General features: G+C 43.1%; 1 protein-coding gene across 2 annotated transcripts; it reads left to right on the plus strand.

Moving 5' to 3' along the window:
* Positions 1 to 11,795: 11,795 nt before the first annotated feature.
* LOC132383909 (gastrula zinc finger protein XlCGF8.2DB-like) lies at positions 11,796 to 41,878 on the plus strand. Of its 2 annotated transcripts, none has more exons than XM_059955100.1 (2): positions 11,796 to 11,848; positions 40,530 to 41,878. In XM_059955100.1, exon 2 carries the CDS (start codon positions 40,825 to 40,827, stop codon positions 41,671 to 41,673), a length of 849 nt encoding a protein of 282 aa, XP_059811083.1. In that variant the 5' UTR covers positions 11,796 to 11,848; positions 40,530 to 40,824; the 3' UTR covers positions 41,674 to 41,878. The 2 variants fall into 2 exon arrangements, with proteins under 2 accessions (XP_059811083.1, XP_059811084.1); XM_059955101.1 differs by lacking the exon at positions 11,796 to 11,848 and adding an exon at positions 39,572 to 39,921.
* Positions 41,879 to 72,089: the final 30,211 nt, after the last annotated feature.

A 72,089-nucleotide genomic window follows, 5' to 3' on the forward strand; every position in this document is an offset into this window, starting at 1 on the left:
AATTTTGTGTTGGAGAATCTTTGGTACACTGTGAGAGTGTCGGTTTTATTTTGTATTTGACAGTGTTTGGCACAGTGTGAGATTAATTCTGCATTTCAGAGTCTCTGGTGTAATGTGTCAGTGTGGGGTTAATTCTGTATTTGACAGTCTCTGCTACAGTGTTAGAGTGTGGGGTTAACTCTGTCTTTGAAAGTTCCTGCGGAGTGTGAGAGTGTTGGGTTAATTTTGCATTTGAGGGACTTGGGTAAAGTGTGATAGTGTGGGGTTAATTCTGTATTTAGACAATAGACAATAGACAATAGGTGCAGAAGTACACCATTCGGCCCCTCGAGTCTGCACCGCCATTCTGAGATCATGGCTGATCATTCACTATCAATACCCAGTCCCTGCCTTGTCCCCATATCCTTTGATTCCCCTATCCATCAGATATCTATCCAGCTCATTCTTGAAAGCATCCAGAGAATTGGCCTCCACCGTCTTCCGAGGCAGTGCATTCCACACCTCCACAACTCTCTGGGAGAAGAAGCTCTTCCTCAACTCTGTTTTAAATAACTGACCTCTTATTCTCAATCCATGCCCTCTGGTACTAGACTCTCCCAACATCTGGAACATATTACCTGCCTCAATCCTATCAAATCCTTTAATTATCTTAAACGTTTCAATCAGATCCCCTCTCAATCTCCTCAATTCCAGCGTGTACAAGCCCAATCTCTCCAATCTCTCTGCGTAAGACAGCCCTGCCATCCCAGGAATCAACCTAGTGAATCTACGCTGCACTTCCTCAATTGCCAGAATGTCCTTCCTTAAACCTGGAGACCAAAACTGTACACAATATTCCAGGTGTGGTCTCACCAGGACCCTGTACAAATGCAAAAGAACATCCTTGCTCTTGTATTCAATTCCCCTTGTAACAAAGGCCAACATTCCATTTGGCCTCTTCACTGCCTGTTGCACTTGCTCATTCACCTTCATTGACTGGTGAACTAGGACTCCTAGCTCTCTTTGCATTTCTCCCTTACCTAACTCGACACCGTTCAGACAATACTCTGCCCTCAAGTTCCAGCTTCCAAAGTGGATAACTTCACATTTATTCACATTGAATGACATCTGCCAAGTATCTGCCCACTCACTCAGCCTATCCAAGTCTCCCTGTATTCTCCTAACGTCCTCTTCGCATGTCACACTGCCACCCAGTTTAGTATCGTCAGCAAACTTGCTGATATAGTTTTCAATGCCCTCATCTAAATCATTGACATAAATCGTAAAGAGCTGTGGTCCCAATACAGAGCCCTGTGGTACCCCACTAGTCACCTCCAGCCAGTCTGAGAAACACCCATTCACTGCTACCCTTTGCTTTCTATCTGCCAACCAGTATTCTATCCATGTTGAAACACTGCCCCCAATGCCATGAGCTCTGATTTTACTCACCAATCTCCTATGTGGCTCCTTATCGAATGCCTTCTGAAAATCTAGGTACACAACATCCACTGGCTTACCCTCGTCTAACATCCTTGTTACACCCTCAAAAACTCCAACAGATTAGTCAAGCATGATTTGCCCTTCGTAAATCCATGCTGGCTTGGCCTAATCCTATTTCTGCCATCTAGCTGTGCCACTATTTCGTCCTTAATAATGGACTCAAGCATCTTCCCCACGACTGACTTTAGGCTAACAGGACGATAGTTCTCTGCTTTCTCCTTCCCTCCCTTCATGAAAAGTGGGACAACATTAGCCACTCTCCAATCTTCAGGAACTGATCCTGAATCTAAGGAACATTGGAAAATGATTACCAATGCATCCGCAATTTCCTGAGCCACCTCTTTTAGAACCCTCGGATGCAGACCATCTGGACCCAGGGATTTATTAGCCTTCAGTCCTACCAGTCTACTCATCACAGTTTATTTCCTAATGTCAATCTGTCTCAATTCCTCTGATATCTTATGACCCTGGCCCATCCATACATCTGGGAGATTGCTTGTCTCCTCCCTGGTGAAGACAGATCTAAAGTATACATTAAATTCTGTTGCCATTTCCCTGTTCCCATAACAATTTCTCCCAATTCATTCTTCAAGGGGCCAACATTGTTCTTAACTATCTTCTTTCTCTTCACATAGCTAAAAAAGCTTTTGCTATCCCCTTTTATATTCCTGGCTAGACTGAGCTTATACCTGATTTTTTCTCTCCGTCTTATTTGAAAGTCTCTGGCACAGTGTGGGGGAGTGGTGTTAATACTGCATTTGTAAGTCTATAGTACGGTATGAGAGTGTGATGTTATTTCTGTCTTTGAGAGTCTGGTACAGTGTGAGAGTGTGGGGTTTATACTGCATTTGTGAATATTTGCTGCAGTATGAAAGTGTGGTGTTGATTCTGTATTTGAGTCTCTGGTACAGTGTGAGGGTGGGGGGTTGTGGTGCACTACATATACCTGCCTGGTCACGCCCCCCCCCCCCGCTGACTGCTCTTGTGACTCCTCCCACAGACCCCTGTATAAAGACGATTTGAGGCACTGCTCCTCCCTCAGTCTCCAGGATATTGTGTGATCGTCTCTTCCTGCTGATAGTGCTCTCTCTTCAAGCTAATAAAAGCCTATCTCTCACCTCACGTCTCCGAGAGTTCTTGATGGTGCATGGGGTAAATTCTTTATTTGAGAGTTTCAGCACAATCAGAGAGCGCAGGGTCAATTATGTTTTTGAGAATCTGTGGTACTGTGTGAGAGTGTGGTTTTAATTCTGTATTTGAGAGTCTCTGGTAAAATGTGAGACTGTGTGGTAAATGCTGTATCTGAGAGCAGCACAGTGTGAGAGTGTGGGGCTAATTCTATATTTGAAAGTCTCTGGTACAGTGTGGGAGAGTGGTGTTAATAATGCATTTGAGAGTCTTTAGTACGGTGTGAGAGTGTGAGGTTAATTCTGTATTTCAGACTCAGTGCTGCAGTGTTAGAGCGTGGGGTTCATACTGTATTTTTAGAGTGCACAGTGAAGGAGTGTAGGGTTAATTTTGCATTTGAGAGTCTCTGGTACAGGTTGAGAGAGTGGGGTTAATTCTTTCTTTGAGAGTTTCAGCATAGTCAGAGAGTGTAGGTTAATTCTGGCGCAGGGTGAGACTGCGGGATTAATTCTCTATTGTAGAGTCTTTGGCACAGTGTGAGAGTGTGGGGTTTATTCTGTATTTTAGAGACTTCGGCATGTTGTGAGTTTCTGGTGTTAATTCTGGGTTTGATCGTTTCTGTACAGTGTGAGAGTGTGGGGTTAATTCTATTATGACATTCTTTGGTACAGTGTGAGAGTGTGGGGTTAACTCTGTCTTTGAGATTTTCTGCAGAGTGTGAGGTTGTTGGGTTAATTTTGCATTTGAAGGACGGGTAAAGTGTGATAGTGTAGGATTAATTCTGCATTTGAAAGTCTCTGGCACAGTGTGGGAGAGTGGTGCTAATACTGCATTCGTAAGTCTATAGTACGGTGTGCGATTGTGAGGTTAATTCTGTCTTTGAGTGTCTGGTACAGTGTGACAGTGTGGGTTAATTCTTTATTTGACAGTTTCTGCACAATCAGAGAGTGTGGGGTTAATTATGTTTTTGAGAATCTGTGGTACTGTGAGAGTCTGGAGTTAATTCTGTATTTGAGAGTCTTCTGCAGATTGTGCAAGTGTGGGTTTAATTCTGTATTTTAGAGTCTCTGGTACAATATGAGAGTGTGTACTTAATGCTGCATTTGAGAGCTTCAGCACAGTGTGAGAGTGTGGGTTTAATTCTGTAGTTGAGAGCCTCTTTTGCAGTGTGAGACTGTGGGGTTAATACTTTATTTAATACTGTCTTTGGTACAGTTTGAGAGTGGGGGGTTTATTCTGTATTTTAAATTCTTTGGCATATTATGAGTTTGTGGTGTTAATTCTGGATTTGATAGTTTCTGCACAGTTTGAGAGTGTGGGGTTAACTCTGTTATGACATTCTTTGGGACTATAAGAGTGTGGGGTTAATTCTGTATTTGAGAGTCTCAGACAGAGTGTGAGAGTGTAGGGTTATTTCTGTAATTGTCTTTGGCACAGTATGTGAGTGTTGGGTTAATTCTTTATTTGAGGGTCTCTGGTGCAGTGTGACAGTGTAGATTTAATTCTGCATTTTAGAGTCTTTGCTGCAGTGTGATTATGCAGGTTTAATTCTGTATTTGAGAGTATCTGGCACAGTGTGAGAAGATAGGGTTAATTCTGCATTTGAGAGTCTCTGGCACAGTGTGAGATTCTGGACTTAATTCTGTACTTGAGAGCCGCTGCATAGTCAGAGTGTGTGGAGATTAATCTCTGTTATAGAGTCTCTGGTACAGTGTGGAAGTGTGGGATTCATTTTTTGAGAGTCTTGTGTAAAGTGTGAGTGTGGGGTTAATTCTGTATATGAAAGTCTCTCTTATGATGTGAGAGTTTGGGATTAATTCTGACTTTGTGATTCTCTGGTGCAGTGTGACTTTGTGGAGCTAATTCTGAATTTGTGAGTCTTTGCACAGTGTGAGAATATTCGTGGGGAGGGTCACACAACCCTGTTTCGTTTCTCTATCTGGCATTCGGTCTCACATATAGTCATCCCCATTTTTGTTCTCATAATTTTTGCACAGGTGCATTAAGCTACATCTAGCTGATACTTAAATTCATGGTACATTATTATAGTCAGAATATAACTGAATGGCCTTTGAAAACACATTGTGTCCACACACAGAATTGATGTCAACTTAACCCTTTGGATTGGATTTGTTTATTGTTGTCAGTTGTACTTTGACACATACAGATCGATTTCCTATCTCATGCCTCGTGGTAGTACAAGTTGAACCAATAACAAGATGCAAAATAATGTATGACAACTGAAGAGGAAGGCAGATGATCAGCTGGTCTATGATAATGTCATAGATTGTGAGGTGAGGAGTCCATTGTATAGTTCTATAACAGTGGGATCGAGGTTTATTGAGCATGGTGTTACTCGCTTTTAGGGGGTTTCCTCAGTCCTTTCTGTGTGTCTCCTACTTTTCTACTCAAGGGAGATGGGAGCACAGGTGTGAATATTTTTCAGATAGGGGTTGTTCGGTATTTGCCAAACAAAGGGGCAAATGTTTACCGCAGTTATATTGTGATAATTGAGTTGTGTTTGAATCAATTCATGTCTAATATTGAGTGGAGAAGTGTGCTTGCACAACAGAGTGGCAATTTCTCCTCCTCATGTTATTGTTGGTGTGTCTGTCTATCCCCGTGTTGTATTGACCAGCATTCCAGACAGTTCATCAAGTGTGGCCAAATTCGGGTTTCTGTAGCTGCAGCGAAGATCTCTGTTCTGGCATTCAGTACCTTCCCCCAGCAAAGGCACGTCTGCACCCGACTTTCAACGGACCGACCGAAACAAGCTGCTGTCTTGCAACGTCTTTTCAGGGTTCTTCTGACCCTCCATTTCTCTTCACTTCCAACCATTTGTTAAGTATCCTCTTGCTTTGGTTCGTCTCTCAGCCTGCCTATCCTCACTTCCCCATAACCATACCTCAAATGCTTACTCTTCATGAAGACATTCATGCAACGAGAAACCCCGAGGAATCAAAGTTAGTGGAACCCTCAGGTTTGGCCGGCGACGTTAGTCGAGGGAAGACAATCTCTGGCCCCGCCAAACATGTGAAATTTGAGGGGCAAAATCTCTTGTTTGTGGGGATGATGCATGATGTGTTACTCTGTGACAATCAGTATCACGAAATAACAGACAGTACACCATATGCAATTTGTTACGTATTCAGGCAACAATAAATATATGAGTTCGGCAAGGGTTTCTTATAACAAACAACACGTTTATTAAACACAGAAAACAAACCCCCCAAAAGTAAACAAACACTATCTTAACCAGAAACAGCTGCTGAGCGGCTGTTCAAACAGTTCGTAAAGTAATATTCCAAAAACAGTTCTTTAAAGTGGTATTGCCAAAAGTTCGATATGCTCACAGTCCATTTAAAAGGAGAGGCTTTATAAGACGATTTAAATTCTCTTTCACATCGCTTGCTTCGATCCCTGACATCGAACTTCCCACGAAGAATTCACGAAACAGAACGGCTTAAAGGCACTGACCTTTCCTTCTCCACTACCTTCAATCCTTTCTAGGTAAACCTAGGGATTAACACGAAGATAGTCAACGAAATCCTTCCAAATAAGAATCAAACAAAGGTCGCCCCCGTTTCACCGTAGAAAGCGATTCTCCTCGATCTTTAACTTCCAACTTCGAATCTTCACTCTCCTCTAATTTCCTCGAACTAACAGAATCATAAAGAACCTGCTGGCAATAACCTTTTAAACTTGAGACATTAAATAAAAACTTCATCCTTCAACTAAACTGCGTCATCTCTTAAAACACGCAGTGGCATGAACTCAACCTGGCAAATCCAGCCACGAACTGCCCCTCCTCACAGGGTGGGGTCTACCTTTTATAACCTGTAAAAAAAACCCGTCACATGATCTCTACTGGCGGGAAAATGACGTCATTCCACCATCACAAGACCATCACCTCAAGTCCAGTACAGCTTCAACCCCAGTCACATGACAAGGGCTCCACTGTCATGTGTCACGAGTACGTAACAAATTAAACACTCACATCCTCGTTACAAGTGTCTTTAGACAATCCGGATTCACAGTTAAGCGAGGAACCTGTTTCTACCAACTTCTCCTTATATCTCACAGTTATGTGAGGAGCGCCGCTTTCCCGCCAATACAAGTCATGTGCGCATGCCTCACTCCCACCAGAAGTCTCGCATTGGTTTTGGTAAGGTGTAGATGTGTGATCTTACGCTTTTAAACTTTTGTTGGTTTTAACTATGGTGCAGTGATTTTGTGCTTGAAATATTTAATTATGCCTCCTAAGCGACCGATGTCATGGCCTGGGCCATCAGCTGTGCGGCAGAGAACCGCTTTAACACTTGAAAAAAAGTTGGAAATTAAAAGCGCGGCATCAGGTGAAGGTAACACAGCTCTGGGACGCTACTGCCAGGAACAGAATCTTGCCTTTAAAGGTCTTTTGCTGCTTGTCAATGCGCCAGCCCATCCTAAAGATTTGGACAGCATTCATCCTAACATAACAGTGCGTTTCCTGCCGCCTAACACAACATCGCTGATTCAACCACTCGACCAAGGTGTGATCCACATTTAAGGCGTATTGTTTTACGTCGAACTATCTCAGATGCCGCAAGCAACAGACAATTTTGAAAATCCCGAGAGTTTACCAACGGTGAGGGAATGGTGGAAGTCGGAACATTTGGCAGAAATGGCGATGGACATGGACGGATCGACCCGATGCAATAGCGCAAGATAACACGAATTCAATAAAACCATAAAACAGGCGATACTTCATCTCCCAAAGAGACCGGCCGGACACTGCCCCCCCTCCCCCCCGAGCACATTTCGACACAATATATAACATTGATCATTACGGGTAATATTATAATTACGTGAGTTAATACAGATTTAGAGTAGTTTCAATCACATGCTAAGACACAATTAGATGTAAAATCATTATTGGTTAGTTATAATTATTTCTGCCAAGACTAGCCGAGATACAACTTAACTTCCTCATATTAGCACATCCCCCTGACACTTCCCCCTTCTCTCAAACGTTATGTCCCATATTTAGTTATGCCTTGAGATGCCTCTTCCATCATACCATACCCATATTTAGTTATGCTTAGCACTTTTAGAGAACAATGCCTGATGCTTCACCTGTTGCCGGGTAGAGTTTCTTTCTGACTGCCCAGTAACATAAGATACCTATAAGGCAATTGATCATAAGCTAATCATACCCCTTAATCCATTCCCCCATTTATCTATTCCTTTACCTAAGTTTACCTTTCCCTCCATCACATGGACCCAAGTTTAGAACAGAGTCAGCATTTCATTTGTTCCCTGCCGTCAGCCCTTCTTCCCTCCAAGCAAATTTATCCTGAAAAACAAAATGCTGCCAAGCAAACAACGCTCACCACCTTCCTCAAACCGGTGTCATCTCCTGCTGCCGGCAGTTCTGAGAGTCTTCCTTCACCCCTTGCTGTGTTTGATATGATCCTGACGACCACAACCATCCTCCTTATCCATGTAAAGCTGCCTGACACCACAACAACCAGTCATCTCCCGGAGCGAACACACCTGCCACTGTTGGTGAGTTCTGTACACCCTAGTATGTTAAATTTCTATGATTTATCACATTGAACATTACCTTAAATTGATGAAATATTATACAAATCTTGCCTTGTACTACTTTTGTGTTGTATTGGTATGAAAATGTGAATAAATTACAGATAGAACACATTTAGGAAGCCCTTTGGAACACATCCCTGTTTTCTCCATTTAAATAATTATTCACATTATGCAATTTCACATTATGCGTCGACTGCAAGGAACGAGGATAGGGTGCAATTGAGATTTATAATTTTTAATTTGAGTAGAGGGTTAGTAAAGGAAAACAAAAAGAAAAGGTCCCATTTTAATGGAACAGTCTAATGTGCACATTAGAGCTCACAGTTTCCTGTCTGGTGGTCCTCCATCAATTTCGCCTGGGTTTCATCGACTCCCAGCCCCACTCCAAGTCCACTCCTTTCAAGTATCTTCCGCCGAATAGAAGACCGAGAATAACTCGCTCTCAGGCACTCCCTTCATTGGACAGCACACATTCCAAAGCCCCAGTTACTTCTAGTCATAACCCAAACACTGCTGCTGCAGATAAACCATTATATTAGCAACAAACCCTTTCCCAGGGCATTACATGAGTAACATCAGAACCCTGATGCCCTTCCCCTCGCCCCCACACAAACAACTTTGACTCTTCCACCGTCCCCACTTGCACCTGCAAAAGAACTGTCCCACACCCTGCCACCCACCCTGGAAGCAACAGCAAAAGTCCCCAAAGAGGCGTGGATCACCAGTACATCAAAATCTGTGGTCCGTAACCCAATAGTTCAGTACCTCAGACTAATGAGGAAGAGGGAGTGGGAGATTGTTGTTGCAACAATGAGGGCAGGAGTGCAGCAGCTGGTTGTTCCGATGTTACAATCCTCCCCGTCACTTCTCGACCCATGACTGACAAACTCTCACTCACCTTCAAAAGAGAGATGGGAGATTGCTCGAGTGCAAGGGCTTTCTTCTGACAGTACCACACACGTCCTGCAGCCCCAACGTTTCAGTCTCCCTTGATGCTTCATTTGGTGAACTGGGTCATCTCTGGGGTGAACATCTTCCTTTTTCGTTTCCAAACATCAGGTTTATGTGGAAAAGTTTCTTTTTACCCATCTAGCTGGGCTTTACATGACTTTTTAAATCACAAAAAAACAGACTTACCTTTCTCTGCCCCCCAAAAAAAGCAGAGGCACAGCCAAACCATTCTTAATTCAAAAGTGAAATGTTGCAAGTAGAATGTCATAGCGCTTCCACATTGGAAGAATGGGCAAAGAGTGGCAGATGGAATACAGTGCTGGGAAATGTACGATAATACATTCTGGTAAAAGGATCAATAGCGCAGACTATGATCTAAATGGGGAAATGGTCAAAAGATCAGAGGTCAGAGCAAAACTCCCAGAAGGTTAATTTACAGGTTGAATCTGTGGTAAAGAAGGCAAATGCAATGTTGGCATCTATTTAAAGGGGAATAGAATATGTAAGCAAGGAAATAAAGCTGAGCCTTTGTAAAACACCACTTCGACCACACTTGGAATATTGTCAACAGATTTTGGCCCCATATTGCAGAAAGCACTGGAGAGAATCCAGAGGTTAACATGTGAGGAGCATTTGGCAGCTTTGGGCCTGCACTCAATAGAATTGAGAAAAATGTTGGGGGATATTATTAATCCTACCAAAAGTTGAGAGGACTAGATAAGAGTAGATGTGGAGAGGATGTTTCCTATGGTGTGGGTATCCAGAACCAGACAGCACAGCCTCAAAATTGAAGGGCAACCCTTTAGAACAGAGCCAAGGAGTAATTATTTTAGTCAGAAGCTGGTGAATCTGTGGAATGCTCTGACACAGTCTGTGCTGGAGGCCAGGTCCTTGTGTATATTTAAGGCAGAAGTTGATAGCTTCCTGATCAGTCAGGAAACTGATGGGGCAAGAAGGCAGGTGTATGGGGTTGAGTGGGATCTGGGATCATCCATGATGAAATGGTGGAGTTGAATGGCCTAATTCTGCTCCTGTGTCTTATGGACTTATACTCTAACACACCCCTCCAGCATTTGTGTGTCGATTCATGAAAGGAAGAATGTGTTTAACCATTAGAGAGGGTTCACATGAGGCTCAACAAAATTCAACAGCATGCATTACGAGGGTAGTTTGAGCGAGCTTTGGTTTTACTCTTTGGGGTGACAGGATGAGAGCTGACGTGTTAGAGGTGAACGAGATGATTATAGGCACAGATTGGGTGGACAGCCGGTGATATTTCCCAAGAAATGGTAATATGTGGGGCAACAAATGTGATTGGAGGCAAGTATATTGGGGAGGGGGTGTCAGAGTTAAATAGAGCGTTGAAAACCCTGCAAAGTGGAATCTGAGGCAGATTTTTGAAGGACATTTAAAAGACTCCTAGAAAGGAACATGGAAGATGGAGGGGCATGGAGGAGAGAATATTCAGATTGTTCTTGGAGGATATTCTGAGGTCGATACAATATTCTGGGCCAGTTTTCAGTGTGAATTTCAGTTCAGTGTGTTGATTTACCATTTCAAACTCCAGAATTTCTTTCAGCTTTTTGTCCAACTTTGCCAACTCATTCTATCACCAGTGATTCCCACACCGCTCTCTGGGAACAAGAGTATTTCCCCATCACCAGACTGAGACAGAGTGGGGTCCCTTCTCTGTGAGTTCTATTATTTCCTGTAAACACTGGGCTTTTTGAGTGACAGACTGAGCAGAAGAGAATGAGAAGACAATATCTGCTCAAGATGGGACGTCCCAGTGACTTTGAGAACAGGAACAGTCACTGGGCAGCCTCTTCACCCATTCTGTAAATCTCTGTGTTCACTCCTCAGCAACAAACAACAGACTGGAAATTACAAATCAGAATATAATTTGATTCATGCAGCACTGCAGCACAGAAATACATTTCAGCCCATCTCGTTTGTGCTGACCTCTTTTTCTGCCTCGTTCCATAGACCGGCACTATATTCCTCCGTATATTTCTCATCCATATATTTATTCAAATTTCTCTTGAATGTTGCAAACAAACCTGCACCCACCACTTGTGTTGAGTGAAACAAAAGAGGGACCAGCACAAATCAGGGATTTTGGGCTCCAAACCAGAAGGGTGATTACAGAGAGTGGGAAGAGGGAATCAGACCAGTTGTTTGAGGCTAAAAATGAAAGATAAGTAACATTTGGAAACATTGAAAAAAAATGTTTATGTTTGCAAAATGTTGGAGGAGCTCACTGAGTCAGATAGCTTCTACCGAGTAGACTTTTCAGAACAAGACCGTTCACCGTGTCTAAATTGTTTATTATTTATTGTGCTGTTGCTGCCTGACCTGCTAAATTCCTGCAGCACTCTGTGTGTTGTTCTGTTTAATTTCAGAATCTGCAGATTCTACTGTATTAGACACCTAAATTTGTAAGTGAGACTGCGACACTGATTGCCAGCTGACTTTGAATATATTTGTGGGAATTTTCTGCGTTAAAATAGCTGCTGAGTTTTCTACAGAAACTACTACTGCGAAGTGGCGAAGAACCTCAGCTTGATTGCAATGGCACCTTACTTACCCAGAAATCTGCGCAGAAGGGTATCAGTACCAAATGCGCATGCGCACAACGAATAGGCAGCTCTCAGAAACCGCGCAGGCGCTAGGCAAACAACGCGCTTTGGAGGATCGACTGCAGGTAGGAGTGGGGCTCTGTGCGGAGGCGTCCACTCCGCTACTGGGGAATAGTTGTTGCGAACTTCGGATGCATCGCGGCTCCGCACCCCGGGGCATTGCGGTCCTTTCCGTCTTTCACAGAGTCACGATCCCAGGGACGAAGGAAGGCCCGGGGGGGGGGGGGGGGGGGGGCGGCGCCATGTCGGTGGCGCATGCGCACCGATGCGGGCGAACGGGTCTGTTTCCGAAGGTTCAAAGTTCAGTTTATTCTCAAAGTGTTCAGAGAAGAACTGAAATTGCCCTTCTGCCGATAGCCACCAACTACAAGACAAAATGGAAATAAAAACATCAAATTTGAAACCCTAGCTACTCGCCGTAACCCTAGAACTAACAGAGAATACGTACACAAGAACTCAGCAGGTCAGGCAGCATCCGTGAGAAAAGAGTAGCCAACGTTTCGGGCTGAGTGATCCACAGCATCTGCAGTTATATTTTTGTGTTTTGACCCTAGGACTAACATCGTTTCACACGGAAAACAGTGAGATTATCAAATCCCTAACATTCTTTCTCACACCAAAGCTAACAGACAGCTTCACACGGAAGAACAACAGCTACAACATTCACCCAAATCTCCAACATTCTCCTTCATACCAAAACAAACAGATCACATCACATGTAGAAACAGCAGGTACAAAATTCACCCCAAATCCCCAACCCTCACCCTCAGACCAATACTAACTGATCGCATCACAGGGAAAAACAGCAGCTACAACATCGAACCCAAAGTCCCCAACATTCTCCCTCACATCAATTCTAACTGATAGCTTAACACGGAGAAACAGCAGCGACAACATCAAACCCCAGATCCCCAACACTCTTTCTCATACCAATTCTAACAGATCACATTACTGGGAAAAAGAGCAGCTACAGAATCAAACTCCAAATCCCCATCAATTTTCCTGGCATCCAAACTCACAGATTGCTTCATGTGGAGAAACATTAGCTGCAAAATTTACCCCAAATCCCCAACATTCTGTATCACAACAACACTAACAGATCGCCTCACTGGGAAATCACCAGCTACAACATTCACCCCCAATGAACAACACTCTCCCTCACACCAATACTAACAGATCACATGGTGAAACAGCAGCAACAACATTCACCCGAAATAAACAACACTCTCCCTCACACAAGTACTCACAAATCGTTTCACATGGAAAAACAGTGAGAATGTCAAATGTCCGACACTCTTCCTCATACTAAAACTAATATATCGCTTCACACAGGAAAAACAGCAGCTACAACATCAAACCACAAATCCCCAACAATCTCCCTCACACCAATTATAACTGATCACCTCACCTGGAGTAACAGCAGCTACAACATTTACCTCAAATCCCCAATATTCTCTCTGACATCAATTCTGACTGATTGCTTCACGGAAAAACAGCAGTGACAACATTTACCCCAAATCCCTAACCCTCTCCCTGACCCCAATACAGACAGATCTCTTCGCAGGGAAAAACTGTAGCTACAACATCAAACTCCATAATCCCCAAAACTCTCTCACACCAATTCTAATAGATTGTATCACAGGGAAAAAGAACGGTTACAATGTTAAACTCCAAATCTGTAACAATGTATCTCACATCAAAACTCACAGACTGCTTCACGTGGAGAAACAGCTGCAAATTTAACCCAAATCACCAACATTCTCCATCACACCAATACTAACAGATCACTTCACAGGGAAAAACAGCAGCAACAATATTAACCCCAAATCCTCACCACTCTCCGTAACACCAATTCTAACAGATTGCTTCACATGGAGAAACAGCGACAACATTCACCCCAAATCCCCAACACTCCTCCTCAGACCAATATGAACAGATCACTTTACAGCGAAAAACAGCAGTAGGAACATTTACTGGGAATCCCCAACACTCTCCCTCACACCAATACAAATAGATTGTTTTTCCGGGAAAAAGAGCAGTGATAACATTCACCCCAAATTCCCAATGCTCTCCCGAGCACAAATTCTGCCTGATCGCTTCACGTGGAGAAGCAACAACAAACTTCACCACACATCCTCAACACTCTCCCTCACACCAATACTAAGAGATCACTTCACATGGCAAAATAGCAGCGACAAAATACACTGCAAATCCCCAACACTCTCCCTCAAACCAATTCTAATATTGCTTCAATGGGAAAAACAGCGAGAATATCAAATGTCCAACACTCTTCCTCATACCAGAACTAACTGATCGTTTCACATGGAAAAACAGCAGCTACAACATCAAACCACAAATCCCCAATATTCTCCCTCACATCAAAACTCACAGACTACTTCACCAGGAGAAAAATTAGCTACACCATTTACACCAAATCCCCAACACTCTCCATCACACCAATACTAACAGATCACTTCACAGGGAAAAACAGCAGCTACAGCATTTACCCTAAGTCCCCAACACTCTCTCACACCAAAACTAATGCATCGCTTCACACGGAGAAATGGCAGCGACAACATTCACCCCAGGTTCACAACCCTCTCCCTCACACCAATTCTAACATATCGCTTCACAAGGAAAAAGAGCAACTACAGCATCAAACCCCAAATCCCCAACAGTCTCCCTCACAACAGTACTAACAATAGACAATAGGTGCAGGAGTAGGCCGTTTGGCCCTTCGAGCCAGCAGCACAATTCACTGTGATCGTGGCTGATCATTCACAATCAGTACCCCGTTCCTGCTTTCTCCCCATATCCCTTGACTCCGCTATCTTTAAGAGCTCTATCTAACTCTTTCTTGAAAGCATCCAGAGATTTGGCCTCCACTGCCTTCTGAGGCAGAGCATTCCACAAATCCACAACTCTCTGGGTGAAAAAGTTTTTCCTCAACTCCGTTCTAAATAGCCTACCCCTTTTTCTTAAACTGTGGCCTCTGGTTCTGGACTTCCCCAACATCGGGAACGTGTTTCCTGCCTCTTACATGTCCAGTCCCTTAATAATCGTATATGTTTCAATCAGATCCCCTCTCATCCTTCTAAATTCCAGTGTATACAAGCCCAGTCACTCCAATCTTTCAACATATGACGGTTCCCCCCAAAACCCCAGAATTAACCTCGTGAACCTACGCTGCATGCCCTCAATAGCAAGAATGTCTTCCTCAAATTTGGAGACCAAAACTGCACACAATACTCCAGGTGTGGTCTCACCAGGGCCCTATACAACTGCAGAAGGACCTCTTTGCCCCTATACTTAACTCCCCTTGTTATGAAGGCCAACATGCCATTAGCTTTTTTCACTGCCTGCTGTCCCTGCATGCTTACTTTCAGTCACTGATAAACAAGGACACCTAGGTCTCGTTGTACTTTCCTTTTTCCTAATTTGACACCATTCAGGAAGGCCTCCCTGTTCTTGCCACCGAAGTGGATAATCTCACATTTATCCTCGTTAAACTGCATCTGCCCACTCACCCAACCTGTCCAAGTCACCTGCATTCTCATAACATCCTCCTCACATTTCACACTGCCACCCAGCTTTGTGTCATTTGCAAATTTGCTAATGTTACTTTTAATCCCTTCGTCTAAATCATTAATGTATATTGTAAATAGCTGCAGTCCCAGCACCGAGCCTTGCGGTACCCCACTAGTCACTGCCTGCCATTCTCAAACGGACCCATTAATCCCTACTGTTTCCTGTCTGCCAACCAATTTTCTATCCATGTCAGTACCCTACCCCCAATACCATGTGCTTTAATTTTGCCCTCTAATCTCTGATGTGGGGCCTTATCAAAGGCTTTCTGAAAGTCCAGGTACACTATATCCACTGGCTCTCCCTTGTCCATTTTCATAGTTACATCCTCAAAAACTTTCAGAAGATCAGGCAAGCATGATTTCCCGTTTGTAAATCCATGGTGACTCGGACCAATCCTGTTACTGCTATCCAAATGTGCCGCTATTTCGTCTTTTATAATTGACTCCAGCATCTTCCCCACCACTGCTGTCAGGCTAACTGGTCTTTAATTCCCTGTTTTCTCTCTCCCTCCTTTCTTAAAAGGAGGGATAACATTAGCTACCCTCCAATCCTCAGGGACTGATCCTGAATCTATAGAACATTGGAAAATGATTACCAATGCGTCCACAATTTCTAGAGCCACCTCCTTAAATACCCTGGGACGCAGCCTTCAGTCCCATCAGTCTACCCAACACCATTTTCTGCCTAATGTGAATTTCCTTCAGTTCCTCCGTTACCTTAGGTCCTCTGGCCACGATTACATCTGGGAGATTGTTTGTGTCTTCCCTAGTGAAGACAGATCCAAAGTACCTGTTCAACTCGTCTGCCATTTCCTTGTTCCCCATAATAAATTCACCCGTTTTTGTCTTCAAGGGCCCAACTTTGGTCTGAACTAATTTTTTCCTCTTCACATACCTCAAGAAACTTTTACTATCCTCCTTTATATTCTTCGCTAACTTACCTTCAAACCTTATCTTTTCTCCCAGTATTGCCTTTTTAGTTATCTTCTGTTGCTCTTTAAAGTTTCCCAATCCTCTGGCTTCCCGCTCATCTTTGCTATGTTATACTTATTCTCTTTTATTTTTATAATGCCCTTGACTTCCCTTATCAACCACAGTTCCCCCTACTCCCCTTAGAATCTTTCTTCCTCTTTGGAATGAATTAATCCTGCACTTTCTGTATTATTCCCAGAAATACCTGCCATTGTTGTTCCACTGTCATCCCTGCTAGGGTATCTTTACAGTCAACTTTGGCCAGCTCTTCCCTCATGGCTTCATACTCCCCTTTGTTCAACTGAATTACTGACACTTCTGATTTTCCCTTTTCCCTCTCAAATTGTAGATTAAAGCTTATCATGTTATGGTCACTACCTCCTAAGGGCTCCCTTACTTCGAGTTCCCTTGTCAAATCGGGTTCATTAGACAACACTAAATTCAGAATTGCCTTCTCCCTGGTCGGTTCCATTACAAGCTGCTCTAAGAGTCCATCTCGGAGGCACTCCATAAATTCCCTTTCTTGGGGTCCGGTACCAACCTGATTTTCCCAGTCTACCTGGATGTTAAAATCCCCCATAAAAACTGTAAAATTACCGTTGCAACATGCCAATTTTAACTCTTGATTCAACTTGCACCCTATATCCAGGCTACTATTTGGGGGCCTGTAGATAACTCCCATGGGGTTCTTCTAGCCTTTGCAATTTCTTAGTTCTATCCATACTGACTCTACATCTCCTGATTCTATGTCACCCCTCGCAATGGACTCAATCTCATTCCTCACCAACAGAGCCACTCCACCCCTTCTGCCCACCTGTCTGTCCTTTCGATAGGACGTTTTCCCTTGAATATTCATTTCCCAGCCCTGGTCCTCTTGCAGCCATGTCTCTGTTATTCCTACAACATCATACTTGCCAATTTCCAAATGAGCCTCAGGCTCATACTTTTAATACATTACTCCCCTCACCTCTCACACCAATTCCTATTGCACTTGGCCATACACTCTGATCTCTTCCTGAGCTTTCTGCCCCGTTAATTCTGTTGCCTTTCTTAACTTTTCTTATTTTTTCTTTCCCTTTAACTCCATCCTTATATTTCCATTTCATCTCCTACTAACAACAGCTTCACATGGAGAAACATGCAGCAACAACATTCATCTGTACTAAACAAAACTCCCTCACACCAATACTCACAGATCATTTCACACGGAAAAACAGCTAGAATATCAAATCTCCAAAAGTCTCCGTCTTACCAAAACTAACAGATTGCTTCATACAGAAAAACAGCAGTTACATCAAACCGCAAATCATCAGCACTCTCCCTCACTGCAAAACCAACAGACCGCCTTACCTAGAAAAACAGCAGCAACAGCATTCATCCCAACTCCCCAACACTCTACCTCACACGATGAAACAGCAGCTACAACATTAACCCCAAATCCCCTGCATTCTCCCGAATAGCAGTTCTAACAGATTGCTTCACAGGGAAAAAAAGCATCTGCAAAACCAAACCCCAAATCCCCAACACTCCCTTACACCAATTCTAATAGATCGCTTCAATGGGAAAAAGCAGCTACAACATCAAATCCCAAATCTCAACACTCTCCCACACCACAGTACTAACAGCTTGCTTCACATGGAGAAACAGCAGGAACAACATTCACCTGAAATAAACAACACTCTCCCTCACACCAATACTAACAGATTGCTTCACACAGAAAAACAGAAGCTACAACGTTGAACCGCAAATCTCCAAAACTCTCCCTCACAGAAAAACTAACAGATCGCTTCACAGGGAGAAACAGGAGCTGCAACATTCACCCCAAATCCCCAATGCTCTCCATCACACGAATTCTAACAGATCGCTTCACACGGAGAATGAGCAGATGCAAAATTCACCCCAAATCCCCTGCACTCTCCCTCAGACCAATACTAACAGATCGCACCACAGGGAATAACAGCAGCTACAACATCAAACTACAAGTGCCCAACAATCCTTAGACCAACACGAACAGATCAGTTCACAACGAAACACAGCAGCTGCAACATTTACCGCAAATCCCCAATACTCTCCCTAACACCAATTCTAACAGATCACCTCACCGGGACAAACACCAGCTGCAACATACACCCCAAATGCACTCTCACTCAGACCAAATCTAACAGATCGCATCACAGGGAGAAACAGCAGCTACAACATTCATCCGTAATAAACAACACTCTCCCTCAAGCCAATACTCACAGATCGTTTCACATGGAAAAACTGTGAGAATATCAAATCTCCAACATTCTCCCTCTCACCAAAACTAACAGATTGCTTCACATGGAAAAACAACAGCTACAACATCAAACCCCAAATCCCCAACACTCTTCTTCACACCAGTTGTGACAGATAGCTTCAAACAGAGAAACACCATAGAACTTTACAGCACAGAAACAGGCCTTTTGGCCCTTCTTGGCTGTGCCGAACCATTTTTCTGCCTAGGCCCAATGACCTGCACCTGGCCCATATCCCTCCATACACCTGTCATCCTTGTACCTGTCCAATTTTTTCTTAAATGTTAAAAGTGAACCTTCATTTACCCTTCATCTGGCAGTTCATTCCACACTCCCACCACTCTCTGTGTGAAGAAGCCCCCCCCCCCCCCTCAATGTTCCCTTTAAAGTTTTTCCCCTTCACCCTTAACCCATGTCCTCTGGTTTTATTCTCCCCTAGCTTCAGTGGAAAAAGCCTGCTTGCATTCACTCTATCTATACCCATCATAATTTTATACACCTCTATCAAATCTCCCCTCATTCTTCTATGCTCAAGGGAATAATGTCCTAACCGATTCAACCATTTTCTGTAACTCAGTTTCTCAAGTTTTGGCAACTTCCTTATCAAACTTCTCTGCACTCATTCAACGTTATTAATATCTTTCCTGTAATTTGGTGACCAAAACTGCACACAATACTCCCAAGTTCGGCCTCAGCAACGCGTTATACAACCTCACCATAACATTCTAACTGCTATACTCAATGCTTTCATTGATAAAGGGCAAAAGCTCTCTTTTCTACCCTATCTATCTGTGAAGCCACTTACAGGGAATTTTGTATCTGTATTCCCAGATCTCTCTTTACTACTGCATTCCTCAGTGCCCTATCATTTACCTTGTATGTTCTACCTTGGTTTTTCCTTCCAAAGTGCAACACCTCACACTTGTCTAGTAAACTCCATCTGCCATTTTTCAGCCCATTTTTCCAGCTGGTCCAAATCCCTCTGCAAGCTTTGAAAACCTTTCTCACTGCCCACTACACCTCCAATCTTTGTATCATCAGCAAATTTGCCAATCCAATTTACCATGTTATCATCCAGATCATTGATATAGATGACAAATAACAATGGACCAAGCACTGATCCCTGTGGCACACCAACAGTCACAGGCCTCCACTCTGAGAAGGAATCCTCCACTACCACTCTCTGACTTCTCCCAATGAGCCAACATTGAACCAACAAGCGACAACATTCACCCAAAATCCACAACACTCTACCTAACACCAATTCTAACAGATCACTTCACAGAGAAAAAGAGCAGAAAAGTGCTGTTCCAACTAACTGGTAGTTAGGGTAGTTCAGAAAGCTTATGGGGTGTTAGCTTTCATAAGTCAAGGGATAGAGTTTAAGAGATGTGATGTAATAATGAAGCTGTATAAAACTCTGGTTAGGCCACACTTGGAGTACTGTGTCCAGTTCTGGTCGCCTCACTATAGGAAGGATGTGGAGGCATTGGAAAGGGTACAGAGGTGATTTACCAGGAAGCTGCCTGGTTTAGAGAGTGTGCATTATGATCAGAGATTAAGGGAGATGGGGCTTTGCTCTTTGGAGAGAAGGAGGATGAGGGGAGACATGATAAAGGTATACAAGATATTAAGAGGAGTAGATAGAGTGGACAGCCAGTGCCTCTTCCCCTGCTCAATACAAGAGGAAATGGCTTTAAGGTAAGGGGAGGGAAATTCAAGGGGGATATCAGAGAAAGCTTTTTTACTCAGAGAGTGGTTGGTGTATGGAATGCCCTGCCTGAGTCTGTGGTGGAGGCAGATACACTAGTGAAATTTAGGAGACTGCTAGACAGGTATAAGGAGGAATTTAAGGCGGTGGGGGTGGCAATATGGGAGGCAGGATTTAAGGGTCAGCACAATATTGTGGGTCGAAGGTCTTGTACTGTGTGTGTATGTTCTATATTAAGAGCATCTACAACATCAAACCCCAAATCCCAAACACTGTCCCTCAGACCAATACTAACAGATCACTTAACAGGGAAAAACAGCAGCTACAACTTTTACCCTGAATCCCCAACACTCTCCCTCAGACCAATAATAACATGTGGCTTCACAGGGAAAAACAGCAGCAACAACATTCACTCAAATCCCCATTACTCTCCGTCAGACCAGTAACAGATCGTATTAAGGGGAAAACAGCAGCGACAGCATCAAACCCCAAATCCCCAATATTCTCCCGTACAACAGTACTAACAGATTGCTTCACATGAAGAAACAGCAGCTACAACATTCACCCGAAATAAACAACACTCTTCCACACAGCAACACTAGCAATCACTTCACACAGCAAAACAGCAGCTACAACATTGACCACAAGTCCCCAACACTCTCCCTCAAACCAATTCTAACAGGTTGCTTCAATGGGATAAAGCTGCTAAAACTTCAAACCCCAAATGCCCAACACTCTCCCTCACAGCAAAGCCAACAGATCGCTTCACAGGGAAGAACAGCATCTACAACATCAAACCCCAAGTCCCCAGCACTGTCCCTCACACCAATTTTAAGCGATTGTTTCAATAGGTTAGAAACCTATCCCCAAATCCCCAACACTCTCCCTCACACCAAAACTATTAGATCGCTTCACAAGGAGAAACAGCAGCAACTACATTTACCCCAAATCCCCAACACTCCTCCTGAGACCAAGACAAACAAATGACTTCACAAGGACAAACAGCAGCTGCAACATATACCACGAATCCTCAACACTCTGCCTCACACCAATTCTAACAGATCACTTCACAGGGAAAAAAAGCAGCTACAAAATCAAACCGCAGATTCCCAACACTCTCCCTCACACCAGATCTAAGAGAAGGAAGAGCAGTAGATGTAGTGTATATGGATCACAGCAAGGCATTTGATAAGATACCCCATGCAAGGCTTATTGAGAAAGTAAGGAGGCATGGGATCCAAGGGGACATTGTTTTGTGGATCCAGAACTGGCTTGCCCACAGAAGGCAAAGAGTGATTGTAGATGGGTCATATTCTGCATGGAGGTCGGTGTCCAGTGGTGTGCCTCATGGATCTGTTCTGGGACCCCTACTCTTCGGATTCAACAAACCACGGATCGGGGAAACCCGGAAGTTCTCTCTCCAGCACTCGTTGCTTGAGCATGTACAGATTATTTTTTCTTGTCATTATTCCCTAAACAATGCAGTATAACAACTATTTACACTGCATTTACATTGTGTTAGGTATTATAAGTAATCTAGAAATAACTTAAAAGTACAGGCAGTCCCCGGGTTATGAATGAGTTCCATTCCTGAGTCCGTCTTTAAGTCGGATTTGAGGTCGGAACAGGTACATCTGGTATTATTTAACGTCAGTTAGTTAAACGTTTTTCTTAGGATATAGTACATATTTTACCTTTATACATATAAAACACTTAAGAAACATACGTTTTTCAATAATTTAACCACTGCGTTGCTTAGTAATAATTGTAGCTTTTGTCGGGGCAGGGCCTTTCACATGCTCCATTAAAATTGTTCCAATCATTGACCGACTGTAGCCTAATGCTTTTCCAATGACCGATGGTGTTTCGCCTCTTCCCGATCGCTCTATTACTTCCACCTTATTTTCAATCGTGATCGTGATTATTTTCGAGAACAGAAACACTGCGGATTCAGAGCTGCACCGCCAGGTCCTGATGTCCACCGCACGGAGACATGTTAAATAAAGTCCGGGGTTCCGCTGGGTCCTGAAGACCACCGCACTGATACGTGTTTAAATAAGGGACTTGAACATCCCCGAATTTTGGTATCTGCAGGGGGTCCCGGAACCAATCCCCCACAGATGAGGAGGGCCGACTGTATTGCATTCCAGTGTCATAGGCTACAGGTCATGTGGTTGACCTTTAACTCGGGCCAACATCCATTTATTGTCCCCTTCCCAGCAAGTGACAATCGGTAATTTTGGCTCTTTGTTTTCTATCAGCATTGAGCTTGAATCACACAGACCAACATTCACAGTGTTGTATGCAACCAAAGAACACCTCACAAGCAACTTCTCATTTGGAAAGGACCCCCCGTTCAGCAGATCACCTGAAGTATCATTGTGTCTACTTTAAAACAGGACTGACTCACAAAATGGAGGGCACTGTCTTCTTCATAAAATAGTGGTCTCCACCTCTTTGGTCGAGAGAACAATTGGTCTGTCTGCTTCCACTGCCCTTGATTCATTCAAATTCACAGATCTTTAGACTCATTCATTCTGGCCAACATCTCCCTCCTCTTGATCCAAAAATATTTATCTTAGGTTCACTAACCTCCTCCATTCTATTGACTACTCATAGGATAGTTGAGAACCCCCAGAAGTCATGCAAGACTTACATTATTCAAAGATAAAGGTACCATTTACTTCCTGAATTCATAGACTCTCTATACAAAAATATCACCTTCTCTGTATTACAGATCCATCATTCAGCCTTTCACCTTCCAAGGTGATACACATTAAACAGTACCATTATCAGCGTACATTGCCACAGCATATGATGTTATTCTCACCCACAGATGTTTTTGAACATTTAATCCACAATTCCAAAATTTATCCCATGAGTCTGACTCACTCAATATTTCATTTGCTTTATCAGGATGTGCCTTAATGTCCATTGATGGATTATTTCCTTTGCCTTCTCCACAACTTGTGCCCAGTCTGCAGTCAAATGAGGCAACTCAGTAACAACATAGTTCCCCAAATATCAATCACTGTGCTAGTTCTCCTTCATTTCTGTGTCTCCTGCGGGCAGAAGTAAAGTTCTTCCTCCACTAGCCCAATCTAACGTCACCCTCCCAATTGCAAAGGACGCCCTTTCCATTCCTTGGTATAGCTCGTTCTTACTGTGGCTATGTAATATGTCTGTCCCACCGTGCATGTGCAGAGAAGAACTCATCAGGTGCAGGTAGAGCATACAATAAACAATTGGTACTGAAACACAGTCCAGATGTTTCTGTCTTGTTATCTCTTTTAGACAAGCCCTGTGGGGATTCCCATTTTATACCATCTTGATAAATCTGTCTCTTTCATAGAAACATAAAAAACCTACAGCACAATTCAGGCCCTTTGGCCCACAAAGCTGTGCCTAACATGTCGTTACATTAGAAATTACCTCGGGTTACCCATAGATCTCTATTTTCTGAGCTCCATGTATCTGTCCCTTTCCTGCTACGATAACTTGTGTTGCTGAGTTACAAGTTTCCTCATTATATGCTCACATTGTGAACTCTTTTCAAAGAGTAGGTTGATCTATTTCTGTCGGGGAATATGAAATTCCACACTGACTTAACCCTTCCTTTACTGTAATCACAGGTACCCAGTACTCTGTTAGTTCGTCTTAGATCAATTGTGGCACGAGGATACCTTCCAAAACCGCTTACTCATCTAAAATGCAATTTGGTACTTGATGTGCACCGAATTGTAATAAATTTGTACCAGTCATGGCAGGCAGCAAACTAGTATATGTAGCACAGATCTCAGCTTTATGTGTTCCCTCGGATATGAAGTCAGTTGTCAAAGTTGTGGTATCTTGGGGTCGGGGGGGGGGGGGTGCTTCAGAAATTTAACTGATCCTGAGCAACCTGTGACCAGTTTCATTAGTCTGTATCTGATTACGAAAATTTTCTCCAGATAGGCGGAAGGGTAAGTAGTGGTTAGGAAGCTATGTGATTGCAGCAGGCCTTGGACAAATTGGAAGAATGGGCAAACAATGGCAGATGGAATACAGTGCTGGGAAATGTATGATAATGCATTTTGGTAAAAGGAACAATAGTGCAGACTATAACTGAAATGGGGAGAAGGTTCAAACATCAGAGGTGCAGAAGGACTGATGAGTCCTCGTGCAAGACTCCCAGAAGGTTAATTTACAGGTTGAGTCTGTGGCAAAAAAATGACAAATGCAATGCCATGTGAGGAGCATTTGACAGGTTTGAGTCTATCTGGAATTTAGAAGAATGTATGGGGATCTCAGTGAAACCTGCCGAATGCTGAAAGGACTAAATAGGGTGGATGTGTAGAAGATAATTCACAAGGTGGAGTCATCCAGAACTAGAGGACACAGCCTCAAAATTGAGGGGTAACCTTTTAGAACAAAGGTAGGGAAGAATTATTTTAGCCGGGGAGTTGTGGATCTGTGGAATACTCTGCCACACACTGCGGTAGGGGCCAATTCTGTGGGTATTTTTAAAGTGGAAGTTGGATCATTTCCTGATTGGTCAGGGCATCAAAGGATAGGATGAGAAGGCAGGTGTATGGGATTGAGTGGGATCCAGAATCAGCCATGATGGAATGGTGGAGCAGACTCGATGGGCTGAATGGCATAATTCTGCTCCTGTGTCTTATGGTCTTCTGATCTAATATCCCACATTTTCTGCTGAAGGGATTATTTCTGGTTTCCTAACTGCTGTATCTAAAGTTTTGACCATTGCAATGCTTGATGCATAATATTTTCTTATCTTTTCCTATTTTTGACTCACTTAAACTCACTGCTGTCTCCCAAGAAAATGAACAAATAACTCTCATTGCAAACCAGCACCATTATTTCAGTTAGATTCAAATTACCTGCACATGCTGGTACCCTGGTACCAAAGTGACAAATTCCCTTGTATCTCCTAACACTGCTCTTACCCCCTTGTACTTCACAGGGTCTCATTACATGTAGACTCTGCTGTAGTTCCAGCTACATGAGGCTGTTGATAGTCAATGTTACATTATTCTTAACGTACTGAACTAACCAGTCACACTCAAATGTCATGTCTGCTCTTTCCTACAGATTCACGGTTCAGCCGTAAATCATTTTCAGTCCACATTTTCTATCTATTCTCTAGCCTGTCCAATCTAGGCTCCCAATTATCTTTGAACTCAATCCATCATTATTTTTCTCCCCCCCCCCCCCCATCCAATTTCATTTCAGGACAGGGCAGGCAGAAACCAACATGTTTTTATTTCCTTTTCTTTATTTTTTTTCTTCATTTTATTGCTGAGGATGTTCTACGAGGCTGTGGTGGCCAGTGCTATCATGTTTGCTGTTGTGTGCTGAAGCACAGGCTGAGGGTAGCAGACACCAACAGAATCAACAAACTCATTTGTAAGGGCAGTAATGTTGTGGGGGTGGAACTGGACTCTCTGACGGTGGTGTCTGAAAAGAGGATGCTGTCCAAGTTGCATGCCATCTTGGACAATGACTCCCATCCACTCCATAATGTACTGGTTAGGCACAGGAGTACATTCAGCCAGAGACTCATTCCACCGAGATGTAACACTGAGTGTCATAGGAAGTCATTCCTACATGTGGCCATCAAACTTTACAACTCCTCCCTCAGAGTGTCAGACACCCTGAGCCAATAGGCTGGTCCTGGACTTATTTCTTATTAACTTATTATTACAAAATTACTTATGGTTTTATATTACTATTTTTCTTCACTATTCTTGGTTGGTGCGGCTGTAACAAAACCCAATTTCCCTCGGGATCAATAAAGTACGTCTGTCTGTCTGTTAAAACTTCCCTGATTTTCAGAATGAGAGAATGAAAAAAATTCTTGGTTAAATCTACTTGGAACAGCCATTCCAATCTCAAATCTTTCCAGTCAGGATTCCCATGCACATTGAGTGTCAATTCTCCAAAATTGGGAGCATTGTCTACATTAACAGTCTGTGCCAATGCTGATAACATGCCTGTTTCTCCCCTACCACTCTCAGCGGGGTGTCATAGTACCATCCACTTTCCTCTGGAGAAGCCAGTACCCTAACGTCAACTGATGATCTTACTTTGTCTATAATTTCATACAGCCCTGAAAAACTTGGATTTAAAAATTAGGTGGGCTAGTGTACTTGAATCATCTCTTTCTCCTGGACTTAATTTTATGGGACGCACTTTTGAGTCAAAGTATGCTTTACTCTGTTGCTTCTTCTTTCCCAGTTGATGGGCTGCCACACAGTTGGCCTCCTTCGCTGTCTCGACCAATTATTGTACCCACTCTTCTGACACAATCCCATGGATTTCAGGTTTTGACAAGTCCAATCTTTTCATGACCCTTCCAGTCATGAGTTTATAAGGGGTGTACCCTGCTGGTGATGCTGCTGTATTCCTTATTAGCTCCAGCAGGCAATGCAAAACTACCTGCCTGTTGTTCCATGTTGTTGCACTATTTTGGCCATCATATCTTTTAATGTTCAGTTCATCCTTTCCACAATTCCACTGGACTGTGGTCTATAGGGTATATGAAATCTCTGCTTGATCCTTAAGAATGTCATGGCACCTTGCATTATCTGGGCTGTAAAATCTGTTCCTTGTTCCGATTCTATACTCCGAGGTAAACTCCAGTCAATGAAGACACTGTCCAATGGATTCTTGCAGTAGCTTTGGCCATGTATGTCTTAGTTGGGAAAGCTTCCACCCACTCGATGAAAGTATCTACCATGACAAGGATGTATCCTCCCGGGGTGGCAGAAAAAGGTCCAACGTAATCTGCAAATTATCCAAAGCCCTTCCACTGGTATAGAACATTGGAAGGCTCATTTCTTTACATTTCCTTTTAATTCTGTATCTTCCTTCCGATCCTTGGTTACATCCATAGCCTTAATCTGTTGTTCCTTCTGTCTTCGCAGCTCCCCAATTTGCAGCTGCTGTTTCTGTCCATACAAAGCACCTTTCTTCATCAGCCTTTTTATTCCCCGCAGGGTAATTTTGACTGAGCCTTTGCTTCTCCAAATATAATCCACAGCTGCTTCATTGGCTGCCTATGCACTCGTGGTTTTGGGTAACTTTAAAGCTATACTTTACCTTTCCTTCTATCTTCATTGTAACCTGCTGAATGTTGAAAGAACTAGATAGGGTGGATGTGGAGAGGATGTTTCCTAAGGTGCGGGCATCCAGAACTAGAGGGCACAGCCTCAAAATTGAGAGGCGACCCTTTAGAACAGAGGTAAGGAGGATTTTTTTTAGTCAGAGAGGAGAAAATCTGTAATTCTCTACCACAGGCTGAGGTGGAGGCCAAATCCGTGGGTAACTTAAGGCGGAAGTTGATCATTTCCTGATCGGTCAGGGCATCAAAGGATAGGGTGAGAAGGCAGATGTATGGGGTTGAGGGAAATCTGGGATCAGTGATTGAGTGAAATCTGGGGGCAGAGCAGACTCAATGGACTGAATGGCCTAATTCTGCTCCTGTGTCTTATGGTCTCTACATATATGCTGCACCCAGTTCTCCTATCACCCATCTGTACTAATGAGGAGCCATCAAAAAAAGTTTTAAAAGTTTTCTCTGTGTTTTCCTTTTGTCTGTGGCATTGTTCTTAAGTATTGCTTCCTGGTCTCCTTCCATCTGCCCATTTTGATACAAATGGCCCCTTAGGATTGTCTGCTATCATATCCTGACACCCACGCAGTACAATAAAGATTATCTGCAAGGAAGGAAGAAACTTTGGCACACTTTACTGCTACAACCCAACCCTGCAGTGACTGATCAAGACTTTTTAACTTGAGCATCCTCCAGCAGTTGCTTGATAAATGCTGAAATATTTTGTAAAAATCCAATAACAGGAAATGTGTTACTGTATGCAGTTAACACAAAGAAATGTTGGAAGTTACTCATCATGCACAAGTAAACAACATTCAGTAAGTTTAAATCATGAAACCCCCACATTAACTAAACTTCCAACATATTCTGTCCCTCTCTGATTTTTGTTAGAGGAGTTAAATTGCATTAACCGTCTGCATGGTAATTCCAAACATTTGGTCACACTGTCGGTTTGTTTTCTTGAGATTCTTACACACTTGATACAAATGCAATACGCCAACTTCTGTGGATTGCCATGATTCTTTATTTAAGCAAGTACAAGCATTTTTGATGATCAAGCGATGCTCCCCAAACAAGGGATCAGTCCTCCCCTTTTAATAGAGTTTTACACCACAGTCAGTCGTGTATGCAAGATACAGTTTTTAGCCACCCCTACAGTCACATGCCTGGCAACAGCGATAGTATGAGACAAAGAATACTGAAGCACCTAAAGCAGAAGCAAAGGTCATCCACCCAAGAACAATGTATGCAATTAGTATCTAAACTCCTGCATATCATCAGGACAAATTAATCTTTTAACATCTCAATCTCAATAACAAAGACCACTTAATCACCTAAAAGTATCTAATTTCCTGCAACCTCTCAACATCTGAAACAGCAGCTTTGAGTGTTGTACTGTCCCCAACTACAGCTTCCCTAATTGGCAAATTCCCTAAAGTGCCAGTGTGATGTTACTTCCCTTCTAAAATCTGTCGGCTGGCTTCTGTCCTGACCTCATTCCCCAACGACATCTTGTATCTTTTCCTAGATGCCTCTGGAGTATTCCTAAAGTTAAAATCAAACTCCTGCTCCTCCTCTCATGCTCTGATCATTTTCCTTAGTACCTATGCCTTAGCATGTGTAGGGTCACTGGTGTGTTTTTGGTCACTAGTGTGTAAGATCACTGGTGTGAGTACGGTCACTGGTGTGTAGTGTCACTGGTGTGTGTGTTGGGTCGCTGGTCTGGTGTTTCCTGTTGTAATCTATCTTACACAGCATCAGCTCTTTGTCAATATCCTTTTAAGTCCTCAGTGTGGCAGGCTACTGCTACTGGCTTCAGTCGCTGCTTAAATTCCTTGTCTGACAATTTCCCTTCGCCACAGGTGTGTCCAGCATAGTCCCCATATTGTGGCCATTTCCCCAGTATGTTCTTCTGGAGGAAACCCCTCCAATCAAAACAATCCAAGTCCTCCGGATTTGCAGAATTCCCCGAATTGTTCATCCTGAGTCTACTAACAAACTACCCAGCGTCAGATCTCTCTGTTTTTCACCCACGTTGTCCGACTCCTCTTCCACTGGTGGAGAGATTTATTTCAAGCCGACAATGGGATACCAATTCTGTGACAAGAATCACCCCTTGTAATAATGATCAGTGAAGCACAGAGAGAATTTGTATTTATAGAAAAGAACCTTTATTGTCACAATGGAAGAACACGTGAACTTCCACACCCAATACCTGTTCACACCAACTAAATTTTCCTGACCTTCCACGATACTTAAAGCACAGAAAATATAATATCAGTCTGCTGCTGGTCACATGCTCCTCGTAGACCCGTTTCAAATCTCCATGTGTCCATGGGACACCTCACATCCATGATATTTTCCTATAGAGTTACCACCGGCACGCACTTGAAGCATCTGCTTCTACGCTCATTTCTTACCAATTTAAATATTGCGTTCCGTTGTCATTGGCAGTAGGTCGTGTGTCTGACCTTTAACACCTTTTACTGGCCTGCTCCAGGGCAGCATCCATTTATTACTCTCTTTCCAGTAAGTGACAATCGCTAAGCTTTGGCTCTTCGTTCTCATCAACCACCAGCTTGAATCATGCTGACCAACATTCACAATGTTATATGCAACCAAAGAATACGTCACAAGTAACTTCTTCTATCAGACCATAAGATGTAGGAGCAGAATTAGGCCATTCAGCCCAGTGCGTCTGCTCTGCCGTTCCATTATGGCTGATCCCGGATCCCACTCTACCCCGTACACCTGCCTTCTCATCCTTTCTTTGATGTCCTGACCGTAGGAAGCGATCAACTTCCGCCTTAAATGTACACACAGACTCGGCTTCCACCACAGTCTGTGGCAGAGCATTCCACAGATTTACAGCTCTCTGGCTAAAAAAATTCTCTTTACCTCTGTTCTAAAGGATCGGCCCTCAGTTTTAAGGCTGTGTCCTCTAGTTCTGGATATCCCTGCCGTAGGAAACATCCTCTCCACATCCACGCTATGTAGTCTTTCCAGAATTAGGTAGGTCTCAATGAGATCCCCACGCGTTCTTCTAAATTCCAGTAAGTACAGGCCCAAAGCTGCCAAACGCTCTTCATATGTTAACTCCTTCATTCCCAGAATCATTCTTGTGAACCTCCTCTGGACTGTCTCCACAAGGAACAGATCCTTTCTGAGATATGGGGCCTACAAAACTGTTGACAATACTCCAAGCGTGACCTGACTAGTGTCTTATTAATGCTCAGAATTATCTCCTTGCTTTTATATTCTATTTGCCAACATTGCATTTGCCTTCTTTACCACAGAGTCAACCCGTAAATTAGCCTCCTGGGAGTTTTGCACCAGGACTCCCAAGTCCCTCTGCACCTCTGATGTTTGAACCTTCTCCCCATTTAGATAATAGACTGGACTATTGTTCCTTTTATCAATATGCATAATCATACATTTTCCAACACTATATTCCATCTGCCAATTTTTTGCCCACTCTTCCAATTTGTCTAAGCTCTGCTGCAATTGCATCGCTTCCTTAGCAGTACCTACCTCTCCACCTACCTTCATATCATCCACAAACAAAGCCATCAATTCCATTATCTAAATCATTGACAAACAATGTGAAAAGCAGCAGTCTCAATACTGACCCCTGAGGAGCACCACTAGTCACCGGCAGCCAACCCCTTTTATATCCACATGCTGCCTCCAGCCTGTCAGCCATTCTGCTATCTATGCCAGTATATTTCCTGAAATGCCATAGGATTTTATCTTGTTAAGCAGCCTTATGTGTGGCACCTAAATAAATGCCTTCTGAAAATCCAAGTAAATGACATCCACTGCCTCTCCTATGTCCACCCTGCTGGTATTTCCTCGAACTCTAACAGAGTTGTCAGGCAAGATTTCCCTTCACAGAAACCATGCTGACTTGACTTATTCTATCATTAGTCTCCAAGTACCCCAAAACTGTTTTCTTTCTTTTTCCTTCCCTTCTCAAAGAGTGGAGTGGCATTTGCAATCTGCCAGTCCTCCGGGACCATGCCAGAATCAAGTGAATTTTGAAAGATCATGACCAATGCATCCGATATCTCTTCAGCAATCTCTCTCAGGACTCTAGGATGTATTACATCTGGCCCAGGTGACTTATCCACCTTAAAACCTTTGAGTTTGCTTCACACTTTTTCCTTTGTTATAGCAATGGCACTCGCTCCTGCTCCCTGGCACTCATGGACTTCTGGCACACTGCTAGTGTCTTCCACAGTGCAGACAGATGCAAAGTACCCATTAAGTTCATCTGCCATTTCTTTGTCCTCCTTACACCTCATCACCATCATTTTCCAGTGGTCTAACTCTTTACATAACTGAAAAACCTTTTGGCATCCTGCTTTATATTATTGGCTAGTCTGTCCTCATGTTTCATCTTTTCCCTTCTTATATCCATTTTAGTTGCCTTTTGTTGGATTTTAAAAGCTCCCCAATCATCCAACTTCACACTCACTTTTGTTACCTTATATGCCCTGTACTTGGCTTTTATGCAGTCCTTATCTTCCTTTGTTAGCCACGGTTGCCTACCCCTGCCATTTGAGAACAACTTCTTCTGTGGAATGTATCTATCCTGCGCATTGTGAACTTTTTCCAAAAACTTCAGCCATCTCTGCTCTGCCATCATCCCCAACAGTATTCTCTTTCAGTCAACCTGGGCTAGCTCCTCTCTCATGCCTCTGCAATCGCCTTTATTCCATTGCTATGCTGGTACATGTGAATTATGCTTCTCCCTCTCAAATTGCAGTATGAATTCAATTATATTATAGTCACTGCCTCCTAAGGGTTCTGATTCTGTGTCTCCTTCTAAAGATACCTCTTACCAGCAGAGCCACTCCACCGTCTATGCCTTCCTGCCTGTCCTTTTGATGCAAGGTATATTATTTGATGTTAAGCTCCCAGCTATGGCCTTCTTTCAGCCACGACTCATTGAAGCCCGCAATGTCATACTGACCAATCTTTAACTGCGCCACAAGTTCATCCACTTTATTCAGAATGCTATATGCATTTAAATACAACACCTTCAGTCCTGCATTCTCCATCCTTTTGCATTCTGCCTCTGTGGTGTAACTTAACTCTTTGCTCTGTCTGCATTTGTACCCAATCATTGGCTGTATAGCATCAGCTGTGGACCTGTTGCTTCGGTAGGCAAGTTGGAGCGGATCCATTCAGACAGGAGCTGAGATGCTTCAACCCCAGCCTCTCAAAACACTTCATCACTGTGGATGGAAGTGCCTCTGGATGATAGTCATTTAGACTAGTTAACATGCTCTTCTTGAACACCAGTATGAGCAGACGATGGGCCAAATGACCTAATTCTGCTCCGATATCTTATGATTTTATGAAGCCCACTGTCAGTTCCTTGGTCTTACTAACAATGAGTGCAAGATTGTTGCAGCAACACCACTTGACCAGCTTGACCCCCCCCCCCCCACTCCTTCTCGTCACCATCTGAAATTCTGCCAATAATAACAGTTGAGTTGTCAGCAAATTTATAGATGGCATTTAATTTGTGCCTAGTCACACAGTCATGGGTGTCAAGAGAGCGTGAGGAGAGCAGCAGGTTATGCATACAGCTGTGAGGTGTGCCAGTGTTGATTGTCAGCAAGGTAGAGATGTTGTTTCCAATCTGCACAGTTTGTGGTGCCCCGATGTTACAGTCAAACATCCAGTTGCAGAGACCCAGGTTCTGGAGTGTTTCACTCAGACGTGTAGGATCTGTTACGTACCCCGTAACTGGGTGTATTACCAGCAAAGATAGAGGTATCCGTTGGAGTCTGGTACTATTTTCCAAACCGTGTTTATTCGTAAAATATACAAATCAATATCAACAATGCAAATATAGAGATAATACACGTTAGCAATTCTAAACCTAACAGTGAGGGTATAATAATAATCAATAATAAACAAGCTCTATCATTGTCTAGGGGATAATGAATTGTCATATGTGAGTATAAAGTTCAGTTCTGTTCATACAGGCCGAGGTAGTTGTTGGTCAATGTGTTGTAATTGTTGGGGAGAGAGAGAGAGAGAGCGAGCAAACAGTGACAGCCAGTCAAACCTTCCTTTACGATCTTGATCGGTCGATGTGTTGTTGTGGCCATTCAGGTATGACCCCTCTCCCCTTTAGCTAGACCGTTCTTCTATGGTGGACTCGTCACCCAAGCAGGGGTGGACACACACACAAGCCCCCACCGGCCTCGCTATAAACACTGTGAGTTAAAATTGACCGATCCTTCGTTCGGTCTCCGATGCCCCACACTTTTCTTGTGGGTTCCAACACTTAAGCAGTGCTCACTCGTGTGTCTCTTGGTGCGTCTCCTGGTGTGTCTGAGGGCTGTCTCCCCAGACCTCACTTTTCTCCCTACTCAGGGGGTCTCAGGTGTCAATCAGTTTTGAATGGCTTAGTCCATCAAACCAGCCCACTCCAGCTGTCCACTGAGGAATTTTAATGAACAGAATAGTACCAAGTAAACAATCCTTTTCCGAAGCCATGTCTTTCAGGAATCATAATATGGTGGAACAACACGTCGCTTCCTCCCTGTGTTATCTCTGCCTTATCTGAAGCAAATGTTCCAGTCCAAGTATGTTTTTGTTCCATCTCATTCTCTCTCATTAGCAGCCTGGCAATAGTAACGGTTTGTAATTCTCCCAGGGGAGGGGGACCATTTAACCATATAACAATCACAGCACGGAAACAGGCCATCTCGGCCCTCCTAGTCCGTGCTGAACTCTTAATCTCACCTAGTCCCACCCGCACTCAGCCCATAACCCTCCACTCCTTACCTGTCCATATACCTATCCAATTTTAACTTAAATGACACAACTGAACTGGCCTCTACTACTTCTACAGGAAGCTCATTCCACACAGCTATTACTCTCTGAGTAAAGAAATACCCCTTTGTGTTTCCCTTAAACTTCTGCCCCCTAACTCTCAAATCATGTCCTCTCGTTTGAATCTCCCCTACTCTCAATGGAAACAGCCTATTCACGTCAACTCTATCTATTCCTCTCAAAATTTTAAATACCTCGATCAAATCCCCCCTCTACCTTCTACGCTCCAATGAATAGAGACCTAACTTGTTCAACCTTTCTCTGTAACTTAAGTGCTGAAATCCAGGTAACATCCTAGTAAATCGTCTCTGCACTCTCTCTAATTTATTGATATCTTTCCTATAATTCGGTGACCAGAACTGCACACAATATTCTAAATTTGGCCTTACCAATGCCTTGTACAATTTTAACATTACATTCCAACTTCTGTACTCAATGCTTTGATTTATAAAGGCCAGCGTTCCAAAAGCCCTCTTCACCACCCTATCTACATGAGACTCCACCTTCAGGGAACTATGCACTGTTATTCCTAGATCTCTATATTCCTCTGCATTCCTCAAAGCCCTACCATTTACCCTGTATGTTCTATTTGGATTATTCCTGCCAAAATGTAGAACCTCACACTTCTCAGCATTAAACTCCATCTGCCAACGTTCAGCCCCTTCTTCTAACTGGCATAAATCTCCCTGCAAGCTTTGAAAACCCACCTCATTATCCACAACACCTCCTACCTTAGTATCATCAGCATACTTACTAATCCAATTTACCACCCCATCATCCAGATCATTTACGTATATTACAAACAACATTGGGCCCAAAACAGATCCCTGAGGCACCCCGCTAGTCACCGGCCTCCATCCCGATAAACAATTATCCACCACTATTCTCTGGCATCTCCCATTTAGCCACTGTTGAATCCATTTTATTACTCCAGCATTAATACCTAACGACTGAACCTTCTTAACTAACCTTCCATGTGGAACTTTGTCAAAGGCTTTGCTGAAGTCCATATTGACTACATCCACTGCCTTACCCTTGTTAACATTCCTGGTAACTTCTTCAAAAAATTCAATAAGGTTTGTCAAACATGACCTTCCACGTACAAATCCATGCTGGCTACTCCTAATCAGATCACGTCTATCCAGATAATTATTAATACTATCTCTAAGAATACTTTCCATTAATTTACCCACCACTGATGTCAAACTGACAGGTCTGTAATTGCTAGGCTCACTTCTAGAACCCTTTTTAAACAATGGAACCACATGAGCAATACGCCAATCCTCCGGCACAATCCCTGTTTCTAATGACATCTTAAAGATCTCCGTCAGAGCTCCTGCTATTTCTACACAAACTTCCCTCAAGGTCCTGGGGAATATCCTGTTAGAACCCGGAGATTTATCCACTTTTAAATTTCTTAAAAGCGCCAGTACTTCCACCTCTTTAATTGTCATAGGTTCCATAACTTCCTTACTTGTTTCCCACACCTTACACAATTCAATATCCTTCTCCCGAAGAGAAGAAATCATTCAAAATCTCTCCCATCTCCCTCGGCTCCACACATAGCTGACCACTCTGATTCTCTAAGGGGCCAATTTTATCCCTCACTATCCTCTTGCTTTTAATATAACTGTAGAAACCTTTCGGATTTACTTTCACCTTATTTGCCAAACCAACCTCGTATCTTCTTTTAGCTTTTCTAATCTCGTTCTTAAGATTCCTTTTACATTCTTTATATTCCTCGAGCAATTCCTTTACTCCATGCTGCCTACATATATTGTAGACATCCCTCTTTTTCCGAACCAAATTTCTAATATCCCTTGAAAACCATGGTTCTTTCAAACCTTTAACCTTTCCTTTCAACCTAACAGGAACATAAAGATTCTGTACCCTCATAATTTCACCCTTAAATGACCTCCATTTCTCTATTGCATCTTTCCCATAAAACAACTTGACCCAATCCACTCTCTCTAAATCCTTTTGCATCTCCTCAAAGTTAGCCTTTCTGCAATCAAAAATCTCAACTCTAGGTCCTGTCCTGTCCTTCTCCATAATTATATTGAAGCTAATGCTATTGTGATCACTGGACCCGAAGTGCTCCCCAACACATACATCTGTCAGCTGACCTCTCACATTCCCTAACAGGAGATCCAACACTGCCCCATCTCTAGTCGGTACTTCTATGTATTGTTGCAAAAAGCTATCCTGCACACATTTCACAAACTCTAAACCATCCAGCCCTTTTACAGAATGAGCTTCCCAGTCTACGTGTGGAAAATTAAAATCTCCCACAATCACCACCTTGTGTTTACTACAAATATCTACTCTATCTCCTTACACATTTGCTCTTCCAACTCATGCTCCCCATTAGGTGGCCTATAATACACTCCTATCAGTGTTACTACACCCTTCCCATTCCTCAATTCCACCAAATAACCTCCCTAGAGGAGCTCTTTAATCTATCCTTCCAAAGCACTGCCATAAGATTTTCTCGGACAAGCAATGCAACACCTCCTCCTCTGGCCCCTCCTACTCTATCACACCTGAAGCAATTAAATCCAGGAATATTTAGTTGCCAATCACACCCTTCCTGCAACCATGTTTCACTAGTAGCTACAACATCATAATTCCAGGTATCAATCCACTCTTTAAGCTCATCCACCTTTCTTACAATGCTCCTAGCATTAAAATAGATACATTTAAGTTACTCTCCACCCCCTTCTCTCTTTTCATCCCTAACAATGCATTCAAATTTATTATCCTTTTCTTTCTTCTCCCCTACATCTTCAGGCTGAGCGCATCCCTTCTCCATCACCTGCCTTTCCTCCCTCACACACCCTCACAACCTTACACCCTTCTGCCCATTAGAGCTGTTCATCCTTTGTAACAGAACGATGGTGTTAAATGCTGAGCTGTAGTCAATAAATAGCATCCTGATATGAGTATCAGTATTGTTCAGGAGATTCAAGGCCGCGTGAAGACCCAATGAGTTTACCTCCGCTACAGACCTGTTGTGGTGATGGGCAATTTGCAGTGGGTCCAGGTCCTTGCTTAGACATAATTGAGGATGTCTGTGAAGAACACGAATTTCAGGTTGCATATTGTATACATTCTCTGGTGTTATATGGGACAATCGGAGCCTGTCACATTGTGAGGCTCTGTAGAAAGCTTCCATGGGTTTTTTCTGTGTATAGAGGCAGCCATCGGTGACATTTCTAAGACTTTCCACAGCAGTCCATGTGTGTTTGGAGTTGGAGAGAAGGGGAGGGTATTGATCTGTCAGACACTGCGAAGCTCCAGTTCTCTAAGTCCAAGGATTAAGAACTTGGAGCAAAAATATACTTCTGAGTTTATCTGAGATGAGGAGTCTACCTTCCAGTCAGTGCTGCAGGAGAGAAAAGATCAGAATCCTCCCACTAGAGAAAAATCACCTTTGTTTTACCTCTGGGCATTTTCTACCTGTGAGTACTTCTTTTGACCCATTCCTTCTGGGTACATAATGATGTCAAACACCTTTCTCCTGGGGAACAAGTGACCTATAGCTTTCACATTACAGAAGTGCCTCAATTCAAATAGAAACACTGCCGCCTTCCCCTTCATATTCATTGGCATTGCCATCGATGAGTTCACCACCGTTAATCACCTGGGGGGTGGGGGGGGGGGTCAGAGCAATGAGGACGTCTCCAGGATCAGCCATGTAGTATCATATGGGACATCACAACAGTGAAATTATACTACTGGACAGAGACCAATTGATCCACGTCACAGATTGAAGGAACATCTCATTCTGATACAAATAGAAAAACAGAAAGAACTGACTGATTAGTCCAGAGGTCTGAGCTGTGCCTAGTTAGAAGATCAGGGGTTGTCCTCCAAAGTGGGTTGAACCACACGGTAACTGTGTGATATCAGTGATCATCTTGGAGACTAAAATGATCTCATCTGAAATGCTGGCACCACACACAAAATGCTGGAGGAACTCAGCAGGCCAGGCAGCATCGATGGAAAAGACTTAAGCAGTCGATGTTTCAGGCCAAGAGCCTTCATCGGGTCCAGAGAAAATGATGAGAAGTCAGAGCAAGAGGGCTGGGTGGGGGGGTGGGGGTGGGGGTGGTAGGAGGAAACACAAGGTGATGGATGTAGGGGGGGTGAAGTAAAGAGTTGGGAAGTCGATTGTGAAAGGGATACAGGGCTGAAGAAGGGGGAATCTGAAAGGCGAGGGGAGAAGGCCATGGAAGAAAGGGAAAGGGAAGGAGCACCAGAGGGAGGAGATGGGCAGGCAAGGATATAAGGTGAGAGGGAAAAGAGGATGGGAATGGTGCAGTGCGTGGGAACTTTCCAGAAGTTCGTGAAATTGATATTCATCAATTGGGGATGACCCAGACGGAATAAATGGTGTTCTCCACCCTGAATGTGGCTTGATCATGACCGCAGAGGAGGTCATGAACTGACATGTCGGAATGGGAATGGGAAGTGGAATTAAAATGGGTGGCCACTGGGAGATCCAACCTTTTCTGGTGTAAAGAGCATAGATGCACAGTGAAGTGGTCTCCCAATCTATGTTGGGTCTCACTGATGTACAGCAGGCCACACTGGGAGCACAGTATATGACCCCAACAGACTCGCAAGTAAAGTGTCACCTCACCGGAAGATCTGTTTGGGGCTCTGAATGGTAGGGAGGAGTAGGAACAGGTATGGCACTTAATCCGCTTGCAAGGGTAAGTAGCAGGAGCGAGATCATTGGCATGGGAGGAATGAACAAGGGAGTCATGCAGGGAGTGATCCCTGCGGAAAGTGGAAAATGGACAGAGAAAGATGTGCTTGCTGGTGGGAAACCATTGAAGATGGTTGAAGTTATGGAGAATTGTGTGCTGGACACGGAGGCTGGTGGGGTGGTAGATGATGATAAGTGGAACCCTATCCCTGGTGGGGTGGTAGGAAGATGGAGTGAGGGTAAACGTGTGCAAAATGGAAGAGATGCTGGTGAGGGCAATGTCACTGGTGGAGGAAGGAGAGCTCCTTTCTTTAAAGGTGGACATTTCATTAGCTGTGGAATGAAAAAGCCTCACATCCTGAGAGAAGATGTAATGGAGACAGAGGAACTGTGAGAAGGGGATGGCATTTTTACAAGTGACAGGATGGGAAGACGTACAGTCCAGGTGGCTGTGGGAATCAGTGGGTTTATAAAGATAACAGTTCATAAGCTGTCTTGAGAGCTAAACAGAGAGATTGGGAAAGGGGCGGGAGGGATGTGTCAGAAATGGAACAGGTAAATTTGAGGGCAGAGTGGAAGTTGGATGCACAGTTGATGAAATCAATGAGCTCAGCATAGGTGCTGGGGCAGCACCAATCTAGTTGTTGATGTAGCATTGGCTAAAGTTGGGGACTGATCCCGGTGTGGGTTTGAAACATTGGCTTTTCCCCCTAGCTGACAAAAAGGCAGGTATAGCTGAGACCCATGGCTAATGCTTTGTTTTGAAGGATGTGAGAGGAGCCGAAGGAGAAATTAAGGAGTGAGGGCAAGTTCCGCGAGACAGAGGGCAGTGCTGGTGGAGGGAAGCAGGTTGTGTCTGTTGTCTGGAAAGAAGTGGAGAGCTTCAAGGCCCTTCTCATGGGATTGGAGGTATGTACGGACTGGACATCCATGGTAAAAATAAGATTTTCAGGGCATGGAACAAAGTAATTGAAAAGATCCAGAGCAAGTGAAGTGTCAGGGATGTAAGTAGGAAGGGACAGAACTGGGGGGGGTAAAAAAGAGTCAAAGTATGCAGATATAAGTATGGTGGGGCAGGAAGAAACTCTCTGCCTAGTCAGGCAGGTTAATGGATGTTGGGTAGGAGGTGGAAGAGGGAGGTGTGGGGTGCGGGAATTATGAGGTTGGTGGCAGTGGATGGGAGATCCCCAGCGTCAATAAGGACAGTGATGGTGCGGGTGACAATGGTCTGGTGCTCTTTAGTGCGGTCCTGTTCGAGAGGTAAGGTAGAGGAGGTGTCAGGAAGTTGTCGTCTGATCTCAGCAAGGTAGAGGTCAGTCCGCCAGCCTACTACAGCAGCCCCCTGACCACCTGAAATACTGTCCTTCACCCATGATATCTTTTGTAAATATTTTTACAGGTTAGAAATGACAAGTTTGCATGCAGGAATCTCAAAACACAACATGTCTTTGTCCAGATACTTAAAAAATGACCAGATGTTTCCTTTTTAACTCCGATATATCTGTTGTTAATCCTAGGATTTGAAGACGTATCTCAGTTAAATCCATTGGAATCAGGGTGCTGAGAACACACCAGCACTTATTGATCTGTTCCATCAGTGGAAAGTGATTCATTCTGTCATCAAAGCTGAAGATTCACAGCAGTGAGAGGTCAATCACTTGCTCTGTGTGTAGGAAGAGATTCATTCATTAGTCTAATCTGCTGACACGTGAGTGAATTCTTACTTTGGAGAGCTCGTTCCCCTAGCTTAGACTGTGGGGCTGAATCAGCTCGGTCAACCCACCGGCAGATACACCAGTTCACACTGAGGAGATGCTGTTCACCTGCTCAGAATGTGGGAAGGGATTCACTCACTTATCTAACTTACTGAGACACCAGCGAGTTCACACTGGGGAGAGACCGTTCACCTGCTCAGAGTGCGGGAAGGGATTCAGTCGGTCATCTTACCTGAAGGAACATCAGCGAGTTCACACTGGGGAGAGGCCGTTCACCTGCTCTGATTGTGGGAAGGGGTTCACTCAGTTATCTAACTTACAGGCACACCAGCGAGTTCACACCGGGGAGAAACCTTTCACCTGCTCAGAGTGCGGGAAGGGATTCAGTCACTCATCTCACCTGAAGGAACACCAGCGAGTTCACACTGGGGAGAGGCCGTTCACCTGCTCCGACTGTGGAAAGGGATTCACTCACTTATCTAACTTACTGGCTCACCAGCGAGTACACACCGGGGAGAAACCTTTCACCTGCTCACATTGTGGGAAGGGGTTCAGTCGATCATCTCACCTAAAGGAACATCAGCGAGTTCACACTGGAGAGAGGCCGTTCACTTGCTCAGACTGTGGAAAAGGGTTCAGTCACTCATCTCACCTGAAGCAACACCAGCGAGTTCACACTGGGGAGAGGCCATTCACCTGTTCGGACTGCGGGAAGGGATTCAGTCGGTCATCTTACCTGAAACAACATATGCGAGTTCACACTGGGGAGAGGCCGTTCACCTGCTCTGAATGTGGGAAGGGGTTCTCTCAGTCGTGCAGCCTTGTGGCGCACTATCAAGTTCACACTGCGGAGAGGCCGTTCACCTGCTCTGAATGTGGGAAGGGGTTCAATCATTCATCCAATCTCCGGAAGCACTATGGTGTTCACACTGGAGAAAAAGTTTAAATATGCTGTATTCTGATATCCATCACAGTCACTGAATCCAGAGGCTGTTTCAGAAGCGACTGTTGGTGTCAAACTCTGCTCATCATACCCGGTTCTGCACACTGCTTACTGGGAATGAGCGAAGTCTCATCTGCTGATGTTCACATTTAATGGGTCTGGAGTTTAAAATTGGGGATCTGAAACAAATAAATCAGTTCTATTTTAAACTTCTCACAGGTACTCAGTGAATCTACAACACACCTAGTGTACAGTCAAGAGCCAACTCAGCCCAGCTGGTCCCTGCCAGTATTTCTGGTCCTTGACCAGGCTTTTAAAACCTTTCCTGCTGTTCACCTCTCACTGTCGCTGTGGTGATGGGTCACCACTTTATGGGTGAAATGGCTTCCTTCAAATTTCCTGCATGACTTTCTGCAAACTGAAGAAGAAGATGAGCTGACTGCAGTTACGTCTGTCATGATTGTCCCTCATATCTCTGGGCTGAGAAAGAATGACATTGATAGTTAAACACCTTATTCCCTGCTCATTTTCACTTCTTTCAAAGGCTGTGTGTTACACAGTTGGATTATTGGAAGACACCACTGCACTCTCAAGTCTGAAAGAGAATGGGGAGTGTTGTTGGATGTTCAGTGGAGCAGGGTCAGACTGGTCAGCACAGGGCAGAGTTTTGGACTGTGGACAGTGGGAGGAGTAAGAGGGTATGATGAGGAGCAGGGGGCGTGGTAACAAATGACAATGTAGCAACATGTGGAGGCTGATTGAGAGAAAAATAGGGTGATTTGTCTGACACACACCTGTTGACTGTGGAGGCTTGCTGTGTAAAACTGGCTACTGAGTTCCTAAAAAAAAATATTGTATGTATTGGTGCCATTTGGCAGAGGAGAGACGATGCTTGTAAATGCTTTCAATAGCACCATTTTTACCAAGAACTCTCTGAGCTTAAGAATGTACTCTCGTCACAAATCGAGTGTGCAGGTGTTGAGAGTACAAAGTTGTGCTGAAAGATACGTGCATTCAGTGGACAAAAGCTTCAGAAATGGGTGCTGGACATCCCAGGCATAGCTGAGATCTTGATCTGTAAACCTAAGGATTTGGTTCTGGCATGAAAAATATTCTGACAATCAGGCATGAAGAACTTATAATGTATCTTCAAGTTAAGAAGATAAAAAATTATTACCAGTTGACGTGGAACATTAAGATCAGGTGTGATGCCAAGAAGTCGGTACCTAATGGGAACAGTTGAGAAGACCAGGTCCAATTTCCAGTGAATTAAAACGTCAATTAGAACTCACAGGATAAACAAACTCTTTATGTCACCTTTTCTTCCTCATCAACTCACCTTTGTGAGCTCTCATCAGTCACGTCAGGGTCACAGTGATCAGAAAGTCTCCAGGATCAGCTGTGGAAATGCTGTGTGCTCCTGGTAGGGCATTGAGACGTGCCCAGAACTGTTAAACTGTTGGAATGGACCGAAAGATAGGCAAACCATAAACAAATGATGAGCAGGTCCCTTTGCCACCACTCTCCCTGAAAAGTCTCTGGGATGCCTCCTCCTATACCACTCTGGTCTCTGGGACAAATACTTTCCCCCTTGACTTGGCAAAGCACCCTTACCCCCTAACCCATCTCTGAGGTGTCCTGTACACCATTAGCCCCCTCAGTCTCTGTGAAGCTCCTGTTCTGCTCTCTTCACCCCCTTTTCCCTTTCCCGCTGTCTGTGATGCCAACTCCACCTTCTCTGAGTCAACCCCTTCCCCACTGTCCTGTCTATTTCTTAACATCCCTAAGTCTCTGGAATGTCCTTTCCACTGTTTTTGGGACTTCTTGTCCACCTTCCTGCCTCCTGTCTCTGGGTTTCTCCTTTCTAACTAATTCCTCCCCTTCCCTCTTCTCTCATTCTCTGAGATGTACCCAATCCCCGTTGCTCTACCCACTTAATTTCTCTTTGATCTGCCCTGCTTTATCTTCCGGCTAACAGCTCACCCTACCATCTCTGGTTAACCAGTTCACTCGTCATCTTCCCCATGATACACCAGCTTTCCCATTCCCCTCCTCGTGGGAGATCCACTCATCCCTTATCCTATCTCTGTCATGCCCACAATGTGCCCGACCCCTGTCTCTGGGAGCTCCTTTACCCCTATATCTTTCACTGAAACCTGCTCTTCCCATTCACTGGGATACTTCCTACCCCTCTTTCTCCTTCCACCCCTATCTTCCCATCTGCCCCCACTCTGCTCCAAGCCCAAATTTCTCAGATGCCCCTTCACCTCTCCCTCTTCCCCACCCGTCTCTGGAATGAACCCTGCTTCCTGTCTTTGGAACAGCCACCTTTCTCCCCCTCCTTAAATGGTGGTAAGTGAGAGATTAGCTGGGTCAGTGGTGCTGCAAAAAACAACCTTACACTCAACATCACTAAGGCGAAAGACTCGAATGTGGACTTCAGTAAGGGGAATTGAGGGCAAGATACACCAGGACACATTGAGGGATAGTAGTGGAAAGTGTGAACAATTTGATATTCCTCGGTGTCAACATCTCCCAGATCAACAAGCACAATTACAAAGAAATAAACAGAAAGTACACTGCAGATGCTGTGGTCAAATCAACACGTACAAACAAGCTGGTTGAACTCAGCAGGTCGGGCAGCATCTGTTGAAAGGAGCAGTCAACGTATCAGGCCGAGACTCTTCATCAGGACTGAAGAAGGAGGGGAAAGGGACCCAATAAAGAAGGTGGGGGGAGGGGGAAGGTACAGGTGAAAAAACAATCAGAGGAAAGATCAAAGGGTGGGGGAGGAGATAGGCCAGAGAGGTGAAAAAGGAATGTATGGGGAAAGCACTATGGGTTGTAGAAGGCAGAATCATGAGGTGATAGGCAGCTAGAAGAGGAGGCAGAGAGAAAGTGTGATAGGGAGAGGGAGGAAATTACCAGAAATTGGAGAATTCAATGTTCATACCAAGGGGCTGAAGACTACCCAGTCGGTATATGAGGTGTTGCTCCTCCAGCCTGAGTTTGGACTCATCATAGCAGTAGAGGAGGCCATGTATGGACATATCTGAATGAGAATGTGAAGGAGAGTTGAAGTGGGGGGGAACTGGGAGATCCTGTCTGTTCTGGCGGACGGAGCAGAAGTGCTCAACGAAGCGGTCCTCCAATCTGCGTCGGGTCTCGCCGATGTAGAGGAGGCCACACTGGATGCAATAGATTACCCCAACAGACTCACAAGTGAAGTGTTGCCTCACCTGGAAGGACTGTTTGGGGCCCTGAATGGTGGCAGGAGAGGAGGTGTAGGGACAGGTGTAGCACTTACGCTTGAAGGGACCGCTTCGTTGAGCACCTCCACTCCGCCCGCCACAACTGACAGGATCTCCCGGTTGCCACCCACTTCAACTCTCCTTCATATTCCCATTTGGATATGTTCATACTTGGCCTCCTCTACTGCCATGATGAGACCAAACTCAGATTGTTGGAGCAACACCTCATATACCGTCTGGGTAGTCTCCAGCCCCTTGGTATGAACATTGAATTCTCCAACTTCCGGTAGTTCCCTCCCTCTCCTTTCCCCTATCACACTTTCACTCTGCCTCCTCTTCTAGCTGCCTATCACCTCTCTTACGATTCTGCCTTCTTCTACTATCCATAGTGCTTTCCCCTTACATTCTTTCTTCACCTCTCTGGCCTATTCCCTCTCTGCTTCCCTCCCCCACCCCTTGGTCTTTCCTCTGATTGGTTTTTCACTTGCACCTTCCCCCTCCTTCTTTATAGGGCCCCTGCCCCCTCCTTCTTCAGTCCTGACGAAGGGTCTGGGCCCAAAACTTTGACTGCTCCTTTCAACGGATGCTGCCCAACCTGCTGAGTTCATCCAGCTTGTTTGTACGTGACAATTACAAAGAAGGTGGCTATATTTCAATAGGAGTTTGAGAAGACTTGGTATGACTCCCACAAGATGTACTGTGGAGAGCATTCTAACTGTTGTATCACTGTCTGTTATAAAGAGACCATCACACTGCATTGGAAAAAGCTGCAGAAAGTTGTACACTCAGAAAGCTCCAACCAGGGCTCTAACCTCACCAGAATGAAGGACACCATCAAAATGCAGTGCCTCAAGAAGGTGGCAGATTCACATCACCCAGGATATGCTACCATCATGGAGGAGGTACAGGAGCCTGAAGGCACAACACTCAACATTTCAGGAACAGCTTCTTGCTGCTGGAATTCAATTTATAAATGGGCAATCAAACCATGAACACTTAGTATTTTTAGACTTTTCCTCCACCAATATATATATATATATATATATATATATATATACACACACACACACACACACACACACATATACATAAATACACACACATGCACACTCACATACTGTATATATGAAATGTATATTATATATGTGTGAATGTAATTTATAGTTTTTATTACAATGTATTGCATTGTACTGTTGACACAAAACAACAAATTTAATGACATATTAAACCTGATTCTGACTCTGATAATTGACTGTCCCCAGACGGTTTCAATGCTTATCAACTTCCCAAATGCTGTGAAAGGACCTGCCTCCACTACCACCGCAGGCAGTATGAGGGAAAAATCTTCCTCAGATCCCTCTAAACTACTTCCTCCTCTTTTTTAAATCTATGTCCCTGGTATGTCACTTACATGGGTTTCAGTGAGACCATTGGTAAAGTTCAGCATGGTGGGTTTGTGAGGAACCTCAGATCACATGGGATCCAGGGAGAGCTGGCTAATTGGCTTGATTGTGTGAATCAGAAAGTGATGTTGGAAGGCTGTTTCTCGGACTTGAGACCTGTGAGTGCTGGTGTTAGTGTAAGGCCCATTGCTGGTTGTCATCTACATCAATAATTTGGATCAGAATGTGCGAGGGCTGTAAGTAAGTCTGCAGCAAATAAATTGAAACAATTATTTCAATTAAAAGGATTTAAGTATTGTGGCGACCCACTTCCCAGTGCACTCGAACCGGCTCACAAAGTGGCGCGTGCCGGCATTGAGGCCGGTTCCAAAGAGGGCGCCAAGCCTGCTTCACCAACAAGGGGAAAAGCCCACACGTGGGACGGGACTGTGAATACGCATTCCCGCCCGGGGAGGGCAGGATCAGGAAGGCTTTAAAGCGAGGACGCGAAGCTTGAATAACCCTCTTTTGCAACTGCAGCTCACCGACTTCGTGTCATTATTTCAGTGCTGTGTGCAGCACAACGCTACAGTATAAACATATCACATTCCTAACACCATTCCATCTTCCGTCTCCCTCACCTTACCCCTCCTTCCCTGCCTTCCCCCAAAGGCAACGCACCTTTGCTTTCCACAATGCCTACCTCTCCTTCACCTTCCCCTTCCCTCCACCCCCCAGAGGTCATAGGTTAAGGGGAAATATCAACAGACATTGGGGAGCTTCACTCGGGTGGTGCAAGTGTGGAATGTGCAGCCAATGCAAATGGATGGTGCAGGTTTGGTTGAACATTTAAGAGGAATTTGCATACATGGATGAGAGCGGTATGGAGGACTGTGGTGCAACTGGATGGAATGAGGCAGAAAACAAGTTAGCACAGACTAGGTGGGCTGAAGGTGATTTCTGTGCTGCAGGATCTAACAACCTAATAATCTGATTTGTAATTTCTACAAGCGGTTTGCTGCTAGAGACCGAACCCAGAGACTTAAAGAATGGGTGAAGAGGTTATCCAGTGTTGGCTCCTGTGCTCAAAGCCATTGGGACATCCCATCACTGAGCAGATGTTGGCCCCTCATTGTCTTTTGCTCAGTCTGTCACTCAACTAGTTCAATATTTACAGGAAATCATATAACACACAGAAAAGGGACCCAACTCTTCCACACTGAAAACCGACTCATGAATTTTCTATTGACATTAGATTGTCCTTCAAGATCAATCTAAATGTTCCCTTCTACCTACCCCTCAATATTTTCTCATCCGTGTTCCTAAGAGGTCCTTAATATATTTGCCTCAGATTTACCCCTGGGAGGTGTAACACACATCCATCACTGTGTGAAGAACTTAACTCTGACAACACTTTCCTTCAATCACCTTAAAATTTTGGCCACCAATATTAGCATTCTGCTCTGGGAAATATCTCTGGCTCACTGTGTCTCATATCATCTTTTCCACCTCTATTATGTCAGGTTTCATCCTCCTTCACTCCAAGGAGAAAGGTACCAGCTCATTCAGCCTGTCTCTCCCACCCTGGAAAATCACCTCTCCACTCTTACCAAAGCTTCCACGTCCTTACTATAGTGTGGCACTCATTACTGAGCATAATGAGTGTGGTCTCGCAAGGATTTTATAGAGCTTCAACGTTACCTCGATGCTCTTGAAATCAATCCCTGATTAATAAAGGCCAGCACACCCCATAAGCCTTCTTAAAAACCATATTGACTTGCGTGGAAACAATAGATGCGGCCTTATTATTGCTCTGTTCCTCCACACTGCTAAAAATCGTGCCATTAACTCTGTATTCTGCCTTCAAATTCATATTCCAAAGTAAATCACTGCACTTTTCAGGAGGGAGAAGCATATGTAAACATCACAATGTGCCTGCACCTGGTGTGCAGCAGGGTGAGTAATTATGTTACCAATGGCAGAAACCCTATGTAAACATTACAAATCCTTCTGCCCTCTTCTCGCTTCTCCCCGTCACCGGTGCCCTTCTTCTTCCCTTTCTCCCATGGTCCACTCTCCTTCCCTATCAAATTCCTTCCTTTCCATCCCTTTACTTTTCTCTCCCACCTGACTTCACCTATCACCTTCTAACTATCATTCTTCCCTTCCTCCCAACTCCTTTGTATTCTGGCGTCTTCTCCTGCTGTTTTCAGACCTGAGGAAGGGTCTCAGCCCAAAGCACTGATTATTTATTCAGAAACTACCTGAGTGGCTGAGTTTCTGCACCATTTTGTGTGACTCTTTGGAATTCGACCATCGTGTTCCAGCGAACAAATGCCTCACGGTACAAATTGATTGACAGTGGAACAAAAAAATGAGCTTTACTTTGACTTGATACACAAAATGCTTGTTGACATAGAGTATATTGCTTGTGGAAGTTTTCTGAATTAAACTGACAATTGAGTTAACATAAAATATTGATTGGATTGGTGCCATTTGGCAGAGTTTGGCAATGGTAAATATTTCAATGGCACTGTTCTTACCAAGAAATCCCTGAGGTTAAGAGTGTACTATCACTGTGAGTCGAGTGTACAGGTATCAAGAGAACAAAGTTGTGCGTTAAGTGGAGAAAAAGCCCCAGGAATAGGAGCACTAGACCTCTCAGACACAGCTGAGTCTTTCTATCTAAAGCTAAGGAATAGGGACTCAGACGAAAGGTATAGCTCTAAGTTTGTCTTGTATGAAGAAATCATAATGTACCTTTCAAGCGAGTAGATGAGTGATTTTCTACCAATGAAATCAGGTCCAATGTTCACAACCAACTGATGTCCATATGTGGTAACTAATGGGAATAGTTATGATGAGGCTTGAAATAAAGAACTTCCAGTGAATCAAAATATCAATTACAACTGTTCAAGATAAATAAACTGCTTGTGTCACTTTTGGTTGTTCCTCATGTCACTTTGTCAGACTATTGTTTCTTCTTTTCAATTGAATAACAAACTTGGGTCTTGGGTAACAAGAGACCTGTAGCACTCATTCCTTGAAAGTTACACACATTAACAATCTTCAGTGAGAACGGCTATTCACCTACTCAGACTTTCATTGATATTGCCATTCTGGGTTCACCTCCATAAATCACTTAAGGTGACCAGTAAGACTTCAGGGGCAACCATGTAAATACTGTCTACTCCTGAAAGGGCAGTGAAGCATCCTCAAAGCTGCTAAGCTGGAGCAATGGTCAGAGATATACTGTCCCAAATCACAGATAAATGACGTTTTCTACAAACTTTTTACAGGGTAGAAAATGCAAGGAATTTGAGTATAGCGATCCCCAGCACAATTCATCAGTCCTGCATGTTATTTCAAGTCACGAGCACTTAAATGCCATTAATCTTTGAATGTGGCATTGGAGATGCGCAATTGCATCTGGATATTCACCCCACCAGTCATGCAAGGAGAACCGGAGCATATGCCAGTGAATGGGGTGAGATTTGGATGAAGCATCATGGTGATAAATTGTGTTAAATTTACTGAAGGAGTGAACAGATGTTTCCTTTGTAACATCATCATATTATTTGTCAATCCTTCAGAAACAAAACATGTCAAAGGCCTACAAACAACAGGTGCACAACTTCCACGGATTCTCCTTGCCTGGTTATTTCTTCAAAAAATTCCAAGAGATTAGTCGGGCAAATTTTTCCCTTCAGGAAAACATGCTAACTGTGACCTATTTTATCATGTGCCTCCAAGCACCCCGAAACCACACCCTTAATAATTGACTCCAACATCTTCCCAACACAGAGATCAGATAACTGGCATGTAAATTCCTTTCTTCGGCCTCTACCTTCCTGAAGAATGGTGTGTCATTTGCAATTTTTCGATCATAGAAACATAGAAAAACTACAGCACAATAAAGGCACTTAGGTCCACAAAGTTGTGCCGAACATGGCCCTATCTTAGAAATTACTAAGCTTACTTGTAGGTCATCTGGGACCATGCCAGAATCAATTGATTCTTGAAAGGTCATTACTAATACCTTCACAAACTTTTCAGCCACTGCTTTCAGAATACTTGGGTGATTCAGGTGACTTGACTGCCTTCAGATCTTTCAGTTTCTCAAAAACTTTCTCCCTCCTAATGGCAACTTCACTCACTAACACTCTCAAATGTCTGGCATATTGCTATTTTCTTCCATAATGAAGACTGATGCAAAATACTTATTCAACTCGTCTACCATTTCCTTGTATCCCATTAATAACTTTCCAGCAGTCCGATATCTACTCTCCTCTCTCTTTAGCACTTTATATATCTGAAGAAATATTTGCTATACTATTCAACATTATTGGCTAGGTTACCTTCGCTTTCCATCTTTTCCTTCTTGGTTACTTGTTTAATTGTCCTCTATTGGTTTTTGAAATCTTCCCAATCCTCAAACTTCCCACTTATTATGCACCTTTGTTTTGTTTTTATTTTGGCTTTGACTTACCTTGTCAAGTGTATTCGTGTCATCTTGCGTTTTCAATATTTCTTCCACTTTGAAATGTGCAAATCCTGCACCTTCTGAATTGCTACCAGAAGTTCCAGACTTCGCTGCTCTTCCATCATCCCTGCTGGTGTTCTTTTCCATCAATTTTGGCCAGTTACTCTCTGTAATTTCGTTTACTCGACTGTAATATTAATATATCTGACTTTAGCTTTTCCTCAAATTACAGGGTGAATTTTATCATATTATGATCACTTCCCTGCCTTGGGGTTCCTTTACCTCAAGCTCTCCCGGCTCATTCCTCAATACTAAATCTAGATTAGTTGCACCCCTAGTGGTTTGATGGGCTCGACTACAAGCTACTCTAAGAACCCATCGTGTAGAAATTCCCCCTCTTGGGATCCAGTATCAAGCAGATTTTCCCAATCTACCTGCATATTGAAACCCCCATTACCATTGAGATATTGCCCTTATGACATGCATTTTCTACTCCCGTTGTAGTTTGTGGACCTTATCTTTATAACTGTTTTGGGGTCTGTATATAAGTCATATTAGGGTCATTTAACCCATTCAGATCCTTTGCACTACCCATAACAGTGCAACACCTTCCGACCCTATGTCACTTTTTTTCTAATGATTTAATTGCGTTTTTTTTAATCAACAGAGGCACCCCTCACACTAGCCGTTTGGTCGCCCCCACACTCTTCTCCCCTGCCTCTTTTATGGGTGACAATCCTTCCTCCTACCTATTCATCTCTGGACTTTGCCTATTCTCTTTGTCAACAGTTGAGCCAACCCACTTCACTAGTTTGCTTACTTCATCCCTACCCCATCTATAGGTCGACCTCAGTCTAGGACACCTACTTCCCCACCTCAAACTCTGCATCTGTAAAGTCACACCCTTTCCCCAAGCCTACTACTTCCATCACTGGGTGGGTCACCCCCTAACCGTTTCTCAAATCCATTCAACTCCCACCCCATATTTGGTCACCCCTTCCTCATCCCAGATAGTGCATTCCTGGATGCAACATTCCCCCTCCCACCCACTGTTATTGGACCTCCAAATTTTTCAGACCACACTCAAGATCAATCTCTTACCGCCACCTCTTATCCCACCTCTATGTCATCTTTCCCTAACTTCTGCCTCCCCTGTGTTGACCCCTTTCCTCTCCTCGTAGATGCTGAGTCAACCATTCTTACCCCCACTCCACTCAATCACATCTCCTATCGTTCCCCTCCCATCTATTGGTTACACCCTTTCCCTCCAATCTAGATCTTCAACCCCCATCTCTCCTTTGTGGATCTGCTCCTTCCCTCGACTGTCTCCCTTCCCCTTCCCCATCTGTTGATCTCCTACCCCCTATCTCATCTCCACATCTCCTTATTCCCGTTCCATCATATCTGGAGCTCCTCCTACCCCCTTTCCCTCACCTCTGGAATTCCTCCTTATCTCATCCCTGAATATCCTTCCTCTCCATCCCCTTTTCTCTGGATCTCTTCGTTCCCTGTTATGTTGTCAATGAATTTCCTATTTCTCCCTTACCTTGTACCTAGATCTTTGCCCTTCCCAGTTTCCTTCTCTTGATCTCCAACTTACCCTTTCCCGTGCATTTGGATCACCTGCTTCCCTATCCCTCGTCTCTTTGATCTTCTCCTTCCAAGTGCCATCATCCCAGGTCTCTTCCCTCTACCTTCTCTATTCTCTGGATCTCCACTTTCCATTTCCCCTCATCGCTGGGTCTCCTAACTGCCCCTGTCTCCCGGGACTTTGCTCTTACCAGTCTCTGGATCTCCTCCTCCCATGTTTCCTTCTCTTTGGGTCATCGCTACCTGCCCCCCAATGGCCACAGGTCACTGGGTCTCTGTGGTCACCACCCCCATCACAGACTCTCTGGGATGCAGTCTCTTAACCCTTCGTATCCCCACTTCTCACATTTCCAGGCTGTCCTCTTTCCCACATATCAGGGTTGCCTCTCGCACACCTGCACTCCTTTGGCCTTCCCCCACTGCAGTCAATCTCTGGGACGCTCCCTTTCCCAGAGTGTCTCTGTGATTCCCACCTCCTCCCCTATACAGTGCCTCTGTGATGACACTCCCCTTCCCGAGTACATTCTCCCATTGCAACTGTCTCTGAGAGGACCCTCTTTCTCGCATCCTTCTGAGAGGACGATCCCCACCCGTTTTTGGGACGCCCTTCAATCCCTCAAAGTCTCGAACACCACTGACTTACCGTACCCCCACTTCTCCACGTGTTCCATTATGTGAGGTGGTCTTTCACCCTTATGTTCCACCATGGACCACCAACTGTATAGCAGAGATTGTAGAGCTTAGGCAAGAGACCACAGACTGTAGACCACAGTACATACACCTTAAGTCAGAGACGATCCACGACAGATCATAGAGCACAGACCGTAGAGGTTAGGGCAGTCCCCAGATGTCACAGACCATGGAGATTCTATGAGATACCAAAGAGTTCCGAGCACAGGCTGCAGGTCTTAGATGAGAGACCATAGACCACTGACAGAAGAACACAGTTTCAAGAGTTCAGGCCAGTGAGCATCGACCAAAGACCTTATGCCAGAGTCGATAGACCACAGTTTGTATAGCACAGATTGCAGAGTTTAGGCCAAAGACAACAGACCACAGGCTGTAGAGCATAGTGCATACAGCTTAAGTCAGAGACCATAGATCACACCATAGTGGTTAGGCCACTGACCAGAGAAAACAGATCACGGATATTCTCTGAGAGACCAAAGAGTTCCGAGCGCAGAGCACAGGCTGTATAGCTTAGGCTAGAGACCATAGACCACAGTCCATATAGCTGAGATTATAGAGCTTAGGCAAGAGACAACAGACCACAGGTTGTAGAGCATAATGCTTAGAGCTTAAATCAGAGTCCATCGATGACAGATGATACAGCACAGACCATAGAAGTTAGGCCAGTTACCAGAAACCACCCCATGGCGATTCTTTGAGAGACCATAGACTACCACCTGCAGAGCACAGGATGGAGAGTTTAGGCAAGTGACCACAAACAGTGGAGCATAGACCGAAGAGCATATGCCAGAGACGATAAACCACAGTCTGTATATCAGAGATTGTTCAGCTTATGCCAAAACCCATAGGCTGCAGAGCATAGTGCATAAAGCCAGAGTCAGAGACCTCAACTGCAGAGCACAGACCGTAGAGGTTAGGCCAGTTAACAGAGACCACCGACCATGGAGATTTATGAGAGACCATAGACTACCGACAGCAGAGTACAAGCCATCTGTGGTCTGAATGGCCTGTTTCTGTACCGTTCAATGTTTGATTATCTCTCCCAACTGATGACAAGTGAACCAGATTGAACATCTTGGGCCGAATGGCCTGTTTCTGTCCCTGTACCGTTTGATGTTCTGTGTTCTATCCTGACCAACTATAGAGTGAACATGACTGAACATTGTGGGCCGAATGGCCTCTTCCTGTCCCTGTGCTGTTCAGTGTTCTATCTGGACTGACAACAGATTGAACCAGACTGAACATTGTGGATAGAATGTACTGTTCCTGTCCCTGTACTGTTCGATGTTCTGTGTTCTATCCCCAATGACTACAGTGTGAACCAGTCTGAACTTTGTGGTACGTACCCCGTAACGGGTTAAAAAGAACCAGGAGAAATAAACACACCTGGAGTCTGAGTCTTCCATTATAAACACTGTTTTATTAGTAACTAATGGATAAAGTAATATAAAACAAGGTAAGGCAAACTGGTTAGCAGAGTATATGCAGATATAAGTGAATAAAAGACCCCAAGCTTCTCACAGCTCAGGTGATAAATGAAACAGTCTTAACAGTATGAACTCAGTTCAGTTCTGGATATTGAATTGAGTAGATTTAAAGAGAGACGGGGAGATGTTTTGTCTTCCCAGTGCCGATGCCGTCAAATCTTCCACGTCGTCCTCCTGCTCCCGAAACTTATTAAAGTCACCGACTGTGACCACACAAAAGAGAATGCCATTTTCACATGGTAAAGCTATCAACCCAAGCGAGGGTTAAACACACCGATAGCTTCCCACTGGTCACACCCGTCCACACTGTGAGCAGAAACTTGTCATGGGCTCACAAAGCTCAACCAGTGTCAATGTCTTCCATGTCTGGGGGGGGGGGGGACGTCACGTGATGACGTAGGATCGAGACGCTGGAACCCAGCTCTCCCGAAAAAAATCAATAAATTAATGTTTAAGTGAAGAAAAGTTAGTCAATACTTTCTAAAAGTTACTCCGGATTGTTTCAAGTTATGCCTCACAAACAGAAGATGAAGAAAACTACTACCGTGAAGACAACGCAAGTTGGAACAGAATCATGGCCCACTTCTGCCAAAGAACCGTGGGCTCAGGTACATTTCACCTCCAGCGATACAGAACAGGAAACTGCGGCAACATCGATCAATCCTAAAGAAAAAGACCAACGAGAACAGCGCAAACGCGAAGGAAGGAGCATGCGCAAACGAGAGCAACCAGAACTACAAATCCCAGTTACGAATGAAACCGAAAGTGAAAGTGAATCTCAGGGAGAGTCAGATTCTCTGGAAAAATCAGACGAAGATGGAGGTAAAAGTTTCTCTGGAAATATAGAAAAGACTTTGATGCAAATAATGCGTAATTTAGGCGCATTAAATGTAATCAAAAGAAAAATGACAACTATGGAGATTATGTTTGATAAAATGACAAAAAGACAGGTAAAAATGGAAAAGAGAATTATAGATTTGGAAACTACAACGGAAGACATGGTTGAAAGAATGAATAAAATGGAAGATGATACTACCGCCCGGACATCAGAAAGAAAACAATTTATGGAAAAAATTGATGAGTTTGAAAATTTTAGTAGACAAAACAATATTAAAATTGTCGGACATATAGAAGATATAGAAGGAGAAAATCCAATTTTTTTCAAAAATGGATTCCTGAATAATTGGAAATGGAAGGAGAAACTAATTAAGATTGAAAGGGCTCATAGAGCCTTAAGGTGAAGACCTCAAGCTGATCAAAATCTACAATCAATTTTGATAAAATGCTTAAGATACCAAGATAAAGAAATATCCTGAAGGCGGCTGCCCAATGTGCCAAAAAGAGAAACGGGCCATTGATGATAGCAGAGTAGGCAGTTCTTTTTTATCCTGACATAAGTTATAACCTTTTGAAGAGAAAGAAGTAATTTAACCCAGCAAAAAAAGTCTTATGGGAAAAGGGTTATCAATTTATAATGCATCACCCAGCAACACTGATAATTTTTTTGGAGAAGGGGAAAAGAAGATTTTTTACCGATTATTGAGAAGCCGAGGAGTTCACACAAAAACTTCCATTTATTCACTAATTACACATAGAGACTTCCAAGCATAATGAATTAAAGATGAAGATAGAGACAGTGAACGGAAGTGATGGACATTTAAGGATGATACAGGGGAGAAAAGCAAAATTTCAGAAATACTGATTGAGAATAGTATTTTTTTCTTATATATATATACTTTTTTATATTGCGGGGGAGCTTTGGATTGATTACTGCAGGATTCACGTGTGTAATCATGGCGATCGCCATGACCCGTACAACAGAGGGGGGTAATGTTGTTTTCTTTTTTTTCCACAACATTAGTAGGGGGGTATTTTGTTTTTTTCTTTATATTCTATTTTTTTCTATCTTTCTGCCTGGATGATTGGTGGGGACACACTTAGCAACATGGAGAATTTTAAAAAGATTTCCCAAGATACCATGGAAGTTGAAAGATTAGGTATTATTATAGATTGGAGTAACATAATTAAAAATAATGACTAATTTACTGAATTTTTTAAGTTTTAATGTTAATGGGCTTAATGGACCAGTAAAAAGAAAAAGAATTTTAACATATATTAGAAAAATGAAAACAGATATAGCTTTTTTACAAGAAACACATTTAAAAGACATAGAACATCCAAAATTAAAAAAAAAGACTGGGTTGGAAATGTTATTGCAGCTTCATTTAATTCAATTCGAGAGGAGTTGCAATTTTGGTTAATAAAAATTTACCAATTAAAATACGAAGCGTATTAATTGATTCAGTGGGGAGGTATGTAATTATACATTGTCAATTTTTTTTCAGAACTATGGACTCTTATGAATATTTATGCACCAAATGAAAATTATGTAAAATTTATACAAGAGGGCTTTCTGAATTTGGCTAACGCACATGACAAAATATTAATAGGTGGAGATTTTAACTTTTGTCTAGATCCAGTTTTAGATAGATCAACAAAGTTTGTCACAAAATCAAAAGAGGTAAAATTAACTCTATCATTGATGAAAGACTTAAATTTGATTGATATATGGAGGAGAATTAATCCAAAAGAAAGAGATTATTCATTTTATTCAAATAGTCATAAAACTTATTCAAGGATAGATTTCTTTCCTATTATCAACAAATAATCAAGATAGAGTGAAAATGTGAAACATAAAGCGAGAATATTGTCAGATCACTCTCCTTTTATAATGACAATGATAATGACAGATAAAGAGGAATCAATTTATAGATGGAGATTTAATTCAATATTACTAAAACATCAAGATTTTTGTGATTTTATGAAAAAGCAGATTCAGTTCTTCTTAGATATTAAGTCACATACAGTTGATGATAAATTTATATTGTGGGAAGCAATGAAGGCCTATTTGAGAGGTCAGATAATAAGTTATACTTCTAAAATTAAGAAGGAATATATGATAGAAATAGATCAATTGGAAAAAGAGATTACAAAATTAGAAAAAGAATCTCAAAGAAATATGACAGAAGAAAAACGAAGACAACTTATTAATAAGAAGTTACAAAATAATACACTCCAGACATATCAAACAGAAAAAGCAATTATGAGAACTAAACAGAGATATTATGAACTAGGTCTAAGATCACATAAGGTCCTTGCATGGCAGTTAAAAACAGACCAGACTTCTAAAACAATAAATGCAATTCGAACAAGAATACATAAAATTACTTATAAACCTTTAGAAATTAATGAAACTTTTAAGAATTTTTATTCTGAGTTGTATAAATCAGAATCACAGAATGATAATGTCAAGATAGAAAGGTTTTTATCACAAATAACTCTTCCAAAATTAAATACGGAAGAACAGAAGGGATTAGATATGCCTTTTTGCATTGAAAGATGTCGAAGAAGCCCTAGGATCACTTCAAAGTAATAAATCTCCAGGAGAAGATGGTTTTCCGCCTGAATTTTATAAAACGTTTAAAGATTTATTAATTCCTCCTTTTATGGAGTTAATACATGAAGCGGAAAGAACGCATAAAGTTCCAGAATCTTTTTCGATAGCTATTTTAATAGTATTGCCAAAAAAAGATAGAGATCTTTTAAAGCCAGCATCATATAGACCTATTTCTTTCTTAAACTCTGATTATAAAATAATAGCAAAAAATCTTATCTAACAGATTATCTAAATACTTACCAAAATTAGTACATATGGATCAAACAGGGTTTATTAAAAATAGACAATCGGCAGATAATATAACTCGGTTATTTATTATAATTCCTTTTGCACAAAAGAGGGAGGAAATGAGTTTGGCAGTTGCTTTAGATGCAGAAAAAGCATTTAATAGATTGGAATGGGATTTTTTATTTAAAGTTTTGGAAAAATATGGATTAGGGGTATCTTTTATAAAATGGATTAAAACCTTAAATACTAATCCCAAAGCTAAAGTAGTGACAAATGGTCAAATTTCAACACCATTTCAGTTAACAAGGTCAACTAGGCAAGGTTGTCCATTATCACCTGCTTTATTCGTGTTGGCGATAGAACCATTAGCTGAATTAATTAGAATGGACCCAGATATTAAGGGTTTCAAAGTTAATCAGGAAGAATACAAGATTAACTTATTTGCTGATGATGTTCTGCTCTATTTAACAAACCTATTGCACTCGTTGCATAAATTATCCTATAGATTAGAAGAACGTGGGAAAATATCAGGTTATAAAATAAATAGGGATAAAAGTGAAATTTTATCTCTTACTAAAGGAGATTATAGTCAATGTCGAATAATAACCCAATTTAGATGGCCGGCAAATGGTATGAAATATTCAGGTATAAGAGTTGATAATGATATAAAGAACTTATATAAATTAAATTACTTACCATTACTGAAAAAAAAAATTCAAGAAGATCTTGATAAATGGATGGTATTTCCAATAACATTAGTAGGTAGAGTAAATACCATAAAAATGAATATATTCCCTAGACTACAATACTTATTTCAATCACTACCAATACAACTACCCCAGAAGTTTTTTCAAGAGTTAAACAAATATGTGAGGAAGTTTCTTTGGAAAGGTAAGATGTCAAGAATATCGTTGGAAACATTGATATGGAAATTTGATCTAGGAAGGTTACAACTTCCAAATTTTAAGAATTATTATAAAGTAAATCAACTTAGATTTATTGCATCTTTTTTTGAGAAAGATAGACTAGCACGGATTAGAATAGAACCAGATAAAATAGGAGAAAATACGCCAGAAGATTTTATATATAAATGGGAATCTAAATGGATACGGGAAAAGAATGAATCTACTATATTAAAACATTTGATTGACTTATGGAATAAGATGATGAGACAAAGAAATCTTTATGAGCAAAGAGATCTTTAATTCAAAATAGACTTATTCATTTTACAATGGATAATCAACTTTTATATAATTGGTTTCCAAAAGGGATTAGATATATAGGAGATTGTTTTGAAGGAGGTATATTAATGTCATTTGATCAATTAAAGAATAAATATAAAGTATCAAACAACACTCATTTTTGTTACTTTCAACTAAGGGCTAATATAAGAGAAAAATTAGGTCAAACAATGTTATTGCCGAAATCTAATGAATTAGAAACTTTAATTCAAAAAGGAAAGATTAAAAAATGTATCTCTTGTATGTATAACTTGATTCAAAAACAGGCAATTAAACAAGGAGTCCATAAGTCAAGACTTATGGGAAAGTGACTTGAATATTAAAATTGAAGAAAAATTGGTCAAGACTATGTCTTGATAGTATGACAAATACAATAAATGTCCAGTTAAGATTAGTGGAATATAATTTTTTACATCAATTATATATTACACCACAAAAAATAAATAAATGAAACCCAAATTTATCTGATCAGTGTTTCCGATGTAACCAAGAAATCGGTAGTTTTTTACATTCTACTTGGTCTTGTTCTAAAATTCAACCTTTTTGGACAAATTTACGAGTTTTATTGGAACACAACGTCCACATAATCCAATATTATTTTTACTAGGCGATATTGAAGGGATAAAACTAAAACCCAAATTGAATAAATATCAGAAAGAATTTATAAAAATTGCACTGGCAGTAGCCAAAAAGGCTATTGCAGTTACTTGGAAATCGGATACATACTTAAGTATAGATTGTTGGAAGAAGAAAATTTATGGCTGTATTCCACTTGAAAAAATTACTTATAATTTAAGAGATAAATACAAAACATTTTTGAAAATTTGGCGCCCTTATTTACAAAAGACAGGATTAAGTATATAGGTGCTCTGAAGATGGAATAATTGGTTATTTGGGGAAATAAATAAATATATATTTTAAAGTTATTACGAACTCCATGGAGCATGTGGGGATCTTCCGATGTCCAGGTACACTCTTTTTTTACTTTCTTTCTTTCTTTTTTTTTCTATAGGGATATTAGGGGGAGGGGTTAAGGGGAGGAGGGAAGGGTATATATATTCATATATTTTCTTTTATTTCTGTAATTATTTGAAAATAAAAAAAGTATTAAAAAAATGTCTTCCATGTCTCTGGTGTGTCTGAAAAGCCAGTTAACCTTGTAGAAATTCCACAACTGCTGAACACCAGCTATCCATTATATAGCTCTGCCTTGCCGTTTCCAAGGCAACTTAAAGGCTTTTTGGTTGCTCTCTCTCTTTTTTAAGGTAAGAGTCTATATTTAATAATCCTTCAGATCTCGTCACAGTGGACTGAATGGCCTCTCCCTGTCCCTGTGCTCTTCAGTGTTCATATGTTCTATCTGGACTGACTACAGAGTGAACCAGACTGCACATTGCAGACCGAATGGCCTGTTCCTGTTCTGTTCGATGTTCTGTGTCCTATTCTGACTGACTACAGAGTGAACCACTCTGAAAATAATGGGCCGAATGGCCTATCCCTGTACTTCTGGATGTTCTGTGCCCTATTCTGACTACAGAGTGAACCAGACAGAACATTGTGGGCCGAATGGCCAGTTCCATTCCCTGTACAGTTTGATGTTCTATGTTCTTTCTGGACTGACCACAGAGTGATCCAGAATGACCATTGTGGATAGGATGGAATGTCCTTGACCCTGTACTGTTTGATGTACAATGTTTTTCCCAACTGAGAACAGAGTGAACCAGAATGAATCCTGTGGGCCAAATGGCCTGTCCCTGACTCTGTACTGTTCGATGTTCTATGTTCTATCTTGACTGACTACAGACTGAAGCAGACTGAACCTTGTGGGCCGAATGTTCTGTAGCTGTTCCAACTCTGTTCGATGTCCTATGTTTTATCCCAACTGACTATAGAGTGAACCAGACTGAAAATTGTGGGCCCATTGGCCTGGCACTGTCCCTGTACTGTTTGATGTTCTATGTTCTATCCTAACCAACAACAGAGTGAACCAGACTGAACGTTGTGGGCCAAATGGCCTGTCCCTCTGCTTGCACTGTTCGATGTTTTTTTTTGTCATTTTTTTAATTGAAATTCATCATCAAACATTTCCATAAGATGTATTTCAGATATTGTGTGTGTGTGTGTGTGTGTGTGTGTGTGTGTGTATCATATAGTCATACGTGCCACAAATCTCCTCATAATATTTATCTGAGGTATACATTTCTATAAAAGAGAGGAAAGAAAAAACAAATAAAAGGAGAAAACTATGTACAAGTAGGGAGTAGTTGTTTTTTTCACAACATATTCCTTGATTTGTGAGGATAAAATCAGGCCTATGAGGTGTTACGTAGTTAAACCATTTTTCCCAGTATGAATCAAGTTGTTCCAGCTTATGATTAACAGATGCTGTTATCTCCTGCATTTTGTAAATGCCCATTGTAATTTCCATCCATACATTTAAGGTTGTGCTGTACTGTGATAAATATTTCCTAGTAAGAGTCTTTTTAACCAGCCACCAGCAGTATATTCATTAAATATTTATATCTTTTTAACCATTCTTGAGGTATATACACAAAATATATGGTCTTACTTTCTAAGGGTATTTCACATTTACAGATATCTTGTAAAGCATTGTGTATCCCACTCCAACAGTCTTTGAAAACGGAGCATTCACAGAAAATATGACAATGGTTTGCATTTTCGATTTCTACTATTTCTCCAGCAAACAAGGAGGTTACTGCTTTTTCCATTGAGAGTAGGGGAGATTCAAAGAAGAGGACATGATTTGAGAGTTAGGGGGCAAAAGTTTAAGGGTAGCACAAGGGGGAATTTCTTTACTCAGAGAGTGGTAGCTGTGTGGAATGAGCTTCCAGTAGAAGTGGTAGAGGCAGGTTCGGTATTGTCATTTAAAGTAAAATTGGATAGGTATATGGACAGGAAAGGAATGGAGGGTTATGGGTTGAGTGCGGGCCACTGGGAATAGGTGAGTGTAAGCATCTGCATGGATTAGAAGGGCCGAGTTGGCCTGTTTCTATGCTGTAATTGTTATATGGTTAATGGGATTTCTGAAAGGGTGTAATAAAATATCTTATCAAGTTTTCCCATCTGAACTCCCTCCATTTCTGTAAACTGGTACACTTCCATAGATACCTCCATATTATTGTCCGTTCTTCCTCAGATATAATTACCCCTCCTTCCTTCTCCCATTTTGTTTTAATGTATGAAGTCGAATGTGTTTTAAGATTTGACAAAACCTTATACACACTTGAAATGATTCTACTACCATTATCTGAATTATCTGCTTTTCTAAATATCTCTATTAAACATGTTCTTGCCTTGGTTACATTTTTAACCGACACTGTTTCATGTTCTAAGTTATATCCCAACTGAATATACAGAGTGAACCAAAGTGAACATTGTGGGCTGAATTACTGTTCGATGTTTGATGTCCTCTGTTGACTGACATTGAGTGAACCAGAATGGACACCATGCACCAAATGGCAGTCTGTGGTCTCTCGCCTAAGCTCGACAGCCTGTGCTCTGCAGTTGGTAGTCTATGGTCTCTCATTGAATCTCCATGGTCTGTGGCTTCTAGTAACTGCCCTAACCTCTCTGGTTTCTACTGTATGATCTGTCATCGATGGTCTCTGACTTGTGCTGTGGTCTGAGGTCACTAGCATAAGCTCTGCGACTGTGATCTATCGACTCTGGCATATGCTCTTCGGTCTGCGCTCTACTGTTTCTTGTCTATTGTCTCTGACCTGAGCTCTTCAAACTGTGTTCTGCAGTCTGTTCTCTATGGACTCTTGTCTAAGCTCTACAGCTTGTCCTCTGCGGACAGTAGGGTATTGTCTCTCATAGAATATCCATGGTCTGTGGCTTCTGGTAACTGGCCTAACCTCTGTGATCTGTGCTCTATGATGTGTCTTTCATAGTCTCTGACTTAGGCTATATGCACTATGTGGTCTCTGGCCTAAGGTCTGCAATGTGTGCTACGGACTGTGGTCTATGGTTTCTGGCATAAGCTCTTCGGTCTGTGCTGTAAAGATTGCTGCCTACGGTCTCTGGCCTGAACTCTTCAAACTGTGTTCTGCAGTCTCTCGCCTTAGACCTACAGCCTGTCCTCTGCAGTCGGTAGTCCATGGTCTTTCCATGGTCTTTCCATTGACTCCTCATTTCAGTTAATTTCCTTTTCCCGTGTTCCACTGGGCTCCTTGATTAGGGCACTTGATCCTAATTCAAACCGGCAGCATAAAAACTCCAGCTTATATCTACTCGCTGCTGTTCCGTCTCCAGGGCTGTGTGGCAATGCTTGTTCTGGTCGCCAAGAATAGGGACCATCTTCTAAGCCAAGACACAAATAGTCTGTCACTGTTTGGTTTTGTTGCCTCATGTCCAGCTGAGGATTGCAGGCCGCTTATTGCTGCTCCAAGCCAAGATACAAATCATCTATCTTTATTTGGAGGTGTACTTTCCGTGTCCAAGTTCGAGTCCTGGCTCTGTGTCAACGTTCTAGTCCCAGCTCCATGTCCGAGTCCTAGTCCAAGCTCCGTGGCCAAGTCCAAGTTCAGGCTCCTCCAGTTTGTTGTCTAATGTTCATGTCCATGTAAGCATCTAGGCCGCATTCTCTGACCTTCCTCGCAACTATTAAGATATGCACTTCTGTTACTGCTACGTCTGTGTCTGTGTCCTGCACTTGAGTCCACTTCCAGTTGTCCTTGTAACTGAACGGACCCCCGAAACATGGACCCAGTGGACACAGACACTGTCCTTCAAACTCTCACTAACCATAGTCCCCTCCTAACAAACCCCCCCACCACCAACCCACCCGGGTCGTCAGCAATCCAGGCAAGCCAGTTAATCCAGGCAATCCAGCAATCCAGGCAAGCTGCTGCTCTGTCTCCGGTGCTGTGTCTATGGTCTCTGCTATAAGCTCTTCAGTCTTTGCTCTACTGTTTGTTGTCAATGTTCCCTGTTCTGAACTCTTCAAATGGTGTTCTGCTGGCCGTGGTCAATGTCTTTCGCCATAGATCTGCAGTCTGCGCTGCGGTCGGTAGTCTTTGGTCTCTCATAGAATCTCCGTGGTCTCTGCTCTCTGGTAAATGTTCTAACCTCTACGGTTCATGGTTTATGAACTATCATCGCTGTTTTCTGACAAGCCGTATGCACTATGCTCTGCACCCTGTTGAGTGTGGTCTCTGGCCTCAGCTTTGCGAGCTCTGCTATCCGGACTATGGTCTAGGGCCCCTGGCATAATCTGTTCTGTCTGTGCTCCACTGTTTGTTGTCTATGGTCTCTGGTCTGAACTCTTCAAACTGTTCTGCAGTCTTTGGTCTATGCTCTCTCACCTAAGCTCCACAGTCTGTCCTCTACAGTCCGTAGTCTATGGTCTCTCACAGAATCTCAGTGCCTGGTTTAGAGAGTATGCATTTTGATCAGAGATTAAGGGAGCTAGGGCTTTACTCTTTGGAGAGAAGGAGGATGAGAGGAGACATGATAGAGGTGTACAAGATACTAAGAGGAATAGACAGAGTGGACAGCCAGCGCCTTTTCCCAGGGCACCACTGCTCAGTACAAGAGGACAAGGCTTTAAGGTAAGGGGAGGGAAGTTCAAGGGGGATATTAGAGGAAGGTTTTTCACTCAGAGAGTGGTTGGTGTGTGGAATGCACTGCCCGAGTCAGTTGTGGAGGCAGACACACTAGTGAAGTTTAAGAGACTACTAGACAGGTATATGGAGGAATTTAAGGTGAGGGGTTATATGTGAGGCAGGGTTTGAGGGTCGGCACAACATTGTGGCCTGAAGGGTCTGTAATGTGTTGCACTATTCTATGTTCTATGTTCTATGTGTCTGGTCTCTGGTAACTGGCCTATCCTCTACGGTCTGTGCTCTCTGATTTTTCATATGTGTTCTCTGACTTAGGCTGAATGCATTGTGCTCTACAGCCGGTGGTCTGAGGTTTCTGCCATAAGCTCTACAATCTCTGATATATAGACTGTTGTCTATTGTCTCTGACATATGTTCTTTGGTCTGTGCTCTACTCTTTCTAAACTTTTCACACTGTGTTCTGCAGTCTGTGGTCGATGGTCTCTCAGAGAATCTCTGTGGTCTGTGGCTTCCAGTAACTGCCATCAGTTCTCTAGTCTCTGCTCTATGACCTGTCATAGATGGTCTCTGACTTATGCTGCATGCACAATGCTCTGCAGCTTGTTGTCTGTCATCTCTAGCCTAAACTCTGCAATGTCAGCTTTGTGGTCTATGGTCTCTGGCATATGCTGTTCAGTTTGTGCTCTACTATTTCTTGTGTATGGTCTTTGGTGTGAACTCTTCAAACTGTGTTCTGCAGTATGAAGTCTATGGTCTCTCACTTAAGCTCTACAGCCTGTGCTCTGCATTCAGTACTGTATTGTCTCTCATAGAATCTCCCTGGTCTGTGGCTTCTAGTAAGTGGGCTAATCACTACAGTCTGTGCTCTTTCGTCTGTCATCTGTAATGTCTGTCCGAAGAAATTGTGCCAGAATCACGAGACCACAGTCGCTGTAGCACAGATCGCAGAGCTTAGGCCTGAGACCAGAGTCCACAGGCTGTAGAGCATAGTGCATAGAGCTTAAGCCGGAGACCAGCGATGACAGATAAGAGAGCACAGACCGTAGAGGTTTGGCCAGAGACAACAGACCACAGAGATTCTGTGAGAGACCATAGACTACCGACCGCAGAGCACAGGCTGTAGGTGAGAGACCATAGAGCAAAGACTGCAGAACACAGCTTGAAGATTTCAGGCCAGAAACCATAGACCACAAACAGTAGAGCAGAGACTGAAGAACTTATGTCACAGACCATAGACCAAATTCCATATAGCTGAGATTGTAGAGCCTAGGCCAGAGACCACAGTCCACAGGCTGAAGAGCAGAGTGCATACAGCTTAAGTCAGAGTCTATAGCTGACAGAGCATAGAGCACAGACCATAGAGGTTAGCGCAGTTACCAGAAGCCTCAGACATTGGAGATTCTATTCTAGACTAGACTACCAACAGCAGAGCACACGCTGTGGAGCTTAGTTGAGAGATCATAGACCACAAACTGCAGATCACAGTTTGAAGAGCTCAGGCCAGGGGTCATAGACCGCAAACAGTAGAGCACAGACTGTAGACCTTATGCCAGAGTCGATAGACCACAGTCCGTATAACACAGATAACAGAGCTTAGGCCAGTGACCACAGACCACAGGCTGCAGATCAAAGTGCACACAGCTGAATTCAGAGACCAGCAATGACAGATCATAGATCACAGGCAGTAGAAGTTAGGAAGTTTGCAGACACCAGAGACCATGAATATTCTATGAGAGACCAAGATTACCGAACGCAAAGCACAGGCTGTGGAGATTAGGCTAGAGACTACAGACCACAGACTGCAGAACACAGTTTGAACAGTTCAGGCCAAAGAGGATAGACCACAAACAGTAGAACACAGACCAAAGAGCAAATGCCAGAGACCATAGACAACAGTCCGTATATCTAAAATTGTAGAGACCTTCGATAACAGATCATAGAGCACATACCATAGAGGTTTGGCTAGTTAACAGACACCACGGAGCACAGAGATTGTATGAGTCACCATGGACTCCCGAGTGCAGAGCAAAGGCTGAAGAAATTAAGTGAGAGACCATAGACCACAGACTGCAAAATACAGCTTGAAGATTTTTGGCCGGATACCATAGACCAGAAACAGTGGAGCACAGACTGAAAAGGACATGCCAGAGGTCATAGACTACAGTCCGTATAGCAGAGATTGTAGAGCTTAGGTCAGATACCACAGACCAAAGCCCGCAGAACATAGTGCATACAGCTTAAGTCAGAGACCATTGATGACAAATCATAGAGCACAGACCGTTGCAGTTAGGCCAGTTACCAGCGACCACAGACCAAGTGATTTTATGAGAGAACAAAGACTACCGACTGCAGAGCACAGGCTGCAGAACACCATTTGAGGAGATCAGGCCAGAGAACATACACCACAACCAGTGGAGCACAGACCGAAGAGCTAATTCTAGAGACCATAGACCACAGTCCGTATAGCACAATTCGCAGAGCTTATGCAGGAGACCACAGACCACAGGTTGTAGAGCAGAATGCATACAGCTCAAGTCAAAGTCTGTAGATGTCAGATCATAGAGCACAGACCATAGACGTTAGTGCAGTTACCAGAAGCCATAGTCCACAGAGATTCTATGAGACACCATAGACTACAGGCCACAGAGCACAACCAAAGAGCATATGCCAGAGACCAGAGTCCACATACCATGGAGAACCTATGAGAGAACATAGACTACCGACCACCAAGCACAAGCTGTAGAGCTTAGTTGAGAGACCATAGACTACAGACTGCAGATCACAGTTTGAAGAGTTCAGGCCAGGGACCATAGACCACAAACAGTTGGGCACAGACTGAATTCTTGTGCCAGAGACTGCAGACCACAGGCTGTAGAGCATACTTCATACAGCTTAAGTCAGAGACCATTGATGATAGGTCTTAGAGTACAGACTGTAAAGGTTAGGCCAGTTACCAGAGACCACAGAGATACCATAGATAACCGAATGCAGAGTACAGTCTGTAGAGCTTAGGTGAGAGACTAACAGATTGCAGAACAGTTTGAAGAGCAGTGACCACAAACAGTGGAGCACAGACCAAAGAGCTTATGCCAGAGTCGATAGAGCACAGTCCACATAGTAAAGATCGTAGAGCTTAGGCCAGAGACCAAAGACCACAGACTGTAGAGCATAGTGCATACAGCTTAAGTCAGAGTCTATAGCTGACAGAACATAGAGCACAGACCACAGAGGTTAGGGCAGTGACAAGAAGCCTCAGACCATATAACCATATGACAATTACGGCACAGAAACAGGCCATTTCAGCCCTTCTACTCTGTGCCGAATGTTTACTCTCACTTAGTCCCACCTACCTGCACTCAGCCCATAACCCTCCATTCCCTTCCTGTCCATATACCTATCCATTTTTTTTTAATGACAAAATCGAACCTGCCTCTACCAGTTCTACTGGAAGCTCGTTCCACACAGCTACCACTCTCTGAGTAAAGAAGTTCCCCCTTGTGTTAGCCCTAAACTTTTGCCCCTTAACTCTCAACTCATGTCCTCTTGTTAGCATCTCCCCTACTCACAATGGAAAAAACCTATCCATGTCAACTCTAACTGTCCCCCTCATAATTTTAAATACCTCTATCACGTCCCCCTCAACATTCTACGCTCCAGAGAAATGAGACCTAACTTGTTCAACTTTTCTCTGTAAATTAGGTGCTGAAACCCAGGTAACATACTAGTAAATCTTCTCTGCACTCTCAATATTTTGTTGACATCTTTTCTATAATTCAGTGACCAGAATTGTACACAATACTCCAAATTTGGCCTCACGAATGCCTTGTACAATTTTAACATTACATCCCAACTCCTATACTCAATGCTCTGATTTATAAAGGCCAGCTATACCAAAAGCTTTCTTCACCACCCTATCTACATGAGATTCCACCTTCAGGGAACTATGCAACATTAACACTAGATCACTCTGTTATACTGCATTCCTCAGTGCCCTACCATTAACCACGGAGACCTCGGAGATTCTATGAGAGACCATAGACTATCGACCACTGAGCACAGGCTGCAGAGCTTAGGCAAGTGACCATAGACCACAGACTGCAGATCACAGTTTGAAGAGTTGAGGCCAGGTACCATAGATGACAAACATTAGTGCACAGACTGAACTTCTTATGCCAGAGACTATAGTCAAGGGTCCGTATAGCACAGATTGCAGAGCTTAGGACAGAGACCACAGACAACAGTCTGCAGAGCACAGTGCATTCATCTTAAGTTGGTGACCATAAATGACAGATGAGAGAGCACAGACTGTTGAGGGAAGGCCAGTTTACAGAGACCATATGAGACCACATTTTATGAGAGACCATAGACTACTGACAGCAGAGCACACACTGCAGAGAATAGCCAAGACACCATAGACCACAGACTGCAGAACACAGTTGGTAGAGTTCAGGCCAGAAAGCATAGACCACAACGGTAGAGCACAGACCGAAGAGACAGACAGACAGACATACTTTATTGATCCCGAGGGAAATTGAGTTTCATTACAGTCACACCAACCAAGAATAGTGTAGAAATATAGCAATATAAAACCATAAATAGTTAAATAATAATAGGTAAATTATGCCAAATGGAAATAAGTCCAGGACCAGCCTATTGGCTCAGGGTGTCTGACAGTCGAAGGGAGGAATTGTAAAGTTTGATGGCCACAGGCAGGAATGATTTCCTATGACGCTCAGTGTTGCATCTCAGTGGAATAAGTCTCTGGCTGAATGTACCCCTGTGCCTAACCAGTACATTATGGAGTGGAAGGGAGACATTCTCCAAGATGTGGCAGATGGAATTCAACCCGGAGAAGTATGAGGTGGTACACTTTGGAAGTACAAACTCCAAGGCAGAGTACAAAGTAAATGGCAGGATACTTGGTAGTGTGGAGGAGCAGAGGGATCTGGGGGTACTTGTCCACAGACCCCTAAAAGTTACCTCACAGCTTGATAGGGTAGTTAAGAAAGCTTATGAAGTGTTAGCTTTCATAAGTCGAGGGATAGCGTTTAAGAGACGTGATGTAATGATGCAGCTCTATAGAACTCTAGTTAGGCCACACTTGGAGTACTGTATCCAGTTCTGGTTGCCTCACTCAGAATGTGGAAGCATTGAAAAGGGTACAGAGCAGATTTACCAGGATGCCACCTGGTGTAGAGTGTATGGATTATGATCAGAGATTAAGGGAGCTAGGGCTTTACTCTTTGGAGAGAAGGAGGATGAGAGGAGACATGATAGAGGTGTACAAGATATTAAGAGGAATAGACAGAGTGGACAGCCAGTGCCTCTTCCCCAGGGCACTACTGCTCAGTACAAGAGGACATGGCTTTAATGTAAGGGGAGGGAAGTTCAAGGGGGATATTAGAGGAAGGTTTTTCACTCAGAGAGTGGTTGGTGCGTAGAATGCACTGCCTGAGTCAGTTGTGGAGGCAGATAAACTAGTGAAGTTTAAGAGACTACTGGACAGGTAAATGGAGAAATTTAAGGTGAGGGGTTATATGTGAGGCAGGGTTTGAGGGTTGGCTTAACATCGTGGGCTGAAGGGCCGGTAATGTGCTGTACTATTCTATGTTCTATGTTCTAAGATGGCATGCAACTTTGACAGCATCCTTTTTTCAGACATCACCGTCAGAGAGTCTATGTGCCAGAGGATATAGACCACAGTCCATAGAGCAGGGATTGAAGAGCCAGATACCACAGACCACAGGCTGTAGAGAATAGTGCACACAGCTTAAGTCAGAGAACATTGATGTCAGATCACAGACCACATACCCTAAAGGTTCAACCAGTTAACATACACCACAATCCACGAAGATTGCATGAGACACTACAGACACCCGACCACCAAGAAAATGCAGAAGAAATTAGGTGGGAGACCATGGATCACAGACTGCAGAACAGAGCTTGAAGATTTTTGGCGAGAAACCGTAGACCAGAAACAGTAGATCACAGACCGAAGAAGATATGCCAGAGATCATAGACCACAGTCTATATAGCAGAGATTGTAGAGCTTATTTGAGAGACCATAGACCATGGACTGCAGATCACAGCTTGAAAATTATTAGCAAGATACCATAGACCATAAACAGTAGAGCACAGACTGAAGAGCTTTTGCCAGAGTCGATAGACCACTGTCATGTAGCACTGATGTCAGATCTTAGGCAAGAGACCACAGACCACAGGCTGTTGAGGATAGTTCATATAGTTTAAGTCAGAACCATCAATGACAGCTCACAAACCATAGAGGTTAAGCCCGTTACCAGTGACCACAAACCACAGAGATTCTAGGAGATACCATAGATAACCGAATGAAGAGCACAGGTTGTAGAACTCGGGCGATACACCATAGACCATAGACTGCAGATCACAGTTTCAGGCCAGAGACCATTGAGCACAAATAGAAGAGCACAGATTGAAGAGCTTATACCAGAGTTGATAGACCAAATTCGGTATAGCTGAAATTGAAGAGCCTAGGTCAGAGGCTACAAACCACAGGCTGAAGAGCAGAGTGCATACAGCTTAAGTCAGAGTCTATAGCTGACAGATCATAGAGCACAGACCGTAGAGGTTAGTGTAGTTACCAGAAGCCTCAGACATCAGAGAGTCTATGAGAGAACATATACTACTGACAGCAGAGCACATGCTGTAGAGCTTAGTTGAGAGACCATTGACTACATACTGCAGATCACAGTTTGGAGCGTTCAGGCCAGGGTTCATTGACACCAAACAGTGGAGCACAGACTGTAGACCTTATGCCAGAGTCGATAGACCACAGTCCGTATAACACAGATCAAAGAGCGTAGGCCAGTGACCACAGACCACAGGCTGCAGAGCATTGTGCATACAGCTGAAGTCAGAAATCAGCAATAGGGAAATCAGAATTAGAGAACAGACCATAATAGCGGTTAGGAAGTTTCTACAGGCTGCACGAGGTGAGGGAAAAGATTGCTGAGCCTCTGGCTAGGTCCTTGTTGTCCACAGTAATG

The sequence above is a fragment of the Hypanus sabinus genome, chromosome 31, assembly GCF_030144855.1.
Source record: "Hypanus sabinus isolate sHypSab1 chromosome 31, sHypSab1.hap1, whole genome shotgun sequence".
Classification (NCBI taxonomy): Eukaryota; Metazoa; Chordata; class Chondrichthyes; order Myliobatiformes; family Dasyatidae; genus Hypanus; species Hypanus sabinus.

Excerpts from the sequence above, each read along its gene's own strand:
- LOC132383909 (XM_059955100.1), top strand. The coding sequence starts at position 40,825 with ATGCTGTTCACCTGCTCAGAATGTGGGAAGGGATTCACTCACTTATCT.